This window comes from Bos indicus, chromosome 21 (assembly GCF_029378745.1).
Source record: "Bos indicus isolate NIAB-ARS_2022 breed Sahiwal x Tharparkar chromosome 21, NIAB-ARS_B.indTharparkar_mat_pri_1.0, whole genome shotgun sequence".
In the NCBI taxonomy this organism is placed as follows: Eukaryota; Metazoa; Chordata; class Mammalia; order Artiodactyla; family Bovidae; genus Bos; species Bos indicus.
In genome coordinates this window covers 20,418,127-20,488,557 of record NC_091780.1, presented here as the reverse complement: position 1 = coordinate 20,488,557, position 70,431 = coordinate 20,418,127, and the positions used below count along the sequence as shown (strand labels likewise).

The 70,431-nt window shown below is 47.9% G+C and overlaps 4 protein-coding genes across 4 annotated transcripts; 3 read left to right on the top strand and 1 right to left on the bottom strand.

Annotated features, from left to right (window-relative positions):
• The first annotated feature begins 10,134 nt into the window (after window positions 1–10,134).
• On the top strand, window positions 10,135–11,946 carry LOC109575300 (myeloid-associated differentiation marker-like). The gene is made up of 2 exons (XM_070775922.1): window positions 10,135–10,146; window positions 10,942–11,946. The coding sequence occupies exons 1-2, from the start codon at window positions 10,135–10,137 to the stop codon at window positions 11,944–11,946; spliced, it is 1,017 nt and encodes a 338-aa protein (XP_070632023.1).
• Window positions 11,947–29,055: 17,109 nt separating this feature from the next.
• On the top strand, window positions 29,056–29,885 carry LOC139178314 (myeloid-associated differentiation marker-like). The gene is made up of 2 exons (XM_070775921.1): window positions 29,056–29,442; window positions 29,535–29,885. The coding sequence occupies exons 1-2, from the start codon at window positions 29,056–29,058 to the stop codon at window positions 29,883–29,885; spliced, it is 738 nt and encodes a 245-aa protein (XP_070632022.1).
• Window positions 29,886–43,913: 14,028 nt separating this feature from the next.
• On the bottom strand, window positions 43,914–64,025 carry LOC139178313 (myeloid-associated differentiation marker-like). Its single transcript, XM_070775920.1, has 3 exons — window positions 63,916–64,025; window positions 46,958–47,022; window positions 43,914–44,794 (listed from the first exon to the last, which is right to left on the bottom strand). The coding sequence occupies exons 1-3, from the start codon at window positions 64,023–64,025 to the stop codon at window positions 43,914–43,916; spliced, it is 1,056 nt and encodes a 351-aa protein (XP_070632021.1).
• Window position 64,026: 1 nt separating this feature from the next.
• LOC139178312 (myeloid-associated differentiation marker-like) lies at window positions 64,027–64,857 on the top strand. Its single transcript, XM_070775919.1, has one exon. The coding sequence runs from the start codon at window positions 64,027–64,029 to the stop codon at window positions 64,855–64,857; it is 831 nt and encodes a 276-aa protein (XP_070632020.1).
• Window positions 64,858–70,431: the final 5,574 nt, after the last annotated feature.

Here is a 70,431-nt window from a genome sequence, read left to right as displayed (position 1 = left end):
AAACTCCCACTCAAGATCTCATTTGAAAATAAGATTGGAAAGATTGAAAGTGATTCATATGCTCATCTTTAGGATGGTAGTTAATAAACTATTGTGTAGACAGAAGAAGGAATACTAAACAGTATGAAAAAATGAGGATGCTCTCAAATAATGATAAGGAAATATCTCCAGTATATACAGAGTAAAAACAGTAAGATGTATAGTATGCTATTTTAAAATGTATAATAGGGAGAGAAATACAAATAAAAACAAAGACATCTATATAATTGGTTTGCTTCAAGAAACACAGAAAGGACCCCCATGAGTTCAGTGGAGCAGATGCCTGCTCTTAATCAGGAAGAGGAATGGAAGAGAGAGTAGATGGAGCCACAGGTAGAAGTGAGGTTTCTCAATATATGGCTTTTAAAAGAATATTTTTATTTTGAACCATGTAAATGTATTACCTTTTCAAGAAAATAAAATTTAAGTTTGAAAACTATACCAACTGGAGAAGGGTCAGGGGAGGGATAGTTGGCAGATGGTTTCCATGTTCCCTGCAATTCTGATGGACAGTCTGGGGGAGGAGCTGAGAGATGCCCACACAAGCCTGTCTCCAAAGGCAGAGGGAAGGGAGGTGCCTTGGGTCCAGGGGCTGGAGAGGGGGAGCTGTGGCCCCCAAGCCTACCTGCTATGACCAGGACTCCCCCAGCCCTTTAGCACACACAGTTGATGGAGAAGCCCCACGGTGCCCAAGCCTCAGGCCCTACCTTTGCTCCCTGCCTGGCCTGGGCTCTCTGTCTCCCGAGGCAGTGGCCAGAGGCTCCCTCCTCAGCTGGCCAGCCAGAGCCTCCTCCAGGCAGCGTGACTCCAGCTGACGCCCCCACTCCCCAAGATTGTGGCTTGAGCCGCATCCAGATCAGAGCCCAGGGCACAGATGTTCCCATTCTCTGGCTCTGGAGCAGCTTCTTGGAATAATCACGGTGATAGCCTTCCCTAATTTACCTTTGAGTGGACAGAAGAGGATTTCTTCTCTCCTGGGGCATCAGGCACCTGGTTATCTGCCCTGGGAACCAGTCCAGGATGCCAATCCTGGCCCTTGTCTGTGCGTTTGTCTCCTGTCTCAAGGTGGGTGTAGGGAGGCAGATGAGCTGAGGAGAAGGCAGGGTCTAAGGTCTCCACGCTCTCTCTGGCATTTTCTGGCTGGCTGGTCAACAGGAAGTGGTCTGGCTGAGATGAGGGCACTGCTGCAGGACCTCTGCTTGGGGCACTGCAGTTAGACCAGGACACACAGGAGCCCGGAGATTATTCCTGGACCCAAGAGAAGAGGGAAGGGGCTCAGCCGTTCCTGAGGTTCTAGTACCTGCTGAGTTTTGCAGGAAGCCAGACTTGAACTCCAGGCTCTGACGAGGAGCAACTGTGTAACCTTGAGCAAAAGATATAATGTAGTTTCGGGGCCTCAGTTCAACATCTATAAAATGGGGATGACAATAAATATATCTCTGAAGATGAAATAGAAATAAGTCACCTAGTCAGAGTGCTGTTGCTGCAGAAATGGCTACTCCATTCCTCTTGGGTCTAAGGTACAATGCCAAATCCAGGGAGAGTTTAAGATCTTGAACCAAGTACCTAGGCTCAAATCCCAGCTCTGCCACTTCCTATCTGTGTGATCTTGGCCAGTTGACCTTTCTGTGGCTGTGAAAATGGGGACACAGAGTGCATAGTTCAGGGGCTGCTGGGAGGAACAAATGAATCCACAGCAGAGCTCGACCTGCAGTGAGCACAACACGTGTGACCTCTTGTAACTGTTGTGTCCACCGCAGCCCCGCTGCCGCCCAAGTCCTCAGGGCCCCTTTCTCAGCTGACGGAACCTGTGAGCTGTAACCTAAAGTCTGTTCTGGAGCCAAGCTGGGCTGGTGAGGGTTTGCCCTGTTGCTCTTTTCTGAATCTGCTTCTGACCAGGGGTTGGGAGGTGATGACAGGAGCTCCGTTCAAGCCCATCTCCTCACCTCCACTCCAACCAGCATCTGTTTCCATAAATCCCTCCAGTGCTTTGTCTGGAAGAAGAGTGAGCTTCCTCAGGCAACAAAGTTCTCAGAAACCATCCATCTGGGCAGCTCACAGAGTGGTGCTCCCTCTGGGCATCCTCCCCTCCCTACATTGACCCTGACAAACCTTAGGACAAATGACACCCTCTCAGCACTACAGCCAAGGGAAGGCACTCCCCTGGTCCCAGCTGCAGCCCGCCTGCCCCTCGGGCTCCCAGCTGCCACTGCTGCCCGCAGCACGTCATCCCTCAGGTCACCAGGTGACGGCAGTGGTCCATGTCCCTGCTGAGCCAGGGCCAGCTGCCCATCAGCCCAGACCACTGCCCCCAGTAACACTCTCGCTGCTAGTCTGGGATCACTCCTTATGCTAATCCCTAAGAAGAAAGAGTTTGTGTTTCTTCCTGGTGCTTCAGGCGGAAGGAGGGATTCCAGAATATTCTGTTCCTGGACCCTGCAGAGGCTGGCAGAGACCCAGATCCCTCCATCATCTCAATCTCTTCCCCCGACCACAGGACCCTGGCACTGCTGCTTTCTCCTCTTCCCGCTCCACAAGCTTGTTTTAAGCTTTGTTCTTGGTGTCAAGAAGTTGCTCCTTATAGGCATGTAAGGAAACAGGGTTCTGCGTCATCAAGCAAATAGGGGGACAGAGTCCCCAGTCCGTTTGTAGGAAGCTGTTATTTTTTTGTTGAAACAGGCCTGATATGTTATGTGTATAATATTATGCCCTATTGTAAAATAGAATGCAAAACTCTACATTCAGCTTCAAGTAAACTATGAGGCTTCAAACATAAACGCTACAATATAGATGCACCAGGTAGAGCATTTGCCTCTTTCACTCATGACTATATTCCCAGCACTGAACTGGGCTGACACAAGCAGTATTTGTTGAATGAATATGACTTTATAATATGGGCTTATGAATATTACTTCACAGCCTCATGATCCAGGCCTGCAATAGCGTCCAGTGTGAGCTTCCAATGGCCATGGTACCTGGACCAGCTCCCTTGGCTGTGCCCTGGCTGCCTAGCTCCTGCCTTCCTCGTCTGATCCTATTTCTAAGCCTGGTCCCACCCTAATAATTCTCTAAGCTACCCAGCAGCTCTCTAGTACAGTTGTTCTCTGCTGAAGTTGCCAGAGATGTTCTCTGCAGGTCTAATCAAGAGCCCATCATGTCTAAAAGCAGGTGCTAATTATCTCTATTTTCTGGATGATGAAACTGAGGCTTAGAGTATCATTGACTGAGCACAGGACTGCCATGTTCCAGGCTGAGCTCTGGTCTCAGTTCAGGGTTGGGGGACATGTGGACATGTCAGTGGAAAGGCCCTGAGATGACCAAGAGGAATTGGGAGAAGTTCTCAGTGGCTGGAGGGAGAGAGGCAAAGAGGCAAGAGAAGTAGAAAGAGGTATCAGTTTGTAGGGCTTTCAAGGTGATATTTTGGAATGTGTGTTTCACCTGAGGGAGCAAAGAGAAGCCTGAAAACTTTTCTTAGTTAAGTTCACTCCAAAGCAGACATTGAGGTAAAGAATGGAAACAGTCATTAGCAGGAAGCTTATGGCAGGAGAGCAAGTGAGGGGATGGATGGATCTGGACCAGGTGGTGACTCAAGATGAAAGAGAGGATGGATTCACACATATTTTGTAAAGAGCATCTGTGAAGGTGCTGCCATTGACTGAATGAGAAAGATGAGAAAGGATCAGTGTGTTTTGGGGGTGGGAGTTTCAAGAGGTGGGATTGGACATGTTGAGTGTGAGGTGCCATGCATGATTCAGAGGGAGAACTCAGGAGGTAGCTGAGCATTCAGGAGGTAACTATACTCTAGTACTCAGTAGAGATTAGCTCTGGAGGCAGGAATTGCGTAGTTGTCATCACTCAGCCTATTTACTTCATTCAGCATCTTCTTAAATGTTACATCCATGGAGCAGTCTTATCTACTCCCCACATTCCAATAACTGCCTCTTCACCTGTTTTCCCCTTGTCATTATATTTATTACCAGATAACATGCTATTATATATTGGTTTGCATATTATCCATCTAGATAAGTAGGATTCGTGAGGGAAGAAACTATTGGTTCCATTCTCTGCTCTCTGTCCAGTGCCTAGAACACATCCAGTCAGATGGCTGGATAAGGACTAGAAGGTGCACAGAGAAGAGGTGGTCGAGGCTGGAGTCCTGAGGACCTGAGACCTTCAGACAATGGGAGAGGAGGAGGAGGAGGGAGAAAAGGAAGGATGGGAGGCTGAGGAGCAGGGGGATCATCACTCCAGAGAATCGTTCCTGGTGCATTGAGGGCAGAGAGCCATTTCTTAATAAACTTTCTCCCTCTAGAAGCACACGAGCCGGGCCTCAGGTGCAGGTGGAGGAATAGCATGTGTATCTGGAGGGGCCTCAAGGAAACAAGGAGGCAGGAGCCCAGGCTGCTTCCCTGATGCTCTGGCTGGTTCCCCCTTTCTTAGCCTCCCTTCCCAGAGCACACTCAGTGGGTGGTGTCCAGAGGGAGGGGAGGGGCGCTGGGAGCACCTGGGATGGAGCCTGAGATGTTAAGAGAGCAGAAGGGAGAGGTGAGGTTACAGCTGTCCCTGGGGCATCAAGTGTCAGTAATCCTGGCCCCTCCCCTCATCAAGACCAGTTGAATGTTTGCTCTCAAATATTTCATAAATCTGCCCCTGCCTTCCACCCCTGAAATGTCTTTGCTCAAGGCCCATCATCCCATATGTGGACTCTACAATCAGCCCCCAAACTTGCCACCCAACTTCTTGGCCAGCCTCCATCCCATTTTCCTCCTACACCCAGAGTGTCAGTTCCAGAGTGGGCCTCTGATGGATCAGCCCCTCCTTAGAGAATGTCAGCAAGGCCTCATCACTAAGATCCTACTTGTGTCTCTGGTGTCCAGGTCCATCTACACTGAGCCCTGTCTGCTGCTCCTGCAACACCTCCTTTCCTCCCACCTCACCTGTTGTACTCACGTGAGACCCAGGAGCTGCCCACATCAGATTACTTCACAGAAGTGTCACTCTGGAAGCAATCAGAGATGGAGTTGTTGGAATCAAGGAAGACCTCCTGGAGGAGGTGATTAAAAGTCAAGTCTTAAAGGACATATAAAAAGGTTAACAAAGCAAAGAAGTGAGGAAGAGTTTTCAGTTATATGATTTGCTTGAGGATCTCATGAAGTTTCAGTGGCAGAGTGGATGTGACTGCTGCTTGTGTGTGGGAGGAGGGAGAAGAGAGAATTGACCCTGGCCAACTGGAGGCTGGTCTATATGCCCACTTGGGTCAGGAATGAGGTTTGGGGTGGCAGAAAGTAATGAGTTGGAGCTGAGACACTTCCCTAAAGCTAGGACCACATTGTTCACAACCTCAGAGGTAGAGTAGGCAAGGAAAACCATGCCCTTCAGCAAGAGGAAAGGTCAAGGCTAATACCCACCTTGACAGGAGTGTTGGATTTTTTTTTAAGTCTTCACAAGAGAAGCAAAATCTAAGTCTTCATTTCCGGTGAAACGGGCCCAAATATACATGACCTCTGAGGTCAAACAATGCCAACCTGGAAATTAACACAATTGGCACCCAGCAGGTGTTTGGCCTGGAGGGTCCTGAGCAGAAGCAAATGCAGTTATTCTGGGTGAAGCTTCCAACAAAGGTGTCGGGACCCTCCCAGAAAAGCAAGTCCTGTAAAAGGGGGCTCACAGTTTAATGACAAAATTTGTGAGGGATCAACCTGCTGTGAGTCCCAGGAACTCCAGTGAATACAAACCAATATGAAATACTCAGCAAACCAATACACTTTGATAAACAAATACACTAATGATAAACACATTAGAAAAAGACACCGTGAAAAAAAAGACAGGAAGATAGGAGAGAGAACTGTAATGGGTTGAAGAGGGTCCTCCTGAAACTCATGTCTACTCAGAACCTCAGATCGTGGCCTTATATAGAAGCATGGTGATGCAAACATACTTAACTAAAGATTTGGGGATGGAAATCATCCTGGATGGAGGGTGGGACCACAGTCCAGTGACTGGTGTCTTTACGAGAGAAAGGATGCAGAGATTTACCCACACAGAGTTGAGAGAAGATGAGCATATGAAGACAGAGATGGAGTTAAGGGTGGGGGGCTACAAGATAAGGGGTCTCCAGAAGCTAAAAGAGGCAAGGACGGACCCTCTCGGAGCATCACAGGCAGCACAGCCCTGCTGACACCTTGATTTCAGACTTCTGACCTCCAGAACTGTGAGAGAATAAATCTCTCTTGTATTAAACCACCAAGCTCATGGTAACCTTATGCAACAACTCTAAGAAATAAAAATAAATAAAAAATTGGAAAATATAGTCTCTCATATTTTTATAAATTACCAGAAAATCTAGCTGACCTACTCTAGAGCATGGTAGTCACTTGGATCCCAGGTCCCCTTGTTATTTCCTGTGTCCCCCAGTGTCTGAGACTCACAGGGGAGGGTCCACTGATCTAGAGAAGGAGAGTCAGTCCAAATGCCCACAGGAGCCAGGAGGGAAGGAAGGAAGTAAAGGGGATGGAGAGGACTAGGGCCCCTGGAGAGGACTAGGGCCCTTGGAGAGGACCAGCTGCACCTGCCAGGGTAGAAAAGAAGGAGGCCCTGTGCATGACACACTCTCATGTGTATAAAATGGAAAAAAAATACAGATATGCCCTACAAACATGTGCATTTATGTACACACATGTCTACATATTTCAGAACATATGAAATGTATTGAAGATTGTACATGAGGTTGAGGACACAGATGCTCCCTGGATGGAGGGGTGAACGTTCCTGTGAGCAGGCAGGAAGTCTGGTCATGCCCAAGAGAAGAAATCAGGACATGCGAGATGATCATAGACTTGCTTTATGTCAATTATACAGGAGAATAAGAGAAATATAGAAAACTGCATGAAGATATGAATGGAAAACAATATAGAGAGCATAGCCACATCAGCTCCAGTGCCCCCAGCCCCTCAAGGACACACAGCCCGGTGACACTAGACCTCCTGAGGCTTCCAAAGGAGCTGGGAGTCTGAATTTTCATGAGAAATTAAAACGCTGCCGCTTCCAAGCCCTTAGGGAAAGAAATAGTAATACTAGTGATTCTACATCATTTCTTCATGAAAACACTGTGATGGAAACTGAACACATCAAGAGTCCACCTGCAGTGCAAGCTGGTTTGCAGCCCCTGATCTGCAGCAAATCAAGCTTCATGTGCTGATGTCTAAGTAGGGCAGGGCCTTCCAGGTCCTCTGTGAAGGGGGCGGGGAGGGGAACAGGTAGGGGACATGGATTGAGAGTGCCCTGTCAGAGACCCTCTGAGGAGTCCTTCATGTGCTTCTATTCATTTAATTGACACATAGTAGGTTATAAGCCCAGTGCACAGATGGGGAACCTGAGGCTCTGATGAGTAAATGGACAGGATCATCCAGTTATGAGATGTCTTATCCTTGTCGCTCTGGTGTCCATCTTCCCTCTTCCTTCTCTGTCCTTCCAGCACCTCCTCCTTCCTTCCTTTGTCCCGGCCATGACCTTCCCGGCTCCTTGTCTTCCAGTCCACACGCCTGGCTGCTGGGCAGGCAGGGCTCAGCCACATCCAGGCTGTGATGTCTCTGGGGCACCATGTTCAGGCTCACAGATTAGAGTGGAGGAGGGGCTGCTGGGGAGACTCAGGCAAACCTCTTGCTTTCCAGGTGGGGGAACTGAGGCCCAGAGAGGGCACAGGCCTGACCCAGGGTCACACAGAAGGAACCACCATGCCTCTCCTGCCCAAGTCCTCCCTCTGTGCTATTAAGTGGATCTAAAGAGATGAGAATACCAGACCACTTGACCTGCCTCTTGAGAAACCTATATGCAGGTCAGGAAGCAACAGCTAGAACTGGACATGGAACAACAGACTGGTTCCAAATAGGAAAAGGAGTACGTCAAGGCTGTATATCGTCACTCTGCTTATTTAACTTATATGCAAAGTACATCATGAGAAACGCTGGGCTGGAGGAAGCACAAGCTGTAATCAAGATTGCTGGGAGAAATATCAATAACCTCAGATATGCAGATGACACCATCCTTATGGCAGAAAGTGAAGAGGAACTAAAAAGCCTCTTGATGCAAGTGAAAGAGGAGAGTGAAAAAGTTGGCTTAAAGCTCAACATTCAGAAAATGAAGATCATGGCATCTGGTCCCATCACTTCATGGGAAATAGATGGGGAAACAGTGTCAGACTTTATTTTTTGGGGCTCCAAAATCACTGCAGATGGTGATTGCAGCCATGAAATTAAAAGATGCTTACTCCTTGGAAGGAAAGTTATGATCAACCTAGATAGCATATTAAAAAGCAGAGACATTACTTTGCCAACAAAGGTCTGTCTAGTCAAGGCTATGGTTTTTCCAGTGGTCACGTATGGATGTGAGAGTTGGACTGTGAAGAAAGCTGAGCCCTGAAGAATTGATGCTTTTGAACTGTGGTGTTGGAGAAGACTCTTGAGAGTCCCTTGGACTGCAAGTAGATCCAATCAGTCCATCCTAAAGGAGATCAGTCCTGGGTGTTCTTTGGAAGGACTGATGCTAAAGCTGAAACTTCAGTACTTTGGCCACCTCATGCAAAGTGTTGACTCATTGGAAAAGACTCTGATGCTGGAAGGGATTGGGGTCAGGAGGAGAAGGGGACGACAGAGGATGAGATGGCTGGATGGCATCACCGACTCGATGGACATGAGTCTGAGTGAACTCTGGGAGTTGGTGATGGACAGGGAGGCCTGGCGGGCTACGAATCATGGGGTCACAAAGAGTCGGACATGACTGAGCGACTGAACTTACCTTAAATTTCAGGGTCATTTTGTTGAGGTAAGTTGTGAACAGCTTTGGGGACAGATACCCCCATCAACCCTCATGCCAGTGCCCATCCTCCACCCCGGCAGTGCCCCTGGGAGGCCAGCAGGCTCCAGGGCTCCCCTGCAATGGGGCTCAAGGAGCTTTGGGGGTCCAGGGAGGTTCTCAGGTTTGCTCTGTTTCTCTTTCCAGCCTCAGCTTGTCCCAGGGTTTATTATCAGCAAAGGTGACAAGGCCCCTGATGGCAGGAAGCTGGCAGGGGCTCACGGTGCTGGCCCTTCAGCCCTCGGCACCTCTCAGCAAATAGTCCTTTGGAAACAGGGCAGGTGTCCCTGAGGAGGGGGCGGGCTGGGAGGGGCCTCACTCCCCCACACACTGGACCCTGGAGGAGCCCCTGTGTGAGCAGGACTGCAGCCCTGGCTGGCGGGACTGTCTTGGGCAGGTGACCTGGGCAATTCCGTGGTCTCCAGGGTCCCTGCCACTCTGGCCATGTGTCCCTGTCACAGCCCTGAAACCCCTTCAAGCCCCTGTTCTCCTGTCTCAGTTCCAGTCCAGGCCCCTCCTCCATGGGGAAGGTTGGCTCCATGCCTGCATCCCTTCTAGGTCAGAAAACCCCTACTGGGCTGCCTCAGGGCCACTGGGACCCTGGGATCCCCCCAGTCATCTCCATTCTGCCCGCACCCCTCCCCCGCCCCCACCCCAGTCCCGGGAGCATCCTCAGGGCTGTCACCTCCCAGGGGTCCTGCAGGGGCCTCCTCTTTCAGCTCCTGCCCTTAAAAGGGGGCCAAACATCCGTCCATCCCCACTGCCTTCCTGGGATGCCCTAAAAGACTCCACGTCAGCCTCAGACACAGCCTCCTTGTTCATTTCCAATCCCTTCTTCCCAGCTTGGCAGCTGCTAACCAGTCTCCCAGGCCAGGAGAATCCTCACTCAGGTAGGACTACTTCTAAATATTTCCAGACTCACATCTGGATGACAATTTTGGAATTCTGTGGTTCCTCCAGGACACTCCACCTTGGAATGCTGGGTTGGAGTCTCCCTGCCCCAGTGAGGAAGAGTCACATGGGAAGGCAAAATGCAGGGGAGGGGATTCAGAACAGTTCCTATTTTCCATGTCATCTTGTCCCCATGGCCTTGCTCTCACCCCATGGCTCCTCCCTGTTAATCTCTGAAGCTGCCCTCCTCCGGGTGGAGCCACATGTGTCCTCTCAGATGGCAGCTCCTTCCAGTGATGGCTCCTGGGAGGACAGGCCAGGACACGTGTCTCCAGGTTGCTGTGGAAGGAGGCCATGGCCCTGAAGGTATGTCCTGGGTCTCAGAGCCCTGAGCTTTGGTCCTGGCCTCCCACTCTGGCTGACCTGCTGAACTGTAGAGCAAAGTGCTCAAACCTACAGCTTTGGCATTTTCATCTGGGTTTCCCACTCCTATCTACGGGGCAACCTCAGGGAAATACTTAACCACCCAGCTTCAGTTTTCTCATCTGTAAAATGTGGTTAGCAGTACAATCCAATATCCCATTTCTGAAACCTTTGGGTTTGCTCCAGAATTCCGAATTTTTCAGCTCCAGGTAGGTGACATGGTGCATCTACTCTGAGATATCACCCTCACTGGGGTCTGAAAGCACCTTGTAATCAGATACAGGAGTGTTTCTGCAACTGAACTTTTGAACATAAATTGTCTCATGTTTGTTCAGGTCAAAACTTGTTACCAAATGAGTTTTTTCAAAATTCTTTTTTTCAATTTTCATAGCCTTGAAGGGTTGGGATTGCAGATAAGGACCAGTGTAACTTCTGTCTCCATAGATAAAAGTACACAGCTCAGAGAGATAAAATATTCATGGTTTGAGGCCAGACCAAACATGGCTATAAGGTTTGGGATAAGACAAGTCTCCTGACTAGGCCAAGGCTGATGGGTGGGGAGAAACATTCTGGAGCGGCTGTGCTGTCACCCGAGTGTCTGAGCCATTGGTTCCAACTCCGCAGATCCTGAGCCTCAGCCCTCACAGGGCCCTGAGCCTTTTCCAGGCGTCTTGACTCCAGAGCTGGATCTTTTTCTGGTGGGTGTCAGCATAGACCACTGCCGTATCGATGACCTAGGCCTGCACAACCATCAGGACCTCCACAGGATCGTCCTCAGGCCTGGGCTCTCTGACCATCATCATGGGCTACTTTCTCCGCCTGCTGCAGCTGCTCTCCACCTGTGTGGCCTTCTCCCTGGTGGCTGGTGTGAGCACTTTGCAGGTGGCTGCAGGTAACTGGTCCATGTTTGTCTGGTGCTTCTGCTTCATCGTGACCCTCATCATCCTCATAGTCGAGTTGTGTGGGCTTCAGCCTCGCCTCCACCTCTCCTGGGATGGCTTTCTCATCACCAGCGCCTCCTGTGCCACCTTCTTATGTCTCTCAGGCTCCATCGTCTTTGCCACTGCCTGTATCCAGTTGCTGCCTCACAGCCCCTTCGGTGACCACGCCATTGCGGTCACTGCCTTTTCCAGCCTTGCATCTGTGGCTTATGCCACTGAAGTGGTCTGGACCTGCGCCCGGTCTGGAGAGTTCTCCTGCTCTGTGCTCACCTTGCCAGGCCTGCTTCACAGGCTGGAGATTTTCGTGGCCTGCATCATCTTCGCCTTCATCAGCAGCCCCCATCTATATGTGCACCAGCCGGCCCTGGAGTGGTGCGTGGCCGTGTATTCCCTCTGCTTCCTCCTGTCAGCCGTGACCCTCCTGCTGAACTGGTACAACTGGGACAACAGGCTGCCCGTCCCCGTCCCCCTCGTGCATTTGGGGCTGACCCTGCTCTCCACCCTCCTCTATGCCTCCGCTGTGGTCCTCTGGCCGCTCTACCAGTTCAACAGGGAGTTCGGCGGGCAGCCCCAGAGGTCCAGCGACGTGAGCTGCCGTGATAAGCTCAGCTCCTACGTGTGCACCTGGGACCAGCGACTGGCTGTGGCCGTCCTGACTGCCGTCAATCTGCTGGTTTACGTGGTGGACCTGGTGGACTTGGCCCGCCGCTGTTTTTATCAGCTTCTGAGGCTCTGCACCAGGCCCCCCGGTTCCCTCTTATTGTCAGTGGAGGCATCTTCACCAAGCTCAGTCGTCCTCTGATGTCCTCTTCCTGGCTCCCTCTCTCCCTTCGCACATCCTTTCCCATTCATCTTGCTCTTTCCTGTTCCCTTCCCTCCTTCTTCTCTGTCTCCCTTCTGTCTCGTGTCCTTGCTCATAATTCTGTTTTGCCTCTTTCTTGTGTTGTTCCATCTTTTCTACATTTTCTGCTTTTTGTCCCTTTTCTGTTCTTCCTTGGTTTTCTCATCTCCTGTGTCCTGACCACCTCTCTCCATCTTCCTTCTTCTGATCCATCAGGACCTGAGACTCCTTCCTCCTCTGCCCTCCCACCTCCTAAGGTGCTGACTCCACAGCACACAGCCCTCTGTGCAGCTGTTCACACCCTGGGCCTCTGGAGGCTCTGGTTGTCTGTCACCCTGGCTGTGTCTTAGTTGGTACAGATATGTGGAGTCGGGTGAGTGTGGGTAGCTAGGAATTGGACCCCGTTTTTCCCAGTGGAGGTGGTTGTAGAGTATTATTGTTGTTCAGTCTCTCAATTGTGTCCGACTCTTTGCGACCCCATGGACTGCAGCACACCATGCTTCCCTGTCCTTCACCATCTCCCGGAGCTTGCTCAAATGCATGTCCTAATGGACATGTCAGTGATGCCATCTAACCATCTCATCCCCTGTCACCCTCTTCTCCTCCTGCCTTCAATCTTCCCCATCATCAGGGTCTTTTCTAATGAGTCGGCTTGTTTTTAAGTTAAAAGAGGTCAATAATTCCCAGTGGGTGGGAGTCTTGAAGCAGCGACTTTGGGTCCCTGGGCCCCATCCGGTGCTCAGCCCCACCTGAGACTGACTCCAGAATTTTTGCAGGTTCACTAAACACCCACTGCCTAGAGGGCTTCTTAGAGGAAGTTGTGATGACTTCCATCCCAATTACTTTCTGGACATCGAAGTAGGAGCTGGCAGAGAACCCCAGGGTCTTGAAGTCACCTGTCTGCAGTGTTGGTGAGGGGCAGTGATGTGGCCCTCCTGCCCCAGTGATCAAAACTGCAGGTCCTGCCTCTGCAGGGAGAAGAGTGTGGCCCCTGCAGCCTTAAAGGTGATGTTAGCCTGGGTTTTTTTTCCCTGATCAGGAAGGCAAAAATTAGTGAATATCCTTATTCACTAAAGGGGAAGTTTCTTTTCATTCTTTTTCCCAGCGGGGTTACTTCAAAGGGTGGAAATTCCTTCTGCCAGAGTGAAAAGAATTGCATCCCTGACTGCTGCACACAGAAGTATGATTCTATGGCTTAGTATGATTCTATCAGTGGCTTTCTCTGCTGTTTCCTGCTTCTCTGAGACTCATGAATAAGATGGTCTATATGAATGTATAAGTATGTATATCTTATTCCCAGGTGCTTCTGGTTCCCATCAGCCCCCTGCTGTCAATCATAGAGAAAATCTCGTCCCTTCTCCACAATCACAATGTACTTTTTTAACCTCAATATTAAGATAAAGGAAAACAAAACAAAACAAAACAATACATTCTCCCCTCCTCACTAATCAAGAGATCCTAATTAACCTAAATTTATCTAGAGCTCAGAAGAGGCCTACCAGATTTCCCTTCTCACCCATCCGACCCTGGGTGGGGTCCCTGGTGGGGTCCCTCCCACTGTCTTCCCGCCCTCACCTGAGCTAGACCTTAGGGAGTGGACCATCCCTGGAAAACTAGAGTTTGGGCCCCACCCCAGTGCCAAATATCCCATCAGATAAGTCTTAAAAGGCTCTTGCCAGCTCCCCGATGTCTTTCTTTAATAGTTTGTGCCAGGGACTCCCCTGGTAGTCCACTGGTTGAGACTCCTGGCTTCCACTGCAGGGGGAGTGGGTTCTATACTTGGTCTGGGAACTAAGGTTCCACCTGCCATTCAGCGCAGGCAAAAACATTTTTTTTTTAAAAGTTGTGTGCCTGTGTGCATGCACAGAATGTTGCCTGGGTATGAGCATGCGTGTCCATGTGCACGCTGGCATTGGCACCAGCAGCCGTTTGTATAACTGTGGTGAGGAAGTCACCCCAAACCTTCTTCCTCTCCTGTTCTCAGCCACAAAGCCTCAAAGCCCAGCATAGTAGCTTCACTAGGGCCAGAGGGGCCAGGCAAGAGGAGCTGTGGGGGAGGGGAGGGGAGGACGCCCACTGCTGCCCCTCACTCCTGTACTGGGATGAAGTCATGTGATCTTCATCCAGTGGCTGGTGGGATGAATGGGGCAGGCTCCCAGGAGGTGGTCCCTATCGTGGGGAAATCTTAAGAAGGACTAAAAAAAATTCATATTTAAGGCAAGATGAAAAATTTCAGGATAAAATTGTTCTCTGTCCATTTGAATCTCCTCCCTCCCCTCTAGAGTGCACTGTGAATCTGCAGTATGTGTTAACCAACCTCTCTGCTCAGCCTTACAGGTGAATTTTCCTTCTTTTGGCCCCAGTCATATAACTCATTAGAAGATTAACACAACTTATGACCTTATTAATGTCACAGCTGTATTATTTGTATTCTGCCTATTTTACAAGATTATTGTTTCTTGCATTGCCAAATGTGTGACTGAGCCTCTGGTAAAAAATTAATGTTGACTTGAAATGATTGACCTGATGTATAGTCTATAAGATCCTTGATTGTAATAGTGTGATTCTAGATATGGGAAGAAGCGATAGGAAGGAACCATTTCCTGGAGTTGACACTCTTGTAAGACAGATGGTCCAGAGGATTAAGGCTACTGTTACCAGGACTGGGTGAGTGATAGCACTTGAACGACCAGGAATAGACATTCCTAGTGACCTGTGACAAAATGGCCATAAAATGCTTCCTAAATCCTGGTCAAAATTAAGATAAAAAGGGAGAGGACTGTGAAATAAAAAATGTCACCCACTGTTCAGTTCTACAAGAATCAAGTAGTTAGCCACCATAGTCACTGTCCTACAATCCACCCTGGAAGGAATTTAGGTCGAACATCAGGATGAGACACTGTGATCTACAAAGCTGGACCTCAGATAGCAAGAGTTTCTCAAGAGAAATTTTTATGATCCCAGTTTCTTGCATCTTCTCATACCTAGAAAAGCACTCAAACCGTTAACTAAGGGATCTATTCCTCATGAAGAGCAGTAACATTCCACCAAAACTATGTGTTTGGTTGCGTGTACCCCTGAACTCACATACATACTGGCCTCCTCCCTTACCTCTTCAGAACAGTTTCATAGCTTCCGGAAAGATTGTCGCTCGGGTCATATTCCTCCTTGTTGCTGTTTACTCGCTCAGTCGTATCCAACTTTTTCGACCCCATGAACTGTGGCCTGCCAAGTTCCTCTGTACATGGGATTTTCCAGGCAAGAATACTAGAGTGGGTTGCCATTTCCTTCTCTAGGGGATCTTCCTGACTCCGGGATCGAACCTGCACCTCCTGCATTGGCAGGTGGATTCTTTACCGCTGAGCTCAAATAAAAAACTCCATTGCTTTCTTAGATTGACTAATGATTCACTTTTCATCAAGAAAAGCAAGCATGCGTAGTCCTCCCCAGGCTTCCCTGATGGCTTAGTGGAATCCCAGAGTAAGAGAGAGGGGCAGATCTGGGGTCCACATCTGGGTTCACAGTCACATGTCATCCTGCCTCCAGTCCAGTGGCCCCACCATTGTGGTCTGTCCCCTTAGGGATGAACCATGAGGAATATGGAAAGCAGAACCCAAGAAATCTGGTTTCTAGTTCTAGTTCTGCCACCATATGACAGATGAGTCTTGTCCCTGATTTGAGTTTCTGGTGAGCTGATGGGGGTTGAAAATAGGGTGTTTTCCTCACTCACCACTTTCTCTAACCAGAGCAGCCTGGTGGAAATCAAGGTCCGACTCAAGATCTCACTTGAAAATAAGATTGGAAAGATTGGAAACAACTCACATGGTCATGTTGAAGATGCTGGTTAATGAACCAAGGTGTAGACAGAAGAGGGAATACTATACAGCTGGGAAAAATGAGGATGCTCTCAAAATAATGATAAAGAAAAATGTCCAATATACCCTAAGTAAAAATAGTAAGATACAGAACAACATATTATATCCTTCTTTAATGTAAAGAGAGTGGGAGAAATAGAAAATAAATCTGCATGTACTTGCTCTGTATCATGGAGCACGGGAAGGGCTCCCATGAGCACAATGGAGCAGCCACTACCTGGCACTGATGAGAGAGGGCAGCTGAGGGGAGAGGGCACGGAGCCACATGTGGACGGGAGGTTTCTCAATATGTGGCTTTTTAGAGCATTTTGATTTTGAAACATGTAAGTAAATTATCTTTAAGAAAAGAAAATTTCAGTTTGAAAAATAGACCAAGTGGAGAAGGAAGGTCAGAAGAGGGATGGTTGGCAAACGGTCTGCATGTTCCCTGCAGCCTGATGGACAGGCTGGGGGAGGAGCTGAGAGATGCCTGCATGGGCCTGTCTCCAAAGGCAGAGCAGAGGGAGGTGCCTTGGGTCCAGAGGTCTGGGGAGGGGGAGCTGTGGCCCTGAAGCCCACCTGTTGGATTCCCAGGGCTTCCCCCAGCCCTTTAGCAGAAACAGTTGATGAAGAAGCCCTCTGGTGCCCTAGCCTCAGGCCCTTCTCTTGCTCCTTGCCTGGCCTGGGCTCCCTGTTTCCCGGGACAGCTGCCCTACCCTTGCTCCTCTGGCCTCCTCCACGCAGGGTTTTCCAGCTGACACTCCCTCAGACTGTGGTCTGAGCCACATCCAGAACAGAGCCTGTGGCACAGATGTTCCCATTCTCTGGCTCTGACCAGCTTCTTGGAAAAATCACAGAGTCAGCGTTTCTCAATTCTCCTGTGAGTGGAGAGAAGAAGGACCCCTCTCTCCTGCAGTCTCAGGCATTGGCTGTCCACCCTGGTTGGGGGTGGCAGTACTGGCTGCCAATGCATGTGGCCCTTGTCTGTGTGGCTGTCTCCTCTCAAAGGAGGAGAAACACCTCCCCATAGAGAGGTTGGTGGGTGGAAAGAGGATAGTTATGTTCCATTAGCCCGTGCCTAGAGTCTCCACACTTTCTCTGACATTTTCTGGCTGGCTTTCCAACAGAAAGTGGTCTGGTTGTTGCAGAACCTCTGGTGGGTCCAGCCAGAGCAGGACACACAAGAGCCAGGAGATGATTCCTGGACCTGAGAAAAGTGGGAAGGGGCTCCACATTTCCTGAGGTTCTACTACCTGCTGAGCTTTGCAGGGAGACAGACCTATATTCAAATCCAGGGTCTGTCAGGGAGTAACTGTGACTTTGTTTAAATTACATAATGTACTCTCTGAGCCTTAGTTTCATCATCTATAAAATGGGGATGACAATAATAATCTGCCTGAAAAAGAGGAGAGTGAAAAAGTTGGCTTAAAGCTCAACATTCAGAAAACGAAGATCATGGCATCTGGTCCCATCACTTCATGGGAAATAGATGGGGAAACAGTGGAAACAGTGTCAGACTATTTTTGGGGGCTCCAAAATCACTGCAGGTGGTGATTGCAGCTGTGAAATTAAAAGACGCTTACTCCTTGGAAGGAAAGTTATGACCAACCTAGACAGCATATTGAAAAGCAGAGACATTACTTTGCCAACAAAGGTCCGTTTAGTCAAGGCTATGGTTTTTCCAGTAGTCATGTATGGATGTGAGAGTTGGACTGTGAAGAAGGCTGAGCACCGAAGAATTGATGCTTTTGAACTGTGGTGTTGGAGAAGACTCTTGTGAGTCCTTTGGACTGCAAGGAGATCCAACCAGTCCATTCTAAAGGAGATCGGTCCTGGGTGTTCTTTGGAAAGAATGATGCTAAAGCTGAAACTCCAGTACTTTGGCCAACTCATGCGAAGAGTTGACTCATTGGAAAAGACTCTGATCCTGGGAGGTATTGGGGGCAGGAGGAGAAGGGGACGACGGAGGATGAGATGGCTGGATGGCATCACTGACTCGATGGACGTGAGTTTGAGTGAACTCTGGGAGTTGGTGTTGGACAGGGAGGCCTGGCGTGCTGCAATTCATGGGGTCACAAAGAGTCAGACATGACTGAGCGACTGAACTGAACTGAACTGAAGATAAAATGAATAAATATAACAAGTCACCAAATCAGATGGTTAATATGAAAAAAATATTGGTTACTCTTTTCCTCTGGGTATAAATTGCAAGGTGAATGAATGCCAAGCAGAATTTACGATCCTAAACCCCCATGACTGGGTTCAAATCCCAGCTCTGCCGCTTAAACCTGTGTGATCTTGGCCAGTTGACCTTTCTGTGCCTGTGAAAATGGGGACAGTGAGGATATAGTTCAGGGGCTGCTGGGAGGAACAAATGAATCAGAGCAGAGCTTGATATGCAGTGAGCATGACATGTGTGACCTCTTGTAACTGTTGTGTCCACAGCAGCCCCGCTGCAGCACAAGTCCTCAGGGCCCCTTTCTCAGCCGACAGAACCTATGAGCTGTAATCTGAGGTCTTTTCTGGAGCCAGGCTCAGAGGGTGAGGATTCATCACAGTTGATCTTTTCAGGGTCTGCATCTAACCAAGGGTGGGGAGGTGGGGTGGGGAGGTCAGTTCAAGCCCATGCTCTCACTTCCATTCCAACCAGCGTATTTCCGTAAATCCCCCCAGTGTTTTGTCTGCAGAGAGAGTAAGCTTCCTCAGGTCACAAAGCTCTCCAAAGCAATTCATCTGGACAACCAGGCTGCTCATGGGGTGGGGTCCCTCAGGGCTCCTCCCCTCCTTACATTGACCCTAACAAGTCTTAAGGCCAATGACACGCTGTTAGCACGGCTGCCAAGGGAAATCACTCCCCTGGTCCCAGCGGCAGCCTGTCTGCCCCTCAGGCTCCTGGCTGCCCACTGCTGCCCGCAGCATGCCATCCCTCAGGCCGCCAGGTGACCTCAACAGTCCATGTCCATGCTGAGCTGGGGCCAGCTCCCACCAGCCCAGACCCCTGCCCCCAGTTACACTCTGTTACTAGTCTAGGACCACTCTTTAAACAAATCCCTTACAACAAAAAGAGCTTGTTCTTTCTGTTGCTTTGGGCAGAAGGAAGCACTACTGGAATACTCTATTCCTTGAACCTGTCAGAGGCCAACACAGTCCAAGATCCTTCCATCATCTTTTATTCTCTGCCCCCCTCCCATAGAACCGTGATACCCCAGCTTTCTCCTCCACCCACCCCAAACTCAGTTTAAGCTTTGTTCTAATGTAAACCAGACTTGATCAAATACAGGCACACAAACACACCATTTTCTGTATCTTAAAGCAAATAGGGCAGCACAAGTACCCGCCCATTCGTAGGAAGTCATAACTTTGTATTGAAACATGACTGACATGTCATGGGTAGATTATTGTGGCCCTATTTGGATGGATGGATCACAGGTGAGTCTTTCTTCAAGGCCACCTTTCACCAGGCACCCCTCTGTGCCCAGCCCCTCACATCATTGTCTTTGACCCTCACACTAGCCTGGAAGGGTTATTATTATCCCTTGTCTACACATCAGGAATCAGAATGTCAGCGGGGCTAGAGCCTAGGACCTCCCAGCCCGGGAACCACTGAGCAGGCCTGGCCTCCAGCCTCTGCCAGCCAGGTCCTGCCCTTCCTGTGGCTGCACCTCAGGCCAGGCTCCTGTGGCTTCCAAACAGCAGGAGAGCCTCAGCCTGGTTGCTGTCTTCCAGCCTTTCCTTCCCTTAGAGGACAGATGCGAACTCACATAGAGAGGATTCTTATTGCAAATCCACCCCTCGTTCCATAGACTCCAGTGAGTCCCGGTGCAGTTAGACCGAACCACTAGGCCCTACCAGCTCCCCTGCGGCCTGAGCTCTTCCTCCAGATGGTGGGTCCTGGGTGGGGGTCCGTCAGGCAGAATAATTCCAGCCTCTGCTGAGGACCCCATGGCGGGTAGAGCTGAGACTGACTGGCAGGGCAGAGTCTGCACCCTTCTCCCTCAGTCCCAGCCCCAAATCTCAGGGGATGGGAATCCTGGCTTCTCTCCTTTCAAGGACGCCTGATCCTTTGGAAGAAACTTGGGCTGGGAGTCAGAGAGCCCGGGGTCACCTTCCAGGCCAGGCTTCACCACTGCTCTGGCTGCCCTGAGCTTCAGCTCACGGGTGAGTGAGGGCATCTAGAGGGTCCTGGAGCTTCCCCCTATTCATATGAAAGACCCAGTCCCTCACATCTCCTGCCAGAATGACTCTCAGGCTGATCCCACATGCAAGTCAGTCTTAGAGAGCGATGGTCCAAGGGCTCTACCTGGTGGCCACTCACAGCCAGACAGGCAGCCCCACCCAGCAGTTTCCAAGGTTCATAAAAATCATAACTGAGGAGGTCAGGACCCTGACCCTGGGAGACAGGGCAGGAGAGAACCCTGAGAATTCAATCTGCCCGCCCTCTCACACCTGGCTCCTGGGTGTCAGTGGTGGGAATGGGAACCACCATCAGTGTAAAACTGTCTGAGAAGCGCTGGCATTGCTGTCAGATGGGACTAGATTTCAATCCCTTGAGTTCTTAACTTCAGCCCTGTAGTGGGCTGTTTAGGACTCGTCCTGCAGGGCTGTGTCCTCTCTCTGCTTGAATAGGCAGCCAAGGTAGATGGCGGGGTGAGGCTGGACCAGTGAGAAGAGCCCCCTGGTGGTGTTCAGCCCTTAAGCCAATGGCTCATCCGTGGCTGCACATTTCAATGGCCTGATGTGGGCAGTGCTTCTCAAAGTGTGGTCCCTGGACCAGCAGCAAGGCATCAACAGGAAATGTTGGGGAATGCAGATTCCTAGGTTCTCCCACCAAGACCTGCTGAATCAGAAACTCTGGACAGGGCCCAGCAGCCCCCAGGTGATGCCAATCTGGTGCAGTGAGAGAACGCTGTGCTCACGTACCAGGGGATGCTGAGAAGACACCTTATGGGATTTGAATGTCTTATGCGTCGGAATCACCTCTGGAGGTCAAAATACTAACCAGGGCCTGCCACACCCCTACTCTTCCACCTCAGTGATTCTTGACCTTGTAGCAGAGAGCAGTGGCTCTCCTAGACTGGCCTGTGGTCTACAGAATAGTCATGGGTTATTGTCACTTGGTGGCTGCTCGAGCTATGACAGGCATGGTGCTGTGGGCTCTGTATGGATCATCATCTCACAAGAACCCTATGAGTTGTTAGATTCTCTTGCTTCACAAATGGAGAAATTGAGACACAGAGAGGTTGAGTAACTCAGCCTAGGTTACACAGCTACTAAATGGCAGGATTCCAAACTGGTTATCTCAGACTCCAGAGTCCACCACCTTTTTTCCCCATTTTACAAACGAGAGGAATGAGGTGCTGAAGGTCACCTGGGGACACCCATCACTCCTTCTGCACCTTTGCCTGAAAGTACCTGAGAGCTCCCCAATATCAAGATGGGCCGAATCAACCTCTGAGCTGGGTGTCGCCCCCAGGAAATAATGCCTCCCTCCTGGGCATAGACACAGCTGGAAAAGGGAGGGGGAGCCAGGGGTATTAATTAAGTCACCAGGACTACTCCTGGACCCACAGGATTCAAGATGTTAAGGAAATTGACACTCATCCCCATCCAGCTCAATTGTTCATTGCTCTCTCAGTGCTGGGCAGTGTCCACTGACACCCAGCTCAGAGAGAAGAAATAAAAAGACAAGAGGAGGATCTGGAGGAGTAGAGAGCATATGTGGTGGTGGTTTAGTTGCTAAGTCGTGTTCTACTCTTGCAACCCCATGGCCTGGGGCCTGCCAGGCTCCTCTGTCCATGGGATTCTCCGGGCAAGAATACTGGAGTGGGTTGCCATTTCCTTCTCCAGAGGGTCTTCCTGACCCAGGAATCAAACCCAGGTCTCCTGCATTGCAGGCAAATTCTTTACCAACTGAGCTACAAGGGAAGTTGAGAGCATATGGAGCCATTTTAATGCTAAAAATGCACTTTTCAAAAGCAAGAGAGTTGCTGTCCTGAAAAGACAAAGGCTTCAAGTCCTTGGGGAGGTACTGCACTCCACCAGGCAGGCAGCCCTCGCTGCTATCGAATTCTCCTGGAGATGCGGTAGAGCTCCATGGCTGCTCTGGCATCTTCCACCGAGTTGTCCTGTAGACACGGACTGAGAGGGGACAGGGGGCTGAATCCAGGCACCATGTGACCCGGGCCTTCCCTGCTCACTTCCTGAGTCCAGGGCTGAAGTGGGTCAGGGGTGAGTCTCCCAGGCCCCTGAGACTTTGGACTCGGCAGGTGTCTGGAGCAGGCCAGGCTTCACCCATGAGCCTGGGGCCCAGGCAGGCCCAGGCAAGGAATCCAGGTCCTAAGGCCAGGTGTGTCCTCCAGGGGCTCCAGTCTGCTGGGTGGGGGCGGGGCACTGCAGACTTGGCTCAGACCCAGAGGGGCTGGAGCAGTTCTTACAGGAGCCCAGGGCCCGGGGAACCTGGACACAGATGTTTCTAGAGTGCTCCTTGCTCAGCATGTTGAGAACAGGGCTCTTGAGTGAATCCAGGAGCTGATACTTTGTCCTGGGTCCCTGGTGCCACAAGCCCTGCATAGGGACCTCTGGTATTTGGGAGATACACAAACTCAGGTCCATCCCCTGCCTCCTGCACATTCTGGCTTCCAAGACAAGCTCCCCAACTCCTCAGACTGGGGCTTGGACTCTCGTCTCCCCAGGCCCCCCTCTCCTGCCTTCTTCACTAAGACACACCCGCATCCTCCACTCAGATCTGGTGTCCTGTCTGGCCCCGCCCTCCATCCCTGCTCAGGACGCCTGGCCTCCCCTCTGTGGACACTCCCGACAGATGTGCTAATGGTCAGGTCATGGGCCTCCTCCATTTCAACCAAGAGTTTCTCAAGGATGAATCAGACCTTGTTTACCTGGATCCTCAGCCTCTGATCCAGAGCAGATGATTCATAAACATCCACTGAACTGGAAGGGCCTACATGTGGCTATAACTCCCTGGGCCCTTCCATCCAAATGAGCTCCCAGCCACCAGCACACACTTGCCCCCGCCTGGGGCTCTGAGGGGCCTACTCATCCAATGACTTTGAGCTCAAGATCCCTCCCTCTCTTCTTGGAATGCCCCTCGTTGCATACTGCATCTTTCCTATCTGGGGGGCAATCCCAGAGGCTTCTCTGTGAGTAAATGTTAGTCCCCTGGTTACATCTCATCAATACTTTCCCATTGAGTCCGAAATACTCAATGTGGTGCCCAAGGCTGTGAATGCCTGTCCCTGCCAGATTCTGCACCGCATCCCCCTCCCCACCACGTCTCTCTATCTTTCTCTCCCATAAACATTGCTCAGACCCCCTGCATCTGACAGGATCCAGACTGTGTGCTCTTTATGAGAATCTAATGCCTGATTATCTGAAGTGGAGCTGAGGTAGTGATGCTAACACTGGAGAGTGGCTGTCATTGTCTTCCGTCACTCCCAGTGGCACTGTCTATTTGTAAGAAAACAAGCTCAGGGCTCCCACTGCTTCTGCATTATAGTGAGTTGTATAATTATTTCATTATGTATCACAGTGCAATAATTATAGAAATAAAGTGCACAATAAATGCAATGTGCTTCAATCATCCCAAAACCACCGCCTTCTCTCCTGTATGTGGAAAAATCGTCTTCCACATAACAGGTCACTGGTGCCAAAAAGTTTAGGGACCGATGCTCCAGAGGACTCTCTTGTTTATCTGGGGACCACTGGCATTTGGGAGATCCACAAGGGGAGCCCTGCATATGAGGCTGGGACTCTGCTCACCCACACGTGAGGGAAAGGTGGTGTAGGAATCACCTGACTTACTCCTCCAAGGCCACTTTCTGCCCTGAGCTTTGTGGATCCACTGATGTCCTGGGATAGGTTAGGAGGTCTATAGAGCCCTGATAGTGAGTGCAACATTTCCAGGGTATGTGCATGCATATTTCTGGGATAGTCATATTCTCAAAGAGACTTTTGTGTCAGAAAGGTTAAGAGTTTCCAAGGGGCTCTCTCATACCTTCTGAAGAAGTAGAGTCTCCTAATATTGCCGAACCAAACCAAGTAAGTGAGGGAGTGTGAATCTGAGAATCTCTCTGTGTTTTCCATCTGGAATAGTGACTTCCCTTGGCATCAGGAGAAGCTCATTCAGAAAAACCTTGTAGCCTCTCTCAGCATTTAATTTCCCCAGATTGTCTCCTTCTCAAACCATAGCATCAGAGCATCAGAGTGGAGAGACCACTTTAGGATTTCAGTTCAGCTCTCTACCTTATAACCCAGCCTGATCTCGTCACTAACTTTGTTCATAGTAATGCTTCTTAAGGCCCACTTGACTTCATGATCCAGCATGTCCAGCTCTAGGTGAGTGACCGCACCATCGTGTCTATCTGTGTCATTAAGACCTTTCTTCGTATAGTTCTTCTGTGTATTCTTGCCACCTCTTCTTAATCTCTTTGGCTTATGTTAGGTCTTACCATTTATGTCCTTTATTGTGCCCATCCTTGCATGAAATGCTCCCTTGATCTCTCCAATTTTCTTAAAAGAAATCTCTAGCCTTTGCATTCCGTTGTTTTCCTCTGTTTCTTCGCATTGTGCTTTAAGAAGACCTTTTTATTTCTCCTTGTTATTCCCTGGAACTCTGCATTCAGTTTGGTGTATCTTTTCCTTTCTCCTTTGCCCTTTGCTTCTCTTCTTTCCTCAGCTATTTGTAAAGTTTCCTCAGACAACCACTTTGCCTTCTTGCATTTCTTTTCCTTTGGGATGATTTTGGTCACTGCCTCCTGTACAGTGTTACGAACTTCCATCCATAGTTCTTCAGGCACTCTCTCTATCAGGTCTAATCCTTTGAATCCATTCATCACCTCCACTGTATAATCATAAGGGATTTTATTTAGTTCATACCTGAATGGCCTCATGGTTTTCCCTACTTTTCTTCAATCTAAGCCTGAATTTTCCAATAAGGAGCTGATGATTTGAGCCCCAGTCAGCTCCAGGTCTTATTTGCATAGAGCTTCTCTGTCTTTAGCTGCAAAGAACATAATCGATCTGATTTCAGTATTGACCATTTGGTGATGTCCATATGTAGAGTCATCTCTTGTGTTGTTGGAAAATGGTGTTTGCTATGACCAGTGTGTTTTCTTGACAAAACTGTTAGCCTTTGCCCTGCTTCATTTTGTACTCCAGGGCCAAAATGCCTTGGCCTCTTGTCCTGGGTGTCTCTTGACTTCCTAGTTTTACATTCCAATCCCCTATGATGAAAAGAGCATCTTCTTTTGGTGTTAGTTCTAGAAGGTGTTGTATGTCTTCACGGAACTGGTCAACTTCAATTTCTTCAGTATCAAGCCCTGGGACATAGTCTTGGATTACTGTGATGTTGAATGGCTTGCCTCAGAAATAAACCAAGATCATTCTGTTGTTTTTGAGATTGCGCCCAAGTACTGCATTTTGGACTCTTCTGTAAATTAGTAAGACAAAGTAAAACATCTTAAGAAGTTTGTTCGATTTTAAATTGTGTTGTCTATTATTAAGTTGTAGAATTTCTGTCTATTTTCTAGATACTAGAGATGAATAACACAATTTTTGTCATATTTTTTAAAAAATTTCCAGAAATTCTTGCCTACCTCCTACTCTAGAGCAGGATGATCACATCGAACCCAGGACCCCTTGCCATGTCCTGTGTCCCCCAGTGTCTGAGACTCACAGGGGAGGATCCACTGATCTAGAGAAGGGGGGTCAGTCCAAATATGCACAGGAGCCAGGAGGGAAAGAAATAAGTAAAGGGGATGGAGAGGACTAAGGCCCCTGGACAGGACCAGCTGCACCTTTTGGGGTTGGTAGAAAAGCAAGATGCTGTGTGCATGACATGGTCTCATGTTTAAAAAACAGGGAAGAAAAAAGATACAGATATGCTCTACAAATATGTGTGCATGTCTGTACACACATGTCTACATATGACGTCAGAGCATGTGAAAGGTGTTGAAGGCTCTAATGACGTTGAGGACATGGATGCTCCCTGGATGGAGACATGGACGCTCCTGTGAGCAGGCAGGCAGCCTGGCCATGTCCAAGAGGGAAAACTGGGACATGTGAGGTCATCATTTGTTGTTGTTCCATCGCTCAGTCGTGTCCAACTCTTTGTGACCCCATGGACTGCAGCATGCCAGGCTTCCCTGTCCTTCACTATCTCCTGGAGCTTTCTCAAACTCCTATCCATTGAGTTGGTGAGTCTTCCCCTTCTCCTCCTGCCTTCCATCTTTCCCAGCATCAGGGTCTTTTCTAATGAGACAACTCTTTGCATCAGGTGGCCAAAGTATTGGAGCTTCAGCTTCAGCATCAGTCCTTCCAATGAATATTCAGAATTGATTTCCTTTAGGATTGACTGGTTTAATCTCCTTGCAGTCCAAGGAACTCTCAAGAGTCTTCTCCAACACCACAGTTCAAAAGCATCAATTCTTCAGCATTCAGCCTGCATTACGGTCCAACTTTCACATCCCTACCTGACTACGGGAAAAACCATCAGTTCAGTCGCTCAGTCGTGTCCGACTCTTTGCGACCCCATGGACTGCAGCACGCCAGGCTTCCCTGCCCATCACCAACTCCCAGAGCTTGCTCAAATCATGTCCATCGAGTCAGTGATGCCATCCAACCATCTCATCATCTGTCATCCCCTTCTCCTCCTGCCTTCAATCTTTCCCATCATCAGGGTCTTTTCCGATGAATCAGTTCTTCACATCAGGTGGCCAAAGTACTGGAGTTTCAGTACTTCAGCATCAGTCCTTCCATGGAAAAGCCACAGCTCTGACTATATGGACCTTTGTTGGCAAAATAATGTCTCTGCTTTTTAATACACTGTCTAGATTTGTCATAGCTTTTCTTCCAAGGAGCAAACGTCTTTTAATTTCATGGCTGCAGTCACCATCAGCAGTGATTTTGGAGCCCAAGAAAATAAAACATCTTTTAATTTAGTTCTTTTAAAGTAGTTCTGCTTTGTGTCAATTATACATGAGAAGAAGAAAATATAGAAAATACTAAGCAAAGATGAGAGTGAAAGTCAGTATAAAGGGCATAGCAGCTAATTTTATGAGACTTGTAAAGGATCTGGAAAACTGGATTTTCATATGCAATGAAAAAACCGTGCATCTACCAAACATTTCAGGAAGAAATAAAACTGCTTCTACACTATCTTTTCCTGAAAACACTGTGAAGGAAAACCAAACGATCCCTGGACCACTTCCAGGACACATAGGTTTGCAAGCCATGATCTGGAACAAATCAAGCTTGCATGTGCTTATGCCCAGAGTGGGGCTGGGGCCATATGGGTTCCCTTTGGTGGGTAGGGGAAGGGGAACAGGTAGCTGGCATGCCAGCTATGGTTCCAGTGTGTTCAGGTGCCAGGTCCTCTATAAGCCATTCATACAGCTTCATTCATTAAATTGACATATAGTAGGTATTAAGCCCATTGCACACATGAGAAAACTGAGACTCTGTAAGGTAACTTACCAGTTTCCTTCACACCCCACAGCCTCCCTGTAACTCTGAGTTTCCATCTCACCTCCTCCTTCCTTCTTTTGTCCTGACCTTGACCTTCCTGGCTCACCGTCTTCCAGTCCACACACCTGGCTGCTGGGCAGGCAGGGCTCAGCCACATCCAGGCTGTGCTCTGATGGAGGCACCATGTCCAGGCTCACAGACTAGAGTGGAGGAGGGTCTGCTGGGGAGGCTCAGACAAACCTCCTGCTTTCCAGGTGGGGGAACTGAGGCCCAGAGAGGGCACAGGCCTTATCCAGGGTCACACAGCTAGAAACCCCATGCCTCTCCTTCTCCAGTGCCTCCCTCTGTGCCATTAAATGGATCCAAAGCCTCCCCATCAGCATCAGACACAGCATCTTTTTTCATTTCCAATCTCTTCTTCTCAGCTTGGAAGCTGCTCACCCGTCTCCCAGCCAGGAAAATCCCTGCTCAGGTAAGAGTACTTCTAGATCTTTCCGGACTCACACCTGGCTGGCAGCTTTGGAACTTAAGAGCGCAACATTATGTTAATTTATTCTGTGGTTCCTCCATGAGGCTCCACCTTGAATCATGCTGGGTTGGGGTTTCCCTGCCCCAGTGGGGAAAAGTCACATGTGAAGGCAAAACTGAGAGCAGGGATTCAAATAGTTCCTACTTTCTGTGTCATCTTGTCCCCACGGCCTTGCTATCACCCCGTGGCTCCTCCCTGTTCACCCCTGGAGTTGCCCTCCTCTGGGTGGGGCTGTGTCCCCTCAGATGGCAGCTCCTTCTAGTGATGCTGCTGGGAGGAGGGGCCGGGACGTGTGTCTTTAGGTTGCTGTGGAAGAAGGCCGTGATCCTGAAGGTGTGTCCTGGGTCCCAGAGCGCCACGATTTGGTCCTGGGCTCCCACCTGCCGGCCTGCTGACATGCTGGGCTGTAGAGCAAAGTGCTCACACCCACAGCTTTGGGATTTTTATCTGGGGTTCTCTCTTCTTAGGGTTTCGACCTTAGGGAAGACATTTAAGTCCCCAAGTCTTAGTTTTCTCATCAATAAATGGGGTTAGCAGTGCAAATGCAGTCCATTTTTTTTTTTTTTTTAAATCCTTGGGATTAGATAAGCTCCAGAATTCAAGATTTTTCAGCTCCAAATGACATGGTGTATCTACTCTACATGACATCACACCCCACTGGGGTCTGAGAACACCTTGTAATCATACACATGAGTGTTTCTGAAACTGAAGCATTTGCACATTCACACTAGGGGAAATAAATACAGATGATAAATTCTCTAATATCTGTTCAGGTATAATTTTACTACCAAATAATTTTTTAAAAATTTGTTTTCAATGTTGAGAGACTTCAAGGGATGGCTTTGTAGATAAGGACCATCCTACCCTGTGTTTCTGTAGATAATGCCACACAGTTCACAGAGGTCCAAAATGTTGATGGATTGTGCCCAGACCCGACCCAGCTGTGAGGTTTGGGATAAGACAAGTCTCCTGACAAGGCCAAGGCTGATGGATGGGGAGAACCATTCTGGAGTGGCTGTGCTGTTACCCACGTGTCTGAGCCATTGGTTCCAACTCCACAGATCCTGAACCTCAGCCATCACAGGCCCTGCGCCTTCTCTAGGCGTCTGACTTAATCCTCCTCCAGAGTTGGATCTTTCAATGATGGGTCATCAGTGAAGACAACTGCCACACTGGTGACTGTGACCTGCCAGATTTCACAACACCATGCCCACCAGGGCGACATCCCCAGAAAAGGATGAATCGGGCAAGGTGTACTGCCTCCTCCATCTGCCGCAGCTCTGCTCCACCTGCATGGCCTTCTCCCTGCTGGCCGACATGGGCATTTGGAGAGGAGTCATAGGTGACTGGTCCATGTCCATCTGGTGCATCTATTTCGCTGTGACCCTCATCTTCTCCACTGTTGAGTTCTGTGATCTCCCGTCCTGGTTTCCTTTCTACCGGTACAACTTCCCCGTTAGCCATGCCTGCTACGCTACCCTCGTCTGCCTCTTGGCCTCCATCATCTACTCCGTTGCATATGTCCAGTTCCTGCCTTATGGTCCTTACCGGGACCAGGCCATCACCACCACTGCCTTCTCCCGAGTCGCATCTGTATTTATGCCTTGGGTGTGGCCTTCACGTGGAACTGGTATGACCTCGATGGTATCATCTGCTACGTGCACACTGTGCCAGGCCTGCTGAAGGTGCTGGAGACCTTTGTGGCTGGTGTCATCTTTGCCTTCATCAGTAGCCCCTCCCTGGACCTGCACCCTATTGTGCAACACATGGCCCTGGTGTGGTGTGTGGCCGTGTACTCCATGTGCTTCATCCTGGGAGCTGTGGTCCTCCTGTTGAAAGTGAGTGAACGGGAATATAGACTGCACATCCCATACCCCATTTTCCAGCTTGTGCTCACCTTGTTCTCCATCCTCCTCTGCATCAGCACTGTGATCCTCTGGCCTCTCCACCAGTTCAATGAGGAGTTTGGGGGGCAGTCCCAGCGGTCCAGTGTTGTGAGCTGCAGTGATGAGCTCGCCTACGACATGTGCCTGTAGGATCGCCTACTGGCTGTGGCCATCCTGACAGCCATCAACCTGCTGATGTACACGGTTGACCTGGGGTACTGGGCCCACCAGGTTTCCATAGGGACTGAGGATGTCTCCAGTGCTCCCGATTCTGTCCAGTCCTATCCCGTATCTTCACTCTGCCTGGCTCCCTCTCTCCCTCCTCACATCCTTCCCCATTCATCTCACTCTCTTTATGCTTCCTTCCCTCCTTCTGCTCTGTCTCCTTGTTTTGTTGCCCACATCCTGTTTTGCCTCTTTCCCTTGTTTCTTTCATGTTTTCTACATTTTCTGTTTTTTTTTTTTTTTTTTTGCCCCTCTTGCATTCATCCTTGGCTTTCTCATCTCCTTTGTCCTGACCACCTCTCCCCATTTTCCTTCTTCTGATCCATCAGGACCTGAGACTCCTTCCTTCTCTGCCCACTTCCCCTTCCCACTTCCTAAGGTGCTGACTCCACAGCACACAGCCTTCTGTGCAGCTGTTCACACCCTGAGCCTCTGGAGGGGCCTCATTGCAAAAGCGTGTCTATACATGCTGGTGGTGTCTTAGTTGGTGGTATTGGGGGGTGGGGGTTGGAAGTGTGGGGGTAGGTAGCTAGGGAATGGACCCCTCTTTATCCTTTCCTCCACTGATGAACATTTAGGCTGCTTCCATGTCTTGGCTATTGCAAACAGCGCTGCAATGAACATTGGGGTGCATGTATTTTTCCAGATAATGTTTTTCTCCAGATATATGCCCATGAGTGTGATTGGAGGGTCATATGGTAGTTCTATTTTTAGTTTTTTAAGGACCCTCCATACTGTTCTCTGGGTTTCCCTGATGGTTCAAACAGTAAAGAATCCACCTGAAATGCAGGAGACCTGGGTTCGATCCCTGGGTTGAGAAGATCCTCTGGAAAAGGGAATGGTTACCCACTCCAGAATTCTTGCCTAGAGAATCTCATGGAGGATCCTGCTGTGATGTATGTCAGAGAGTGTTTTGCCTATGTTCTCCTCTAGGAGTTTTATAGTTTCTGGTCTTACGTTGAGATCTTTAATCCACTTTGAGTTTATTTTTGTGTATGGTGTTAGAAAGTGTTCTAGTTTCATTCTTTTACAAGTGCTTGACCAGATTTCCCAGCACCACTTGTTAAAGAGATTGTCTTTAATCCATTGTATATTCTTGCCTCCTTTGTCAAAGATAAGGTGTCCATATGTGCATGGATTTATCTCTGGGCTTTCTATCTTGTTCCATTGATCTATATTTCTGTCTTTGTGCCAGTACCATACTGTCTTGATAACTGTGGCTTTGTAGTAGAGCCTGAAGTCAGGTAGGTTGATTCCTCCAGTTCCATTCTTCTTTCTCAAGATCGCTTTGGCTATTCGAGGTTTTTTGTATTTCCATACAAATTGTGAAATTATTTGTTCTAGCTCTGTGAAGAATACTGTTGGTAGCTTGATAGGGATTGCATTGAATCTATAAATTGCTTTGGGTAGTATACTCATTTTCACTATATTGATTCTTCCAATCCATGAACATGGTATATTTCTCCATCTATTAGTGTCCTCTTTGATTGCTTCTGCACATCAAAGGAAACTATTAGCAAGGTGAAAAGACAGCCTTCAGAATGGGAGAAAATAATAGCAAATGAAGCAACTGACAAACAACTAATCTCAAAAATATACAAGCAACTCCTACAGCTCAACTCCAGAAAAATAAATGACCCAATCAAAAAATGGGCCAAAGAACTAAATAGACATTTCTCCAAAGAAGACATACAGATGGCTAACAAACACATGAAAAGATGCTCAACATCACTCATTATCAAAGAAATGCAAATCAAAACCACTATGAGGTACCATTTCACACCAGTCAGAATGGCTGCGATCCAAAAGTCTACAAATAATAAATGCTGGAGAGGGTGTGGAGAAAAGGGAACCCTCTTACACTGTTGGTGGGAATGCAAACTAGTACAGCCACTATGGAGAACAGTGTGGAGATTCCTTAAAAAACTGGAAATAGAACTGTCTTATGATCCAGCAATCCCACTGCTGGGCATACACACTGAGGAAACCAGAAGGGAAAGAGACACGTGTACCCCAATGTTCATCGCAGCACTGTTTATAATAGCCAGGACATGGAAGCAACCTAGATGTCCATCAGCAGATGAATGGATAAGAAAGCGGTGGTACATATACACAATGGAGTATTACTCAGCCATTAAAAAGAATACATTTGAATCAGTTCTAATGAGGTGGATGAAACTGGAGCCTATTATACAGAGTGAAGTAAGCCAGAAAGAAAAACACCAATACAGTATACTAACACATATATATGGAATTTAGAAAGATGGTAACAATAACCCTGTGTACGAGACAGCAAAAGAGACACTGATGTGTAGATCAGTCTTATGGACTCTGTGGGAGAGGGAGAGGGTGGGAAGATTTGGGAGAATGGCATTGAAACATGTAAAATATCATGTATGAAACGAGATGCCAGTCCAGGTTCGATGCACGATACTGGATGCTTGGGGCTAGAGCACTGGGACGACCCAGAGGGATGGTATGGGGAGGGAGGAGGGAGGAGGGTTCAGGATGGGGAACACATGAATACCTGTGGCAGATTCATTTTGATATTTGGCAAAACTAATACAATTATGTAAAGTTTAAAAATAAAATAAAATTAAAAATAAAATAGAGAAGAGAATCTCATGGACAGAGGCGCCTGGCAGGCTACAGTCCTTGGGGATGCAAAGAGTCAGACATGGCTGAGCAACTTTCATATACTATTCTCCATAGTGGATGTATCAATTTACATTCCCACCAACTGTGTAGGAGGGCTCCCTTCTCTCCACACCCTCTCCAGCCTCTATTGTTTGTGTGGATTTTTTGATGGTAGTCATTCTGGCTGGTGAGAGGTGATATCAGATTGTTTTGATTTGCATTTCCCTAATAAATAACAATGTTGAACATCTTTTCATGTAGCTATTGTTATCTGTATGTCTTGGAGAAATGTCTTATGTTTCCTGCCCACTTTTTGAGTGGATTGTTTGTTTTGATGCTACTAAATGTCACAAGCTTTTTGTAAATTTTGGAGACTAATCCCTTATTGGTCATGTCCTTTGCAAATATTTTCTCCCATTCTGTGGGTTGTCTTTTCATTTTGTTTATTGTTTCCTTTGCCTGAAAAAGCTTTAGAGTTTAAGTAGGTCCCATTTATTTATTTTTGTTTTTATTTCCATTATTCATAGAGACAGATCAAAAAAAGATATTGCTGTGATTTATGTCAGGCAAGGCAACCTATAGATTCAATGCAATGCCTATCAAATTACCAATGGAATTTTTACAGAACTGGAACAAAAAAATCTCAAAATCTGTATGGAGACACAAAAGACCCTGGATAGCCAAAGCAATCTTGAGAAAGAAAATTGGAGCTGGGAGAATCAGGCTCCTTGACTTCAGAGTATACTATAAAACTACAGTCATCAAAACAGTATGATACCCACACAAAAATAGAAATTATAGATCAATAGAACAGAACAAAAACAGATATAAACCCATGAAACTATAGACCCAATGAGTGAACTGGGTCTCTTATATCTCCTGCATTGGCAGGCAGGTTCTTTACCACTAGCACCATCTGGGAAACCCTATGGACAATTAATCTATGACAAAGGAGGCAAGACTGCCCATTGTTGGAAAGACAGTCTCTTCAACAAATGCTGCTGGAAAAACTGGACAGCTAATGTAAAAAATGAAATTAGATCATATTTAAACTGCATACACAAAATTAAGCTCAAAATGGATCAAGGACTTAAATGTGAGACTGGACACTATAAAACTCATAGAGGAAAACATAGGCAGAACACTTTCCAACTAGCTGAGCACTGAAGAATTGATGCTTTTGAACTGTGGTGTTGGAGAAGACTCTTGAGAGTCCCTTGGACTGCAAGGAGATCCAGCCAGTCCATTCTGAAGGAGATCAGCCCTGGGATTTCTTTGGAAGGAATGATGCTAAAGCTGAAACTCCAGTACTTTGGCCACCTCATGTGAAGAGTTGACTCATTGGAAAGGACTCTGATGCTGGGAGGGATTGGGGGAAAGAGGAGAAGGGGACGACAGAGGATGAGATGGCTGGATGGCATCACTGACTCAATGGATGTGAGTCTCAGTGAACTCCGGGAGTTGGTGATGGACAGGGAGGCCTGGTGTGCTGTGATTCATGGCGTCGCAAAGAGTCGGACACGACTGAGTGACTGATCTGATCTGATGTTTTCTGTACTTTGCTTTTTTTTTTTTTTTTACAAAATTATTGTTTCCTGCATTAACAAATGTGTGACTGAACCTCCAATAAAAATAATAATGACCAGGTGACTTGAAATGATTGACTTGATGTATAGCTTGTAAGATCCATGATTGTAATAGTGTGACTCTAGATATGGGAAGAAGGAATAGGATGGAATCACTACCTGGAGCTGACAGACTAGTAAGACAGGTGGCCTAGAGGCTTTTGGCTACTGGTAACAGAAATTGAGTATTAGCACACCGAGTGGCCTGTATAAAAAATCCTCTCCCCTCCTGGGAATGAGCATTCCTATGACCCAGGGACAAATTGGTCAAAAGTGTCTCCCAAGCCTTGCTTGAAATTTAGAGGGGAATAGCCATAGGATTGTGTAATATCACAATCAAATAGAACAAACCACCCAGTTCTACAAAAATCAAGTCATTAGCATACTGCCATCACTGATCTAGAATCCACCCTGGAAGGAATTCACGGCAAAGACCATGATAAGGCAAGTTGTACTCTGGGAAAACTGGCAGAACCAGCCCTCAGATACTTAGACATTTCCAGTAGAAATATTTACAAACCCAATTTCTTACATCTTGCCATACTATAAAAGCACTAAAACCATTAACTATGGCTTCTGGCCTTTTTGAAGATCAATAACTTTGTCAAGAAGTGTGCTTGGTTGCATGTACCCCTTCCCTGAATCACATACATAGTGGCCCCCATTTACCTCTTTGGAACAGTTCTCACAGCTTCCTGAAAGAATGTCTTGCTGGTTATAATTCTTACATTGGCTTGAATAAAATTTTTCATTTCTTTCTTAATTGATTTTCACTCACTTTTTCATAGATATGAGCAAGTGTGCATTTATAAATATTTGCATAAGTGAAAGAAATTCATATTCTCTATTTTCATGAATTAAATTGAACATAACTCTGTGACCTCACTTCCCAGGAGGATGGAGATGCCTCTGTGCTTTAGTGAAAGATCTGTTGTCCAGGTGGGCTCACCTGAGGGACTCACTGTCCAAGTCTTGTGGTTCAGGAGGGTGGCTGCTCCATCTCTTCTGTTGGGGAGTTGAGGATCATTTGTCACAATTCCAAGGCAGGTCAAGTCCCTTCACTGTGGAGCTCAAAAGAGAGTAGAAAGGTCCTCTGCTTAGTCGAAACTTCTCGTCATAGAAGTGGTGCAGCTGGACCCCAGGGAGTGGCAGGACGTGTCCAGAGTCACCCTGTGGGTGGCAGAGTCAGAGACAGGACCCAGGTGTCCTCCTTCCCAGGCCGGCTGTCTGTCCACAGCCCCATGCTGCTTATTATAAGTGTAGCAGCAGCACCCTCCAGGCTGGGATTCTGCCCCATCCACCCTCGTTTTGTACAAACCTGCCCCATCCCCCTGAAGAGGACACTCACTGCTGCTGAGTCAGTTTCCTCATCTGCTAGATGGGGGAGGGGTGCCAGAGACCCCTGGTCCCTCCCACGCCCCCTCTTCCCGGGGCCCCTGGACTTGCCAGTCCTGGAGACTCAGATGTGGAGATGGAAGCCAGCTCCCTCCCCTCTGTCCACCCTCTCTGCTTGCTTCCTCTTGGCTGCTGGGTCCTGTTTATTGGTCACATCCTTCCTGATTACACAGACCTTCCTTCCCCATGACCTCTGCTTGGTGGGGAACGTTTCTCTTTCATAACAAGAGTTTCCTCAGTCACTTCCCAGGGGTCTGACTCTCCAGTGTTTCTTGTCAAAAACACAAACTGTTTCCAGGTGCCCCCACAGTCTGAGGTGTCCCAGATTCCCTTGTTCTTGCACATGCTTGACTTTCCACTTCTTCAGAGTCCATCTCAGCAGCCATTTGTAGGAAAACATTGCTTTTGTGGGATTTCTAGGTGGTTCAATAGTAAAGAATCTACTTGCCAATACAGGAGACGTAGGAGACACTGGCTTGATCCCTGGGTCAGGAAGATCCCCTAGAGAAGGAAATGGCAACCCACTCCAGTATTCTTTTCTGGGAAATCCCATGGACAGAGGAGTCTGGCAGGCTACAGTCCATGGGGTCACAAAAAGTCAGACATGACTGAGTGACTGAGCATGCATGCATGCATTACTGTTGTATTGAAATAAGGCCTGATACATTATTGTTATGTTATTATGGCACTATTATAAAGAAGAATGCAAAACTCTGCATTCAGTTTCAAATAAAACATGAGAAAGATAAACACTAAAATCTAGAACCAATATGTATGTGTATTCCCAGTGCTAAGAAGAGGGTTTGACACATGACAGATGTTTTCCAGTCCCAAGTCCTGAGGACCTGAGACCCTCAGATGATGGAGAGGAGGAAGAGGAGAAGGAGGAAGGAGAGTCTGAGCAGCAGGAGGACCATCACTCCAGAGAAGGTTTCCTGAAGCAGGTGAATTGTGTTGAGAGACCTGGTGATGAGAGGGTAAATATATCTTGAGTTGCCCACATGCTGCTCAGTGGTGAACTGGTGAGAACATTTTCCATGGAGAGGTGGGAACAGAAGGCAGAGAGGGGGTTAGAGTAGATGAGAGAAGGAAGATGCAGAGGGGGGTTAGATCATGTTCAGGATACTTGTGGAGAAAGAGTGCAAAGGACAATAGCTGGGCAGGTGTAGGACCAAGGGTTTGCTTCTGCTTTGTTTTAAACTGCAAGATGCTACAACGTGGTTTGCACGTGACATGTGCCATATACATGGATTGAATTCCATTTACTCATGCCAGAACGCAAACCCTTTTTATTGGCAGAATCTGACCAGTAACTGAATATTTTTGGTTCATGGCCTTGCCCCTGGACCTGAGTGTAAAAGAAAGGGGAAACTAGAGTTCAAATGATTTCCCACCAGACTTTCAAACTCATTGGTAACTTTTTTTCCTAATGCCAAATTCTGTAGACTCAGTGTTTGTTTCCCTCAAAAATTCATATGTTGAAGCCTAAATCACCAATATGTTGGATTTGGAGGTGGGGCTTCTAGGAGGTAATTAGGTCATGAGGCTGGGGCCTGTGTGAATGGGATTAGTGCCTTTATGAGAAGAAATAGGACAGATGATCTTTCTCTTCATCATGTGAGGTCATAGCCTCATACAGTGGGAAGACTGCAAACCAGGAAGAGAGCCCTTACCAGAGTTCAGCTCTCCAGGAACTTTGATCTTGAACTTCCTAGTCTCTAGAACTCTGAGAAGTAAATGTCTGTTGTTTAAGCTGCCCAGTCTATGGAGTTCTGTTACAGCAGCTCAACTGGAAAACACTGGGTCCTGGCAATATATCAGGAAGTCCAGTTTGTTGAGTTGGAGTGTTTCTTCCAATCAAAGCCTATGTGGCAGACATAATAGATCTGGGAAGAAAATTGTCATCTTCCTGAAGGACCCAGAAATATCTGGTCCTCAAGTATTTCCAGGCCTAGTGCCCTCCCCAGCCCTCACAGCTGTTATTCCCCTCCTCCTCCACCAAAGCCATGGTGCATCTTTGCTCAAGGCTGCATTTCACTGGCCCCCCTCTCTGCCTGGCCCTTCATACCATTGTCTCTGACTCTTAAACTGACCCTGGGAAAGTTATTACTATCCCAGTCTACACATCAGGAACCAGAACCTCAGCAAGGCGAGAGCTCAGGACCTCCCAGTCCGGGAACCACTGAGCAGGTCCTGGCCTTCAGCCTCTGCCAGCCAGGTCCTGCCCTTCCTTCAGCTGCACCTCGGGTCAGGCTCCTTGGGCTTCCAAACAGCAGGGGAGCCTCAGCCATGATCACTGTTTTCCAGACTTTTCCTTCCTTTAGAGGACAGGTGCTAATTCACAAAAAGATAATTTTTATTAGAATCCACCCCTCCTTCTGTAGACTCCAGTGAGTCCTGGGTGCAGTTAGGCTGAACCACCAGCCTTGCCAGCTACCCCTTGGCCTGAGCTCTTCCTCCAGATGGAGGGTGCTGGATGGGGGTCCATCAGGCAGAATGCTTCCAGCCTCCACTGAGGGCCCTCGGGGGCAGAGCTAGGATTGGCTGGCAGGATGGAGTCGGCAGCCCTCTCTCTCTGTCCTAGCCCTAAACTCTGAGAGATGGGAGGACAATAAAGAGGTGAGGATGCCCTTGAGCAAGGGTCAAGTTCAGGACCCTAAACAAGTCCCCACCAGTGTCCCCAGGGCTCCACCACCTGGTAACAGAAACCAGCGATTCTACCAGGTGACACAGCACACCCCCTGAACTCAGGATGCTGGGCCAGGCCAGCATTTGCCCTTTTCTCCCATTTCTCAGCAAACCCACTCAAACTCTCTCATCCCCCAGCAGGAAAAGCATTTGTTCTTTCCATATAGAGGAGAAACTGTGCTCCAAGTGAGTAAGTTTCTTGGCTGCGGAGCCTGGCCCAGACAGCAGCACACTGGGCAGGAAGTGGGCGGCGTTCGTATCACTCCTGGGACCAAACTGTCTGGATCTTCACCTTCGGAGGCAGTGATGCTGTCCTGATGGGGCTGGGCGCTGGGGAGCAAGGTGGTGGGATGTGTGCCTGGAGACAGCAGATGAGGGTGGAGAATCCTGTCCCTGAATAGGTCTTTCTCCATTGGGTGGGGCTGGGGGCAGAGGAAGAAGGGGAGGAGGGGTGGCTACAGAGTGTTAGAGGGGCGGGCACCCTTCCCAATCCCTGTACTCCTCCAGCTAACAGGTCTGAGTCACAGGTGCCCCAAGGGAGCTCAGCAAGGCATGGCCACTGTAAACAGCCTTTTTAGACCACCCCCCAGATTTCGCTTGGTTCCTCCAGGGTTAGGTAGCACTAAGGGCTCACGTCCCTGTCTTCTAGTTCATTTTGCCAGAGCCTCAGGAACATACTGGAGAAGGCAATGGCACCCCACTCCAGTACTCTTGCCTGGAAAATCCCATGGATGGAAGAACCTGGTAGGCTGCAGTCCATGGGGTCACTGGGAGTCGGACACGACTGAGCGACTTCACTTTCATTTTTCACTTTCATGCATTGGAAAAGGAAATGGCAACCCACTCCAGTGTTCTTGCCTGGAGAATCCCAGGGACGGGGGAGCCTGGTGGGCTGCCGTCTCTGGGGTCACACAGAGTTGGACATGACTGAAGTGACTTAGCAGCAGCAGGAATGTACAGGTCTTTCCAAAACCAGCTCTGGGCTGGAGGACACGCTGGATGCCCCTGGCTCAGCTGAGTTCTGGTTTTCTTCCCACCTTTTCCTCATTTGTTAGGAATCCACTGTGAATGGGTTTGGGGGACATGGGCAGAGAAGGGACAAGGAGGCCAGGGAGTTGGGGTGGCTGGTGGGGCACAGGTGAAATGCAATCCAGATAAAGGCAAACCATTGAATAAATTGGGGACATTTAACTGGAAAGTCAAAGATCCAGGGTTGAGACAGAGACATGAGAATGAGCTAAAGATGGGTGACAGGTCGCCATGTGGAAGTGACACTGGATTTGTACTAGGTGGAAGCTTCAGTGGGGAAAGTCCTGTGTGTATAAACCAGGGACCCAACCCTCCGAGCAGTGCTTTCCAGACAATGACTCCCCTGTCCTTGGGCACATCCAGGCCGGAGTCCAGGGCCCAGATGAAAGGAGTCAGGTGGCAAGTGGGAGGTGGGCTAGGGCTCAGGGCTCAACCTGATGACCTGAGTCCAGACACAGCCCTGAACATGGTTCCACGGGCCAGCATTTCTTCACAGACACCATCAGCTGGGCTGAGAGACACCTGCCCAGTGCAGCCTGCATTCTCAGTCCTGACAAGCATCAGACCAGGGTCACTGGCCTGTTCCTGGATCAGCTGCTTAGGCATTTAGAGTTGTGAGCCTTGGAGCAGAGGCCCTGACCACACTCATCACCCTTCCCTTCTCTAGGTTCATCAGCAGGCCCACCTGGTCATCATTATTTTTATTGGAGCCTCAATCTCACAAATTACATTTGTTAATATAAGAAACAACAGTATTGTCAAATAGGCAGAGTACAAGTGAAATAGCTTGTGAAATTAATAAGCTCATAAGTAAATAGTGTTATCTTCTAAGGAGTCACATGGCTGGGGCCAGAAGAAGAAAAATTCATCTTTATGGTAGAGCAGGTATTTCTCGCCTTGGGGAGGTCAGGTTAACACATATTGCAGATGCTCACTGCACTCTAGAGGGGAGGGAGGAGGCCCAAAAGGGCAGAGAAAAAAAACTATGTTGAAATGTTTCCTGTCTTGCCTTGAAATACAATTTTTATTTCATTCCTTCTTAAAATTTGCCTGCCATGTGCACCACCTCCTGGAAGCCCTCCCCACCCACCGCACCTTCCTCTGTGTGAAGATCACATGGTTCATCCCAGTACAGCAGTGAGGGGCAGCAGGGCAGGGGGGTCCTTCCCTGCCCGTCCCCCACAGCTCTGCTAGCCTGGCCCCTCTGGCCCTGGTGACACCAGAATGCTGGGCTCTTAGGCTTTGTGGCTGAGAGGAGGAGAGGAAGAAGGCTTGTGGGGGCTTCCCGGCCTCCAGTTACTGTAAAGGGCTGCTGGTCTGAATTCATCCATGAAGAGGGTCGGGGAGGCACATGCATACGCACGCACTGAGCCTACATCCAGGCACCTTTAAAGGAAGCATCCTGGTGCTGGCAGAGGGTTTTAATAGCTAAGGATTTGGGGCTTTGGAGTGGGGCCAAACTGCTAGTTTGCTCTAATGGGCTGAAGCCCTAGACTCAGCCTGAGGGGGTGTGGGGAGTCGCTGGGTGCGGTTCACAGAGGGGGTCTTTTGGGTGAGCATGGAAGTCCAAGTTGGCTAGGGTACTTCTGAACTCTAGACACATTGAGGGCAGTCAGGACCTTTTGATTTTGTTTTCCTTTGTCTTTGTCCTTTATATTAGGTTGGGGAAAAAAAGAACATTATGATGTAGAACAAGAGACAAGGCTTCTCTCTATGATTGCCAGCAAAGGCTGATAGGAACCAGAAGCTCCAGGGAATTTAAAACACACACAGACACACATATATTTTATATATGTACACACACACACACACACATTATAAAATACATTATGTAGATCACATTATGCCTGGGGCCCAGAGCACAAGGAAGCAAGAGTAGAAAGCAACTGACTCACAGAAACACATGTGTGCACCACACACTCAAGCACTTCGGTTTCTTTAACTACAAAAGCAGCAATTCTCCACCACCTCAACACATCTGCCCAAGATTTTTTAAAAGAAATGTCCCTTTAAGAACAAGGCCACCCAGTAAATTCTGAACCCCTGATTAGAAAAGTAAAAAAAAAAAAAAATCAAGGGAACAACAGCATTGAGGCTGCAGTGTCCATGGTCTTCTCCCTGCAGAGGCAGGGCCTGCTGCTTTGATCACTGGGGCAGGAGAGCCACATCACTGCCCCTCACCAAGACTGCAGACAGGTGTCTGCAAGTCCCTGGGGTTCTTCACCAGCTCCTTTCTTTCTTTTTTTTTTTAATAGAAATTTATTTAATTAGTATACCTGTGTTCCCCATCCTGAACCCTCCTCCCTCCTCCCTCTCCACACCATCCCTCTGGGTCGTCCCAGTGCACCAGCCCCAAGCATCCAGCATCGTGCATTGAACCTGGACTGGCATCTCGTTTCATACATGACGTTTCACATGTTTCAATGCCATTCTCCCAAATCTTCCCACCCTCTCCCTCTCCCACAGAGTCCATAAGACTGTTCTATACATCAGTGTCTCTTTTGCTGTCTTGTATACAGGGTTATCGTTACCATCTTTCTAAATTCCATATATATGCATTAGCATACTGTATTGGTGTTTTTCCTTCTGGCTTACTTCACTCTGTATAATAGGCTCCAGTTTCATCCACCTCATTAGAACTGATTCAAATGTATTCTTTTTAATGGCTGAGTAATACTCCATTGTGTATATGTACCACAGCTTTCTTATCCATTCATCTGCTGATGGACATCTAGGTTGCTTCCATGTCCTGGCTATTATAAACAGTGCTGCGATGAACATTGGGGTACACGTGTCTCTTTCCCTTCTGGTTTCCTCAGTGTGTATGCCCAGCAGTGGGATTGCTGGATCATAAGGCAGTTCTATTTCCAGTTTTTTAAGGAATCTCCACACTGTTCTCCATAGTGGCTGTACTAGTTTGCATTCCCACCAACAGTGTAAGAGGGTTCCCTTTTCTCCACACCCTCTCCAGCATTTATTATTTGTAGACTTTTGGATCGCAGCCATTCTGACTGGTGTGAAATGGTACCTCATAGTGGTTTTGATTTGCATTTCTCTGATAGTGAGTGATGTTGAGCATCTTTTCATGTGTTTGTTAGCCATCTGTACGTCTTCTTTGGAGAAATGTCTATTTAGATCTTTGGCCCATTTTTTGATTGGGTCATTTATTTTTCTGGAGTTGAGCTGTAGGAGTTGCTTGTATATTTTTGAGATTAGTTGTTTGTCAGTTGCTTCATTTGCTATTATTTTCTCCCATTCTGAAGGCTGTCTTTTCACCTTGCTAATAGTTTCCTTTGATGTGCAGAAGCTTTTAAGTTTAATTAGGTCCCATTTGTTTATTTTTACTTTTATTTCCAATATTCTGGGAGGTGGATCATAGAGGATCCTGCTGTGATGTATGTCAGAGAGTGTTTTGCCTATGTTCTCCTCTAGGAGTTTTATAGTTTCTGGTCTTACGTTGAGATCTTTAATCCATTTTGAGTTTATTTTTGTATATGGTGTTAGAAAGTGTTCTAGTTTCATTCTTTTACAAGTGGTTGACCAGATTTCCCAGCACCACTTGTTAAAGAGATTGTCTTTAATCCATTGTATATTCTTGCCTCCTTTGTCAAAGATAAGGTGTCCATATGTGCGTGGATTTATCTCTGGGCTTTCTATTTTGTTCCATTGATCTATATTTCTGTCTTTGTGCCAGTACCATACTGTCTTGATAATTGTGGCTTTGTAGTAGAGCCTGAAGTCAGGTAGGTTGATTCCTCCAGTTCCATTTTTCTTTCTCAAGATCGCTTTGGCTATTCGAGGTTTTTTGTATTTCCATACAAATTGTGAAATTATTTGTTCTCAGCTTCTTTTTTTGATTCCTCAGAGAGGGCATTCATCCCTTGCTTTCTCTAAGAGTCCCTCTGGGTGATGGGTGTTTAGTGACCCTGAAAAAATTCAACCAATCTCTTGCAAGGATGAGAATCAGATGGGACGTAAGGATCCAGGGTCTCTACGATTTCTGCCACTGGAAATTGTTGACCTCCAGAGATTTTTTTCTTTTAAGTAAAAGGGAGATGCACCATTCATCCACTGTGAGAATAGGGGTCTAATACCTAACTAACTACCTCAATCACAAATCCACACACACCAACTAAGGCACCCCCAGGGGGACAGACACACTTTGGCAATGAGGCCCCTTCAGAGGCCCAGGGTGTAAACAGCTGCACAGAGGGCTGTGTGCTGTGGAGTCAGCACCTCAGGAGGTGGGAGGGGGCAGTGGGCAGAGAAGGAAGGAGTCTCAGGTCCTGATGGATCAGAAGAAGGAAGATGGGGAGAGGTGGTCAGGACACAGGAGATGAGAAAACCAAGGATGACCAGAAAAGGGCCAAAAAGTAAGAAATGAAGGGAAGATGAGAGCAGCAAGAGAAAAAGTCAAAACAATGTGTGGGCAACCAAAGAAAGCAGGAAGAAGACGGAGAAGGGGAGAAGGAAACAGAAAAGAGAGTGAGATGAAGGGGGAAGGATGTGAGGAGGGAGAGAGGGAGCCAAGAAAAGGACATCAGAACTCTGTAAAGATACTTCCTATGAGCAGAGGGGATCAGGAGACCCTGGGCAGAGCCTTAGTCTCCACAGAAAACTGGCGGGCCCAGTACCCCAGTTCGGTCACATAAACCAGCAGGTTGGCAGCTGTCAGGATGGCCACAGCCAGGCGCTGGTCCCAGGCGCACATGTCGTAGGCGAGCTTGTCCTTGCAGTCTTCATCACTAGACCGCTGAGGATGCCCGCCGAACTCCTCGTTGAACTGGTAGAGCAGCCAGAGGACCAGAGCACTGATATAGAGGAGGACGGAGAGCAGGCTGAGCACAAGCTGGAAGAGGGGGAAGGGCCCAGGCAGCCTGTATTCCCATTGTTCCAGGTTCAGCAGGATGGCCAGGGCTGCTGGGATGAAGCAGATGGAGTACACGGCCACACACCACTCCAGGGCCGGCTGGTGCAGGTACAGGGAGGTGTTGCTGATGAAGGCGAAGATGATGCCGGCCATGAAGGTCTCCAGCACCTTCAGCAGGCCTGGCATGGTGAGCACATAGCAGGAGGTCTTGTAGATCTTGCAGCGCTCCCACATTTTGACTACTTCCATGGCATAAAACACAGACGCAATGCAGGAGAACGCAGTAACAGCGATGGCCTGGTCCCGGTGAGGACCATAAGGCAGGAACTGGACATAGGTGAGGGAGTAGATGATGGAGGCTGAGAGACAGAGGAGGGCAGCATAGCAGGCGTAGGTGTTAGATAAGTACCAGAAGAAAGGAAACTCGGATGGGAACCTACGTAACTCAACTGTGAGGACAATGAGGGTCACCGCACAACAGAAGCACCAGATGGACATAAACCAGTTACCTACGTACCCCCTGTGAATGCCCATGTCGGCCACCAGAGAGAAGGACATGCAGGTGGAAAAAAGCTGTGGCAGGCGGAGGAACCGGCACGTGGTGTCCAAGTCGGCCAGGTATAGAGCTGCTCCTGAGTTGGACATGGTGCCGTGACGGTCAGGCAGGTCACAGTCACTGGGGTGGCAGGATCTTCTGAGTAACCACTGTAAAAAGATCCAGTTCTGGAAGTTGATTAAGAGAGATTCAGCTAGAAAGGCTCAGAGACCTATGACAGCAGAGGCTCGGGGTCTGGGGAGTTAGAACAAATGGCCCGGTTGCTTGGGGAACAGCACAGCTTCTCCTGAATGGTTCTCCCCACTCATCACTGTTGGCCTTGTCAGGATACTTGTCTTATCCCAAACCTCAGAGCTGGGTTGAGTCTGGCCTCAAACCATGAACATTGTGGATCTCTGACTGTGTGCCATTATCTATGGAGACACAGAGAAGGATGGTCCTTATCTGCAATCCAAACCCTTCGAGTCTCTCAAAATTGAAAACAAATTTTTGAAAAATTGTTCGATAACAAAATTTGACCTGAACAGACACGAGACAATTCATGATATCTATTTAATTCACTTAGTGTGAAATTTCAAATGTTCAGTTGCAGAAACACTAATGTCTGAATATAGGGTGTGTTCACACCCCAGTGGGGTGTGATGTCATGTAGAGTAGATGTACTATTTAACCTGTCTGGAGCAGATCTGACTCCAAGGGTTTCAGAAAAGGAACTGTGGATTCTACTGCTAACCCCATTTTACAGATGAGAAAACTAAGGCTGTGGAATCAAGTTCCTTCCTTGGGTGGCATGACTAGGAAGTGGGAACCCAGATAAAAATACCAAAACTGTGGATGTGAACACTTTGCTCTAAAGCCCTGCATGTGAGCAGGGCCTGTGGGTGGGAGCCCAGGACCAAAGCCTGAGGCTCCGGGACCCAGGACACACCTTCAGGGCCACAGCCTCCTTCCACAGCATCTGAAGACACACCTGGGACAATCTGAAGTATCCTGGCCTCTCCTCCCTGCAGCATCACTAGAAGGAGTTGCCATCTGAGGGGACACAGCCCCACCCAGAGGACGGCAGCTTCAGAGGTGAGCAGGGAGGAGCCATGGGTGAGAGCAAGGCCGTGGGGACAAGATGACGTGGGAGAAGGGACTGTTCTGAATCTGCTCCCCCCATTTTGCCTTCACATGTGACTCTTCCCCCCTGGGGAGGAGAGACTCCCCACCCAGTGTGACTCCAAAGTAGAACATCATTAAGGAACTGCAGAATAAATTAACATAATTTGGGGCCCTGAAGCTCCAAAGCTGCTATCTAGGTAGGAGTCTGGAAAGATCTAGGAGTAGTCCTACCTATGAGGAGTTTCCCGGCCTGGCAGACTGGTTAGCAGCTGCCAAGCTGGGAAGAAGGGATTGGAAATGAACAAGGATGCTGTGTCTGAGGCTGATGTGGAGTCTTTTAGGGCATCCCAGGAAGGCAGTGGGGATGGATAGATGTTTGGCCCCCTTTTAAGGGCAAGAGCTGAAAGAGGAGGCCCCTGCAGGACCCCTGGGAGGTGACAGCCCTGAGGATGCTCCCGGGACTGGGGTGGGGGTGGGGGTGGGGGAGGCAGAGTGGAGATGACTGGGGGGATACCAGGGTCCCAGTGGCCCTGAGGCAGCCCAGTAGGGGTTTTCTGACCCAGAAGGGATGCAGGCATGGAGCCAACCTTCCCCATGGAGGAGGGGCCTGGACTGGAACTGAGACAGAACAGGGGCCTGAAGGGGTTTCAGGGCTGTGACAGGGACACGTGGCCAGAGTGGCAGGGACCCTGGAGACCACGGAATTGCCCAGGTCACCTGCCCAAGACAGTCCCGCCAGCCAGGGCTGCAGTCCTGCTCACACAGGGGCTCCCCCAGTGTCCAGTGTGTTGGGGGAGTGAGGCCCCTCCCAGCCCGCCCCCTCCGCAGGGACCGTTGCCCTGTTTCCAAGGGACTATTTGCTGAGAGGCCCCCAGGGCGGAAGGGTCAGCACCCTGAGCCCCAGGCAGCTTCCTGCCATCAGGGGCCTTGTTACTTTTGCTGATAATAAACCCTGGGACAGGCTGAGGCTGGAAAGAGAAACACAGAGCAAACCTGAGAACCTCCCTGGACTCCCAAAGCTCCTTGAGCCCCAATTGCCAGTGGAGCCCTGGAGCCTGCTGGCCTCTCAGTGGGCACTGCCAGGGGTGGGGGTGGGACACTGGCTGAGAGACAGGCTGGGGTGTCACTATGACTGTTCCTGAATTTGTTCCCAATTTACTGGTAAAATGACCCTGCGATTTACACCTAAGGCTAAATAATAACTTTGGGTCCATTTAACACCACAGAAGCAGACCTTGGGGAAAGAGAGGCATGGGGGTTCCTTCTGTGTGACCCTGGGTAAGGCCTGTGCCCTCTCAGGGCCTCAGTTCCTCTAGTCTATCTGTGAGCACTGACATGGTACCACTCTCCATAGCACGTGCTACATCAGAGCACAGTCTAGATGAGGCTGAGCCCTGTCTTCCCAGCAGCCAGGCATGTGGACTGGAAGACAGTGAGCCAGGAAGGTCATGGCTGAGACAGAGGAAGGAGGAGGATGTGCCAGAAGGGCAGAGAAGGAGGAGGGGAGATGGAGACTCAGAATGACAAGGAGGCTGTGGGGCCTGGAGGAGACACTTTCGAGCTGGATGATCCTGGGCAAGTTATTCATCAGAGCTTCAGTTTCCTTGTCTGTGCAATGGGCTTAATACCTGATTTGTGTCAATTAAATGAATAAAAGCATGTGAAAGGCTCCTCAGAGGGTCTGAAACAAAACACAGTCATGCCAACTACCTGTGCCACCCCACCCCCACCCCCCACAGAGGACCCAGAAGGCCCTGGCTCCACTCTGGACACAAGTGCATGCAAGCTTGATTTGCTCCAGATCAGGGGCTACAAACCTATGTGTCTTGAAGGTGGCCCAGAGATGTGTTTGGTTTCTCTTAAGGGAGTTTTCATGAAAAGAATGTATAAAATGTGTACTATTTCTTCCCTAAGTGTTTGGTAGCTGCAGTGTTTTTATTTCACATGAAAACTCAATTTCCAGCTCCTTTTGAAGCCTCAAGTTTCTGTTTGTGCCCTACAAGAGTCTGTTTACCCAGTCCTGTAGAAGTTCTGTAATCAAATCCCACTGGCCTCCAAAGTCAGATTTGCTGGGGGTTCTCAGTCCCTCTGCCAGATCCCCAGGTTGGGAAGTCTGTTGTGGGTCCTAGAACTTTCTTAACAGTTTGAGAATTTCTTTGGTATAATTTTTCTGCAGTTTGTGGGTCATCTGCTTGGCAGCTCTATGGTGGGATTAATGGCAACCTCCTCCAAAGAGGGCTTATGCCACATGTTACATGACCCAGGTCTGCTGCAGCCAGAGCCCCTATCCCCACAGCAGGGCACTGCTGACCCATGCCTCCATAGGAGATACTCAAACACTCAAAGGCAGGTCTGGTTCAGTCTCTGTGGGGCCTCTGGGTCCTGGTGCACACAAGGTTTTGTTTGAGCCCTCTGAGCATCTCTGGTGGGTATGGGGTTTGGTTCTAAGTGTTATTTTGCTCTTCCTACTGTCTTGTTGGGGTTTCTCCCTTGCCCTTAGGTATGGGGTATCTTTTTTTGGTGGGATCCAACATTCTCCTGTTGATGGTTGTTTAGCAGCGAGTTGCAATATTGGAGTTCTTGATGGAGAAGATGAGCACAAGTTCTTCAACTCTACCATCTTGTATTAATCTAAAAAATAGCAAGGAGAGATAAGAAAGCCTTCCTCAGTGATCATTGCAAAGAAATGCAGGAAAATAATAGAATGGGAATGACTAGAGATCTCTTCAAGAAAATTAGAGATACCAAGGGAATATTTCATGCAAAGATGGGCACAATAAAGGACAGAAATGTTATGAACCTAACAGAAGCAGAAGATATTAAGAAATGGTGGAAAGAATACACAGAAAAACTATACAAAAAAAATCTTCATGACCCAGATAACCATTATGGTGTGATCACCCACATAGAGCCAGACATCCTGGAATGTGAAGTCAAGTGGGCCTTAGAAAGCATCACTACAAATAAAGCTAGTGGGGGTGATGGAATTCCAGATGAGCTATTTCAAGTCCTAAAAGATAATTCTGTTAAAGTGCTGCACTCAATATGCCAGCAAATTTGGAAAACTCAGTAGTGGCCAAAAGGACTGAAAAAGGTCAGTTTTCATTCCAATCCCAAAGAAAGGCAATGCCAAAGAATGTTCAAACTACTGCACAATTGCAGTCATCTCACACGCTATCAAAGTAATGCTCAAAATTGTCCAAGCCCGGTTTCAACAATATGTGAACCGAGAACTTCCAGATGTTCAGGCTGGATTTTAAAAAGGCAGAGGAACCAGAGATCAAATTGCCAACATCTGTTGGATCATTGAAAAAGCAAGAGAGTTCCAGAAAAACATCTACTTCTGCTTCATTGACTACGCCAAAACCTTTGACTGTGGATCACAACAAACTGGAAAATCCTGAAAGAGATGGGAATATCAGACCACCTTACCTGCCTCTTGAGAAATCTGTATGCAGGTCAAGAAGCAACAGTTAGAACTTGTCATTGAACAATGAACTGGTTCCAAATTGGGAAAAGACTACATCAAGGCTGTATATTGTCACCCTGCTTATTTAACTTATATGCAGAATATATCATGCGAAATGCTGGGCTGGATGAAGCTGGAATCAAGATTGCCAGGAGAAATATCAATAACCTCAGATATGCAGGTGCTACCACCCTTATGTGGTGGTGTGAAAGTGAAGAAAACCAACAGAAAGTGAAGAGGAACTAAAGAGCCTCTTGATGAAAGTGTAAGAAGACGGTGAAAAGGCTGGCTTAAAACTCAACATTCAAAAAACAAAGATCATGGCATCTGGTCCCATCACTTCATGGCAAATAGACTGGGAAAATATAGAAACAGGGACAGATTTTATTTTCTTGGGCTCCAAAATCACTGCAGATGGTGACTGCAGCCATGAAATTAAAAGACACTTGCTCCTTGGAAGAAAAGCTATGACCAACCTAGACAGCATATTAAAAAAGCAGAGACATTACTTTGTCAACAAAGGTCCATCTAGTCAAATCTATGGTTTTTCCAGTAGGCATGTATGGACGTGAGAGTTGGACCATAAAGAAAGCTGACTGCCAAAGAATGAATGCTTTTGAAGTGTGGTGTTGGAGAAGACTCTTGAGAGTCCCTTGGACTGCAAGGAGATCCAACCAGTCCATCCTAAAGGAAATCAGTCCTGAATATTCATTGGAAGGACTGATACTGAAGCTGAAACTCCAATACTTTGGCCACCTGATGAGAAGGGTTGACTAATTTGAAAAGACCCTGATGCTGGGAAAGATTGAAGGCAAGAAGAGAAGGGGATGACAGAGGATGAGATCATTGGATGGCATCACCGCCTCGACGGACATGAGTTTGAGCAAACTCCGGGAGTTGGTGATGAACAGGGAAGCCTGGTGTGCTGCAGTCCATGGAGTCACAAAGAGTCAGACATGACTGAGCGACTGAATTGAACTGAACTTGAAGCCTCAGGAGATCTGCTGTCAATGGGCTGTTTTGCCTTGCGGGGGAGGGGTGGAGCTGAGCAGATGCTCCTTTACTTTATATTGTTTTTCATTCTTATATTTGTTTAGTTTTTTATATTTTCTTCTTCTCATATATAACTGACATAAAGCAAGACTATAATCATCTCCCTTGTCCCGGTTTCCCCTCTTGGGCGTGGCCAGACTTCCTGACTGCTCAGAGGAGCATCACCCCTCCATCCAGGAAGCATCTATGTTCTCCACCTCTTGTACAGCCTTCAGCACATTTCACATGCCCTGAAATCATATTTAGACATGTGTGTACACATGCAGCTTCCCAAGTGGCTCTAGTGGTAAAGAATCCGCCTGCAATGCAAGAGATATGGGTTCCATCCCTGAGTTGTGAATATCCCCTGGAGAAGGCAACCTATTCCAAAATTCTTGCCTGGTAAAATTTCATGGATAGAGGAGCCTGGTGAGTTACAGTCCATGTGGTTGCAAAGAGTCCAAGAAGACTCAATGACTGAGTATACATATGCATACGTATATGCACATGTTTTGTGATACATAGCTGTAGATTTTTTGTTATTGTTGTTGCAATTTTATAAACATGAGATCATGTCATGAACAGGGCATCTTGCTTTTTCACCAGCCCTGACAAGTGCAAGTGGTCCTCCCCAGGGGCCTTAATCCTCTTACTTTCCTTCGCTCCTGGCTCCTGTGGGCATTTGGACTGACCACCCTTCTCTAGACTGGTGGATCCTCCCCTGTGAGTCTCAGACACTGGGGGACACAAGATATGACAAGGGGTCCTGGGATCTATGTGACCACCGGTTGGCAATCCTCTCTGTGAACTTTTTAAAAATATGAGAAAGACTCTTTTCTTCCTTTCTGGAAACTTTTTGGTTTCCTAGGGCTACTGCAACAAGTTAGCACAAGTTGCTGCTCAGTTGCTTCAGTCGTGTCCGACTCTGTGCGACCCCAGAGACGGCAGCCCCCCAGGCTCCCACATACCCGGGATTCTCCAGGCAAGAACGCTGGAGTGGGTTGCCATTTCCTTCTCCAATACATGAAAGTGAAAAGTGAAAGTGAAGTCACTCAGTCGTGTCAGACTCTAGCGACCCCGTGGACTGCAGCCTACCAGGCTCCTCCGTCCATGGGATTTTCTAGGCAAAAGTACTGGAGTGGGGTGCCATTGCCTTCTCCACAAGTTAGGTGGCTTAAAATAACAGAGGTTTATTCTTCTCACAATCCTGGAGGCCCAAAGTGTGGAATTAAGGTGTCAGCAAGGCTGTGATGTCTGTGATGCTCCAATAGGGTCCATCCTTGCCTCCTTCAGCTTCTGGAGGCCCCTTAGCTTGTGGCCACTTAATTCTATCTCTGGCTCCACCTTCATGTGCTCATCTTCGCTCAGTTCTGTGTGTGCAACCCTCTCTGTCCTTTCTCTTACAAAGACACCTGTCACTGGACCGTGGGCCAACACTCCATCCAGGATGATTTCATCCCTAAACCCTTAACTAAATATGTCTGCAAAGACCATACTTCTAAATAGCATCACATTCTGAGGTAGACATGAATTGGGGATATTCTGCAGCCATTAAGGTTCTCTCTCATATCTTCCTGTCCTTATTTCATGGTGTCTTTTTCTAACGTGTTTATCGCATTAAGTGTATTTATTTGCTTTATCTTTTAGATTGGTGTTTGTTCACTGAACTTCTTGTGACTCACAGTGGGTCGATCCCTCATGTACCTTGTCATTAATCTGTGAGCCCCGTTTTACAGGACCCCCTTTTCCTGGGAGGATCCTGCTGCCTGGGTTGGGAGCTTCACCCAGAATAACTGCATTTGTTGCTGCTCAGGACCCTCCAGGCCAATCTCCTTTTGGGCACCAACTGTGTTAATTTCCAGGTTGGAGTTTTTGGACCTCAGAAATCATGCATATATGGGCTCAACACACAAGAAGTAAAGACGACATTTTTATTTCTCCCGTGGAGGTAGATATCAGCCTTGACTTTCCTCTTGCTGAAGGGTGGGTTTTCCTTGTCTACCCTTTGCTCCTAGGCTGCAGGCCACGTGGTCCTGGCTTTAGGGAAGTGTCTCAGCTCCAGCTCCTTACCTTGCACCACTCCAAAGTCTCATTCCTGGCCCAAGTGGGCATATAGACCAGCCTCCAGTTGGCCAGGTTCAATTCTCCATTTCTCTTTCTCTCAAACATCCAATCAATAGTCACATCAGCTCTGCCACTGAAGATTCAGAGACCCTTGAGTAAAGCATCTAATCATACAAATCCTTCCTCTCATCTGTCTTGCTAATTCTAACTTGTCCTTGATCCCAAATCACCTCCTCTAGGAAGACTTCCTGGATCCCACCAGCTCCATCTCTCATTGCTCCCAGACTGATACTTCTCAACCTTGGTCCTCTAGGAAGTAGAGATTGTGGACAGGTCATTACATTGTCCTGCATCTTATCTGATTACATCACAAGTGAGGTGGGGAGTAACAGAGGTGTTGGATGGGCCTGAACGCTGTAGAAATAAGTTGAATTTTAGCTGTAAGTGAAGATGCCTCACTGGTATTTTCTGCGGTTGGGCCACTCAGTCAGATGCCCACACTGAAAGTGTGCCTCTAGTTGTTAGGGGGAAAATGAAATGGAGGTCAGTGAAGAAGCAACACAGTATAGTGGTCGTGTGAAGCAACTGGAACATGCGTGAGTAACTGTGGGCGTGTAAAAGCTACACTCAAGGGTCTGACAGTTTCTTATACAACTAAACATAAACTACCCCATGATCCGGCAATTTCACACATAAGTATTTTCTCAACAGAAATGAAAGTTGACTCTATAAGACTTGTATGAGAATGTTGACCACAGCTTTCCCATAATAATCCCACACTGGAAGCAAACAATACGTCAATTAACTGGGGGATGAACAAACAGTAATCTGTTCAAGGGAGGTTTGCCTGGTGGCTCATCAGGAAAGAATTCACCTGCAATGCAGAAGATGCTTGCAGAAGGTACGGGTTTGATTCCTGGTCTGGGAAGATCCTTTGGACAGGGGAATGGCAATTCACTCCAGTATTCTTGCCTGGGAAACCCCATGGACAGAGGAACTCGGTGGGCCAGAGTTCATGGGGGTTGCCAAAGAGTCGGACACAACTAAACAACAAAGACATTCAAAATTAGATATCACCCACAATACAAACGAATGAACCATGTATCTACATAAACATGGATGCATCTCAAACACTGGATGCCGAGTGAAAGAAGCCAGGCACAAAAGAGTATCCACTGCAGATGCTGAAATAGGTTCAAGTAATCTATGAGGGCGTGCTGCATGGTGTGCTTCGGGCCATGGGGTCGCAAAGAGCTGGACGCGACTGAACTGAACCGAACTGAACCTATGAGGGGAAAAAGTCAGAAGCAGTTCCCTCTTGGGTGGGGGACATGGATATACTTAGAAGGGTATGAGGAAACCCTCTGAGGTGTATTTATTGCTTTTATTTTAACTGTTTGCAACACATAGCTGTTTGCATTTGCCAAAACTCATCGAACGACGCCCTTAAGATTTGTGCCTGTCGTTGTATATAAAATTTACCCAAAGGAATAAAAAAGAACCATAAACAAATGCTGAACCCCAGTTAATGCTAGCAATGCTGAAGTACTCAGGGCTGGTGAAGCACATTTGAAGCTTACTTTAGTACATTCTTAAAAAGATATATTAGTGGATGGAAAGAGAAATGGGTAAGTAGAGAGATATGTGATGGAGTAAGTACATATATTTATTGAAGAACTAGATAATGAATGTATGGGTATTCACTGTTCTTTCAAATTTGAAATTTTTCATTCCCCATATTAATCCCCAAAACACACATTTTGAACAAAAATCTAATATATTTGTTTTGGATTGATGACAATGTTAGTCACAGGAGACAAATGTGAGTAAATGGCTTCTGTGTTTTGCTTCACCAATATCCATTGTACGGAAAGCAGTCTCATAGGACTATAATAGGGTAAGATAAAGAGATTTTATAGTAACTTCATCAAGCTCAGGGTTTATTTTTTAGCTACTTCCCAAAGCAAGGTAAATGCTGACCTGTTTTAAAAACTATCTTCAGTGTTTTTTTAGTAGACAGTATCAATAATTACTCTGTAACACTATAATTTCTTATTACTGTTTATTATAATTAAACTTTAATTGAAAGAAATAGATTCTGAACCCATGAATTTTTTGTGCATGGATTTTCTTTTGAGTGAAAATGAAAATTAAGGTGTCCTCTCATTCTGTAAAGTGTTTGATAACATTTTACAAATATGCAGTATCAAGACATGCATATGCCACATTTTGATAATGTTTTAAGTAATGGAACATTTTATAACAATCTGTAAACATTCTGTTTTTACAAATGTCCAATTTCAGTTTTTGCCCTTTCATATTACCTGATATTAAAGAGCATGGTAATATGAAAACATCCTGAGTGTACATCAGTGGGTGAATAGAATAAGAAACATATGCAGAATACTATTCAGCCCTAAAGAAGGAAAGAGATTCTGACATTAGCAGCAGCAGAGATAAACCTGGAGGACGTTACACTAAGTGGAAAGAGAGATACAGAAAAGCTAGCGAAATCTCACTTATGTGTGGAATCTAAAAAAGTCAGATTAACAGAGGCAGAATGTAGAACAATGGTTACCAGGGACAAGGTGGTGGGGAAATGGGGAGATGTTGTCAAAGGATATGACGTTTCAATTCAATCCAGGGATACTCTGATGCTGTGGTTTGGGAAGGAAACAAGCTAGGGAAATTAAATGCTCAGAAAGGCTACCAAATATTTCTGAACATGCTTCTACTGATGACAACAGAGGTCACTGTTCCAGACAGACAGCCCAGAGAGAACCTCAGCTCCATGCTTCCTCACTTACTCTGTTTGGTACACAATATTAGGAAACTCTACTTCTTTGGAAGATACAAGAAAGCCCCTTGGAAACTTTTCAGCTTTTCCAGCACACAACTCCCTTTGAGAATATGACTATCGCAGAAATATGCATGCACATACCCTGGAAATACTATATTCACTTACAGGGCTATATAGACCTCCTAAAATCCATCTCAGGACATCAGTGGACTCATGGCTTCAGGGTAAGAAGTGGCCTTGCAGCAGTAAGTCAGGTGATTCCTGCACTATGGGTTCCTGGTTCATACTCAGGGCTCCCCCATTGGTGCCCCCCTCAAATGCCGGAGGTCCCCAGATAGACGAGAGAGTCCTCTGGAGGCAGACCAAGGAGTCTGAGTCCTGACAATGATGCCCACACTCATCTTCGTGGTCCCCTTTTCTTTCTATGACTCAGGAGTTCTGGGACCCCCATTGCAGGATCCTCAGAAGGTGACTATTGAAGCCTTTGAGGAAGGTGAAGTGCTGCTATATTCTCTGCTATTTGGATCGAACTCTTTTCAGAGAGTTGATTTTGGTCTAGGGTTTGCACCCTGAGGGGCTTCTGAACTAGGGCTCTGACAGGGGAGGGGTACTTCTCACAGGAGAAGCCAGGGGCAGAGAGGACTGAGCAGTTTATGGGAGAGAGAGAGTAGAGTCTGGCAGGGACAGGCATTCACAGTCTTGGGCACCACAAGACTCTCACTTTTTGAAACCCTCTCATTGTATATTTGTCTCTTTCTTATCTGGGAAGAATTCCCAGAGGCTTCTCTGTAAGTGAATGTTAGTCCCCTGTTTACCTCTCAACAATGGCTTTCTACTGAGTCCCAAATGCTTAATGTGGTGAAGATAAGGAGCAGTGGCTGCGCTTTGCTGGAGCAGCCACGAAGAGATACCCCACGTCCAAGGTAAGAGAAACCCAAGTAAAATGGTAGGTGTTGCAAGAGGGCATCAGAGGGAAGACACGCTGGAACCATACTCACAGAAAACTAGTCAATCTAATCACACTAGGACCACAGCCTTGTCTAACTCAATGAAACTAAGCCATGCTGGTGGCTGGTGGGGCCACCAAAGACAGATGGGTCATGGTGGAGAGTTCTGACAGAATGTGGTCCACTGGAGAAGGGAATGGCAAACCACTTCAGTATTCTTGCCTTGAGAACCCCATGAACAGTATGAAAAGGCAAAATAATAGGATATTGAAAGAGGAACTCCCCAGGTCAGTAGGTGCCCAATATGCTACTGGAGATCAGTGGAGAAATAACTCCAGAAAGAAAGAAGGGATGGAGCCAAAGCAAAAACAATACCCAGTTGTGGATGTGACTGGTGATAGAAGCAAGGTCCAATGCTGTAAAGAGCAATATTGCATAGGAACCTGGAATGTCAGGTCCATGAATCAAGGCAAATTGGAAGTGGTCAAACAGGAGATGGCACGAGTGCACGTCGACATTCTAGGAATCAGCGAACTAAAATGGACTGGAATGGGTGAATTTAACTCAGATGACCATTATATCTACTACTGTGGGCAGGAATCCCTCAGAAGAAATGGAGTAGACATCATGGCAACAAAAGAGTTCAAAATGCAGTACTTGGATGCAATCTCAAAAACGACAGAATGATCTCTGTTTGTTTCCAAGGCAAACCATTCAATATCACAGTAATCCAAGTCTATGCCCCAGCCAGTAACGCTGAAGAAGCTGAAGTTGACGGTTCTATGAAGACCTACAAGACCTTTTAGAACTAACACCCAAAAAAGATGTCCTTTTCATTATAGGGGACTGGAATGCAAAAGTAGGAAGTCAAGAAACACGTGGAGTAATAGGCAAATTTGGCCTTGGAATATGGAATGAAGCAGGGCAAAGACTAATAGAGTTTTGCCAAGAAAATGCACTGGTCATAGCAAACACCCTCTTCCAACAACACAAGAGAAGACTCTACACATGGACATCACCAGGTGGTCAACATTGAAATCAGATTGATTATATTCTTTGCAGCCAAAGATGGAGAAGCTCTATACAGTCAACAAAAATAAGACCAGGAGCTGACTGTGGCTCAGATCATGAACTCCTTATTGCCAAATTCAGACTTAAATTGAAGAAAGTAGGGAAAACCACTAGACCATTTAGGAATGACCTAAATCAAATCCCTTATGATTATACAGTGGATGTGAGAAATAGATTTAAGGGACTAGATCTGATAGAGTGCCTGATGAACTATGGAATGAGGTTCATGACACTGTACAGAAGACAGGGATCAAGACCATTCCCATAGAAAAGAAATGCAAAAAAGCAAAATGGCTATCTGGGGAGGCCTTACAAATAGCTGTGAAAAGAAGAGAAGCAAAAAACAAAGGAGAAAAGGAACGATATAAACATCTGAATGCAGAGTTCCAAAGAATAGCAAGAAGAGATCAGAAAGCCTTCCTCAGCGATCAATGCAAAGAAATACAGGAAAATAATAGAATGGGAAAGACTAGGGATCTCTTCAAGAAAATTAGAGATACCCAGGGAACATTTCATGCAAAGATGGGCTCCATAAAGTACAGAAATGGTATGGACCTAACAGAAGCAGAAGATATTAAGAAGAGGTGGCAAGAATACACAGAAGAACTGTACAAAAAAGATCTTCATGAACCAGATAATCAAGATGGTGTGATCACTAACCTAGAGCCAGATATCCTGGAATGTGAAGTCAAGTGGGCTTTAGAAAGCATCACTACGAACACAGCTAGTGGAGGTGATGGAATTCCAGTTGAGCTATTTCAAATCCTGAAAGATAATGCTGTGAAAGTGCTGCACTCAATATACCAGCAAATTTGGAAAACTCAGCAGTGGCCACAGGACTGGAAAAGGTCAGTTTTCATTCCAATCCCAAAGAAAGGCAATGCCAAAGAATGGTCAAACTATCGCACAATTGCACTCATCTCACACGCTAGTAAGGTAATGCTCAAAATTCTCCTAGCCAGGCTTCAGCAATACATGAACCGTAAACTTCCAGATGTTCAAGCTGGTTTTAGAAAACGCAGAGGAACCAGAGACCAATTTGCCAACATTTGCTGGATCATCAAAAAAGCAAGAGAGTTCCAGAAAAACATCTATTTCTGCTTTATTGACTATGCCAAAGCTTTTGACTGTGTGGATCACAATAAACTGTGGAAAATTCTTCAAGAGATGGGAATACCAGACCACCTGACCTGCCTCTTGAGAAATCTGTATGCAGGTCAGGAAGCAACAGTTAGAACTGGACATGGAACAACAGACTGGTTCCAAATAGGAAAAGGAGTATGTCAAGGCTGTATATTGTCACCCTGCTTATTTAACTTATATGCAGAGTACATCATGAGAAACGCTGGGCTGGAAGAAGCACAAGCTGGAATCAAGATTGCCAGGAGAAATATCAATAACCTCAGATATGCAGCTGACACCACCCCTATGGCAGAAAGTAAAGAGGAACTAAAAAGCCTCTTGATGAAAGTGAAAGAGGAGAGTGAAAGAGTTGGCTTAAAGCTCAACATTCAGAAAACAAAGATCATGGCATCTGGTCCCATCACTTCATGGGAAATAGATGGGGAAACAGTGGAAACAGTGTCAGACTTTATTTTTTGGGGCTCCAAACTCACTGCAGATGGTGACTGCAGCCATGAAATTAAAAGATGCTTACTCCTTGTAAGAAAAGTTATGACCAACCTAGATAGCATATTGGAAAGCAGAGATATTACTTTGCCAACAAAGGTCTGTCTAGTCAAGGCTATGGTTTTTCCAGTGGTCATGTATGGATGTGAGAGTTGGACTGTGAAGAAGGCTGAGCGCTGAAGAATTGATGCTTTTGAACTGTGGTGTTGGAGAAGACTCTTGAGAGTCCCTTGGACTGCAAGGAGATCCAACCAGTCCATTCTGAAGGAGATCAGCCCTGGGATTTCTTTGGAAGGAATGATGCTGAAGCTGAAACTCCAGTACTTTGGCCACCTCATGTGAAGAGTTGACCCATTGGAAAAGACTGTGGTGCTGGGAGGGATTTGGGGGCAGGAGGAGAAGGGGACGACAGAAGATGAGATGGCTGAATGGCATCATTGACTCGATGGACATGAGTTTGAGTGAACTCCAGACGTTGGTAATGGACAGGGAGGCCTGGAATGCTGTGATTCATGGTGTCGAAAAGAGTCGGACATGACTGAGCGACTGAACTGAACTGAAGGCTGTGAATGCCTGTCCCTGCCAGAGTCTTCTCTCTTGTGTGTGTCTGTCTCTGTCTCTCTCCATCATAAACATTGCTCAGAACACCCACCCTGGCTTCTCCTGCTTACTGTGAGAAGTGCCTCTCCCCCAGCACAGCCCTGGTTCAGGAGCCCCTCATTTCCTCAGGATGGTCACTCCAGATCATGGTCCACTCTCTGAAAAGGGTTTAATCCAAATATTGGAAAATACAACAGCAAGGCACCCTTGCAGAGCTTAAATTGTCGCCTTTGAGAGGGTCATACAGTGAGGTTCCCAGAACTCCCTTGTCATATCCTGTGTCCCTGTTGCAGGAAGGGGGACCCCTTCCAGGGCCCGAAACTGGGCTCTTGTCTAACACTTGGAAATGAATTGTCCGAGGAGATACATGTGCTGACAAAGCAAGGGATTTTATTGGGAAAGGGCACCAGGTGGAGAGGAGTAGGGTAAGGGAAACCAGGAGAACAGCTCTGCCGCGTGGCTCGAAGTCTCGGGTTTTATTGTGATGGGATTAGTTTCCGGATGGTCTTTGGCCAATCATTCTAATTCAGAGTCTTTCCTGGTGGCGCACACATTGCTCAGCCAAGATGGATGCTAGCGAGAGGGATTCTGGGAAGTGGACGGACACGCGGTGTCTCCTTTTGACCTTTCCTGAACTCTTCTGGTTGGCGGTGGCTTATTAGTTCCCTATTCCTTATCAGGATCTCCTGTCATAAAACAACTCATGCAAATGGTTACTATGGTGCCTGGCCAAGGTGGGCGGTTTCAATCAGTGTGCTTCCCCTAACATCCGCAGTGTCTGAGACTTGCAGGGGAGGGTCCACTGATCTAGAGAAAGGAGATCAGTGCAAACGCCCACAGGAGCCAAGAGGGAAGGAAATAAGTAAAGAAGATGGAGAGGACTAGGGCCCACGGAGAGGACCAGCTGCATGTGTCAGCGGTGGTGGAAAAGCAAGATGCTGTGTGCATGACACAGTCTCATGCTTATAAAACAGAAAAAAGATACAGATACACCCTACAAACACATGTGCATGTATGTACACACAGGTCTACATATGATATCAGAGCATGTGAAATGTGCTGAAGGCTTCACATGAGGTTGAGAACATGGATGTTTCCTGGATGGAGGGGTGGACGCTCCTGTGAGCAGGCAGGAAGCCTGGCCACGCTGAAGAGGGGAAACTCAGCACATGTTGAGATAATTTATAGTCCTGCTTTATGTCAACTATACATAAGAAGAAGAAAATATAGGAAACTACACAAAGATATTGGAGAAGACAATAGCAGCCCACTCTAGTACTCTTGCCTGGAAAATCCATGGACAGAGGAACCTGGTAGGCTGCAGTCCATGGGGTCACTAAGAGTCGGACACGACTTCACTTTCACTTTTCACTTTCATGCATTGGAGAAGGAAATGGCAACCCACTCCAGTGTTCTTGCCTGGAGAATCCCAGGGGCGGGGAAGTCTGGTGGGCTGCCGTCTATGGGGCCGCACAGAGTCAGACACGACTGAAGCGACTTAGCAGCAGCAGCAGCAACACAAAGATATAAATGGAAAACAATATAGAGGGCATAGCCGCTGCTCATCTCCAGTCAGTCCCCCACCAAGGGAACATAGCCCAGTGATACCAGATCTCCTGAGGTTTCTAAAGGAGCAGGAAATCTGGAGTTTCGTGTGAAATTAAAACACTGCAGCTTCCAAACCCTTAGCGAAGAAACAATACTTATTCCACACCATTTCTTCCAGAAAACACTGTGAGGGAAAACTAAACACATCAGGGGACCACCTTCAGTACAAACCAATTTGTAACCCCCGATCTAGAGCAAATCAAGCTTGCGTGTACTCATGTCCAGAGTGAGGCCAGGGCCTTCTGGGTCCTCTGTGAGGGGGGCGGAGACAGGTAGCTGGCATGACTGTGTTTTGTTTCAGACCCTCTGAGGAGCCTTTCACATGCTTTTATTCATTTAACTGACACAAATCAGGTATTAAGCCCATTGCACAGATGAAGAAACTGAAGCTCTGATGAATAACTTGCCCAGGATCATGCAGCTCTAAAGTGTCTCCTCCAGGCCCCACAGCCTCCTTGTAACTCTGATGTCCATCTCCCCTCCTCCTTCTTTGCCCTTCCGGCACCTCCTCCTCCTTCCTCTGTCCCGGCCATGACTTTCTCGGCTCACTGTCTTCCAGTCCACATGCCTGGCTGCCGGGCAGGCAGAGCTCAGCCACATCCAGGCTGTGCTCTGATGGGGGCACCATGTCCAGGCTCACAGACTAGAGTGGAGGAGGGGCTTCTGGGAGACTCAGGTAAAGCTGCTGCTTTCTAAGTGGGGGAACTGAGGCCCAGAGAGGGCACAGGCTTTACCCAGGATCACACAGCAGGAACCTCATCCTGTCCTTCTCCAAGCTCTGCTTCTGTAGTGTTAAGTGGATCCAAAGTTATTATTTAGACTTAGGTGTAAATCGCAGAGTCATTTTAACAGTAAATTGGGAACAAATTCAGGAACAGTCAGAGTGACATCCCAGCCTCTCTCATGGCCCACTGGGAGGCCAGCAGGTTCCAGGGTTCCACTGACAATTGGGGCTCAAGGATCTTTGTGAGTCCAGGAAGGTTCTTGGGCTTAGCTTTGTGTTTCTCTTTCCAGCCTCAGCCTGTCCCGGGGTTTATTATCAGCAAAGGTGACAGGGCCCTGATGGCAGGAAGCTGGCTGGGGCTCAGACTGCTGGCCCTTCAGCTCTGGGGGCCTCTCAGCAAATAGGCCCTTGGAAACAGGGCAGCTGTCCCTGAGGGGGACAGCTGGGAGGGGCCTCACTCCCCCGACACACTGGATCCTGGAGGAGCCCCTATGTGAGCAGGACTGCAGCCCTGGCTGGAGGGACTGTCTTGGGCAGGTGGCCTGGGCAATTCCATGGTTTCCAGGGTCCCTGCCACTCTGGCCATGTGTCCCTGTCACAGCTCTGAAACCTCTTCAGGTCCCTGTTCTCCTCTCTCTGTTCCAGTCCAGGCCCCTCCTCCATGGGAAGGTTGGCTCCATGCCTGCATCCCTTCTGGGTCAGAAGACCCCTACTGGGCTGCCTCAGGGCCCCTGGGACCCTGGGATACCCCCAGTCATCCCCACTCTGACCCTCACCCCCACCCCAGTCCCAGCATCCTCAGGGCTGCCCCCTCCCAGGGGTCCTGTAGGTGCCTCCTATTTCAGCTCCTTCCCTTAAAAGGGGGCTGATCATCCGTCCATCCCCACCCCCTCCCTGGGATGCCCTGAAAGGCTCCACATCAGCATCAGTCACAGCATCCTTGTTCATTTCCAATCCCTTATTCCCAGCTTGGAAGCTGCTAACTAGTCTCACAGGCCAGGAGAATCCTCACAGGTAGGACTACTCCTAGATCTTTCCAGACTCCCAGCTGGATGGCAGATTTGGAGCTTAAGAGCCAAACATTATGTCAATTTACTCTGTGATTCCTCCAACACACTTCACCTTGGAGTCATGCTGGCGGAGAGGATTCACAACAGTCCCTGCTTCCCATGTCATCTTGTCCCCACGGCCTTGCTCTCATCCCATGGCTCCTCCCAGTTCACCCCTGAAGCTTCTGGGTGGGTCTGTTTCCCCTCAGATGGCAGCTCCTTCTAGTGATGCTGCAGGCAGGAGGGGCCGGGACACATATGTCTTCAGGTTGCTGTGGAAGGAGGCTGTGGCCCTAAAGGGGTGTTCTGAGTCCCAGAGTCCCGAGCTTTGGTCCTGGGCTCCCACCCACAGGCCCTGCTGACATGTGGGCTGTACAGCCAAATGCTCAAAGCCACAGCTTTGGCATTGTTACCTGAGTTCCCACTCCTATCCATGGAACCTCGTGGTAGACATTTGGTTCCCTGAGCCTTATTTTCTCTTTTGTCAAATGGTAAGCAGTACAATGTACAATTGCTATTCTGAAAACTTGGGGGTCAGATCTTCTCCAGAATTCAGAATTTTTCTGCTTCAGACAGGTGACATGGTGCATCTGCTGTATATGACATCACACCACTCTGGGGTCTGAAAGCACCTTGTGATCAAGCATAGTAACATTTCTGCAACTGACTTTTTGAAGTTTAACAGTAAGTGAAATAAATAAAGATCATAACTTGTCTCATGTTCATTCAGGTCAAATGTTATTACCAAACAAATTTTTAAAACTCTTTTGCATATTTCACAGCTTTGAAGGTTAGGATTATAGATAAGGACCATCCTACCCCGTGTCTCTGACAGTAATGGCAAAAAGTTCAAAGAGATAAGTAATGTCCATGGTTTGATGCCAGACCCAAGCTAGCTGTGAGCTTTGGGATAAGACAAGTCTTGTGGCAAAGTCAAGGGTGATGGGTGGGGAGAACCATTCTGGAGCAGCTGTGCTGTTACCCAAGTGTCTGGGCCGTTGGTTTCAACTCTGCAGATCCTGAGCCTCAGCTGACACTGAACCCTGAACTTTTTCTACTTGTCTGACTCAATCCACCTCCTGAGCTCCTTCAAGAAGACCACAGCCATCCTGATGTCAGTGATCCACATGACCGCGTGATCGTCCTCAGGCCTGGGCTCTGTGACCATCATGGGCTACTTCTTCCGCCTGCTGCAGCTGCTCTCCACTTGTGTGGCCTTATCCCTGGTGGCCAGTGAGAAAGCCTGGAGAGCAGACGTAAGCAACTGGTCCATGTTCATCTGGTGCTTCTGCTTCGTCGTGAATCACTTTATTGTCCTAGTTGAGGTATGTGAACTCCAGGAGCAATTTTCTTTGTCCTGGGACAACTTTCTCATCACCTATACCTGCTTCTCTGCCCTCGCCTGCCTCTCAGCTTCCATCATGTACCCCATCATCCATCTTCAGCTGTTGAGTTATGGCACCCAGCAGAACCATGCTATCGCCGCCACTGCGTTCTCCTTTATTGCTTCAGTGGTTTACGCCATGGAAACAATCTGGACCTGTGTCAACACTAGTGAGTCTTGCTCCTTTATCGGCCTGCTCAAAAAGCTAGAGATCATTGTGGCCTGTTGCATCCTTGCCTTCATCAGCAACACCTTCCTGTACATGCACCAGCAGGCCCTGGTGTGGTGTGTGGCCGTGTACTCCATTTGCTTCATCCTGGGGGTCATATCCTTATTGCGGCATCGGTGTGATTGTGATGAGAGTCTACCCTCCTCCCATTTTGTGTTTGGGCAGACTGTGCTCTCCGTCCTCCTCTACACCACTGCTGCTGTCCTCTGGCCTCTCCATCAGTTCAATGAGCAGTTTGGCGGGAATCCCCAGCGGTCCAGAGATGCAAGCTGCAATGCTGGGTATAGCGTGTGCATCTGGGACCAACAACTGGCTGTGGCCACCCTGACAGCCATCAACCTGCTGATTTACATGGTTGACCTGGTGATCTCGGCCTCCCGGATCTGAGGCTCTGCCCAGAGGCTCCTGATTCCCTCTTCTCACTGGAGGTTTCTTTACCGAGCTCTGACATTCTCTGACGTCTCCTTCCTGGCTCCCTCTCTCCTCTCATCCTGCCCCACTCATCTCTCTATCCTTTCTGTTTCCTTCCCTCCTTCTGCTCTGTTTTGTCTCCTTCCTGTTTTGTGTGGTTGCCCACACCCTGTTTTGCCTGTTTCTCATTTTTTCCTCATTTTATACTTTTTGTCCCTTTTGGGGTCATTCTTAGTTTTCTCATCTCCTGTGTCCTGACCACCTCCCCCCATCTTCCTTCTTCTGATCCATCAGGACCTGAGACTCCTTCCTTCTTTGCCCATCGCCCCTCCCCCTTCCTAAGGTGCTGACTCCACAGCACACAGCCCTCTGTGCAACTGTTCACACCCTGGGCCTTTGGAGGGGCCTCGTTGCCAAAGCGTGTCTGTCCCCCTGGGTGCCCTAGTTGGTGTGTGTATGTGTGCTTGGTAGGGAGGAGGAGGGGGGTTGTAGCTAGGGATTGGGCCACCTTTCTCCCTGTGTAAGGTGGTATACAGTGTCCCTCCTCTTTAAGGTAAAAGAAAAACTCAGGAGGTCAATAACTCCAGTGAGTTGCAAGCTTAAAGCAGAGACCTTGGATCCAGAGGCCCTATCTGATGCTCAGTCCTACCTGAGATTGGCTCCAGAATATTGTGGACTCATTAAATACCTGCTGCCTAGAGCTCATTTTAAAGCTAGTGAAGGGTAGATGACTTCCAGTCCAACTGCTCTCTGGGGAATCAAAAACTGAACTGGCAAAGAGCTGCAGTTTCTTGAAGACAATACTCCAGAGTATTTCAGAGGTGCAGAGATGTGACCCACCGTCCTCAGTGCTAAAAACAGCAGGTCCTGCCTCTGCAGGGAGAACATGGACACTGCCAGCCTTGAAGCTGGTGTTAGACTCGGTACAGTTTCTGTTCTTTTTTTATCACAAAGGTAAAAATTACTGTGTGGCCTTATTCTTAAGGGGGAAGTGCCTTTCAACCCTTTTTAGATTAGCAGGTGGGTTGGTTGAGTGGGTATCATTGCTTCAATAGTCAGAGTATTAATGCTTGCTTTCCTTGACTGTGCTTTGCACAGACAAGTTTCTGTGTGCCAGTTGCTTTCTACTGCTGTTTCTGCTTCTCTAGGACTCACATATAATGTGATCTATATGTGTACTCGCTCAGTCACTTCAGTCGTGTCTTACTCTTGGCTACCCCATGGACTGTAGCCTGCCAGGCTCCTCTGTCCATGGGATTCTCCAGGCTAGAATACTGGAGCAGGTTGCCATGACCTCCTCCAGGGGAACTTCCCAACCCAGGGATTAAACCTACATCTGTTATGTCTCCTGCATTGGCAGGTGGGTTCCTTACCACTGCTGCTGCTGCTACTGCTAAGTCGCTTCAGTCGTGTCCGACTCTGTGTGACCCCAGTGACAGCGGCCCACCAGGCTCCTCTGTCCCCGAGATTCTCCAGGCAAGAACACTGGAGTGGGTTGCCATTTCCTTCTCCAATGCATGAAAGTGAAAAGTGAAAGTGAAGTCGTGTCCGACTCTTAGCGACCCCATGGACTGCAGCCCACCAGGCTCCTCCATCCATGGGATTTTCCAGGCAAGAGTACTGGAGTGGGGTGCCATTTCCTTACCACTAGTGCCACCTAAATGTGTAAAAAATTTTAAAATTCCCTGGAGCTTCTGGTTCCCATAAGTCCCTGCTCTGTATCATAGAGAGAAGCCTTCTCCTGCATCTGCAATGTACTTTTTAAAACCTCAGTAGAAAGATAGAAAAACCCCTGCAAAATAACATAATCTAATTGACTCAAATTTGTCTAGAGTTCAGAAGCAACTAAGTAGATTTCCATTCTCACCCAAACAACCCTCTCTGCAAACCTGTCTCACTGTCTCCCAATTTCCACATTGGCCAGAGCCTAGGAGCTTGGCCCAGCCATGGAAAAGTAGCCTACGGGTCCTACCCCATTGCCCAGTACCCTGTCCCCTAGCTTTTAAAGGGCCCCTGTCAGAACCTGGATGCCTTTCCGTAAAGCTGTGCGCCTGTGTGCATGCTCTGTGTGTGTTCCAGGCCACGGGTGCACTGACACCAGCAGCCCTTTACAGTAACTGGTGGCTAAAGTCTTCTGTCTTCAGACACAGAGTCTCAGAGCCCAGCATCCTGGCGTCACCAGGGCCAGAGGAGCCAGGCAAGCAGAGCTGCGGGATAGGGGAGGGGAGGGGAGGAACCCCCATGGCTGCCCCTCAGTCCTGTACTGGGAGGAAGCATGAGCTCTTCATGCAGTGGAAGGTGGGGTGGTGTGGGAGGGCTCCCAGGAGGTGCTTTCCATGATCAGAAAATCATAAAAAGTGATGAAACGAAACTCAAATTTGAAGGCAAGACAAGAAAAATTTCAACATAAAAAATTTTCTCTGCCCTTTGGCCCTCCTCCTCCTCTAGTATCCATTGTACATCTGCATTGTGTTAAACAGCCCTCCTCAAAGGAGGGTTTGGCCAAAAAGATCAATTTTTCTTCTAGTGCCAGCCATGCAACTCCTTAGAAGATAACACTGCTTACCTATTCATGATTTGATTAATGTCACTACTTATTATTAATTTATTCTGCTTATTTTATAAGATTGTTATTTCTTACATTAATGAATGTGTGATTTAGGCTGTGGTTAAAAAAAATAATGATGATGATGACCAAATACTTGAAATGACTGGCCTGATATATAGTCTATAAGATCTATATGATTATAATAGCGTGACTCTGGCTATGGGAAGAAGCAAAGGAGGGAACCATTTCCTGGAGCTGACAGACTAGTAAGACAGGTGGCCCAGAGGATTAAGGCTACTGTTACCAGGACTAGGTGAGTAATTGCACACCGAGTGGTCAGTCAGCAAAATCCTTTCCTGACTTGGGAATGAACATTTCTAGACTTCTGGAACAATTGGTCAAAAATGCTTTCCAAACCTTGCTGGAAATTAAGAGGGAATTGGAAGGCATTGTGTAATAAAGAATGTTGCCCACCACCCAGTTCTACAAGCATTAAGTCATTAGTCACTCCAGTCACTGATCTACAATCCACCCTGAAAGGAATTCAGGGCGAATGTCATGATGCGGCCCTTTGTGCTCTGGGAAAATTGGCAGAACCAGCCCTCAGATACTTATGTATTTTCAGGAGAATTTTTTATAAACATGGTACCTTGCATCTTCCCATACTTAGAAAAGCACTGAAACTATTAACCATGGTATCTGGTCCTTTCGAAAAGCAGTAACTTTGTCAAGATGTGAGCTTGGTTGCGTGTATCCCTTCACCAAAGTCACATACACACTGCCCTCAACGCCTAACCGCTTTGGAACAGTTTTCACAGCTTTCTGAAATTGTCTTCCTGGTTATAATTCTTATGTTGGCTTGAATAAAATTTTCCATTTCTTTCTTGACTACTGATCAATTTTTTCCATCGATATAAGCAAGTATGCATTTATCTCCATAAGTTCGGTGCAGGGAATCTCAGAGTCCTATGTTTTCCTGAATCAAATTGAACACAACCTTGGGACCTCACTTCCCAGGAGGCTGGAGATGCCTCTGTGCTTTAGTGAAAGACCTGTACAGGGTGGGCTCACACAAGGGGCTCACCGTCCAAGCCTGTGGTTCATAGCGGCGGCTGCTGCATCCCTCCTATTGGAGGGTGAAGGGTCATTTGTCACAATTCCAAGGTTGGTCCAGTCCCCTCACTGTGGAGCTCAAAAGAGGGTAGAAAGGTCCTCTGCTTAGTCCCACCCTCTCGCCATACAGGAGGAGCAGCTGGACCCCAGGGAGGGGCAGGACGTGTCCAGAGTCACCCTGCGTGTGGCAGAGTCAGAGTCAGGACCAGGTGCCCTGTCCCCAGGCTGGCTGTCCGTTCACGGCCCCACGCTGCTTGTGACAAGTGTGGTGGCAGCATCCTCCAGGCTGGGATTCTGCCCCGTCCACCCTTGTTCTGCACAAACCTGCCCCGTCCCCCCAAGGAGGGCACTCACTGCTGCTGAGTCTGTTTCCTCATCTGCTAGATGGGGGAGGGATGCCAGAGACCCCTGGTCCCTCCCAGCCCCCCTCTTTCCGGGGCCCCTGGACTTGCCAGTCCTGGAGACTCAGACGTGGAGATGGAAGCCGGCTCCCTCCTCTCTGTCCACCCTCTCTGCTTGCTTCCTCTTGGCTGCTGGGTCCTGTTTATTGGTCACATCCTCCCTGATTACACAGACCTTCCTTCCCATGACCTCTGCTTGGTGGGGAACGTGTTTCTGTCTTGTAACATGAGTTTCCTCAGTCACTTCCCAGGGGTCCAACTCTCCAGTGATTTTTGTCAAAAACCCAAACTGCTTCCAGGTGCCCCTACAGTTTGAGGTGTCCCAGACTTCCTTGTTCCTGCACATTCTTCCTTTCCACTTCTTTGGAGTCCAGTTCAGCAGCCATTTGTAAGAAGCCATTACTTTCCAGGCTTCCCTAATGGTTCAGTGGTAAAGAATCTGCCTGCCAATGCAAAAGACACGGTGGTTCAATCCCTGATCCCGGAAGATCACACATGCCTTGAAGCAACTAAGCCTGTGCACCAGAACTACTGAACCTGTGCTCTAGAGCCCAGGAATCAAAACTACTGAAGTCTGAGTTCCCTACAGCTGGTGCTCTGAAACAGAAGTCATCACAAGGGAGAAGCCCAGGCAAGGCAACTAGAGAAAAGCCTCACAGCAACAAAGACGCTGCACAGCCATAAATAAATAAGTAAATAAAATTATAAAAAAAAAAATCACCTGACTTACTCCTCCAAGGCCAGCTTCCTACTCTAAGCCCCATGAATCCACTGATGTCCTGGAATGGGGTCTAAGAGGTCTACCAAAGCCTTGTAAATGAATGCAAGATTTCCAATGTAGGTACATTTGTCTTTCTAGGATAGTCATGTTTTCAAGGGGATTTATGTGCAGAAAAGGTAAGAGTTCCCAAGGGACTCTCATAACTTCTGAAGAAGTAGGATCTCCTAAAATTGCTGAATCAAACAGTGTAAGTGAGGGAGTATGGATTTGAGAATCTCTCTGGGTTGTCTGTCTGGAGCACTGACCTCCCTTGGCCTCAGGAGAAGCACGTTCAGAAACATTTGGTAGCTTTTCTGAACATTTAATGTCCCCAGATGATCTCCTTCCCAAACTACAACATCAGAGCATCCCTGGGTGGAGGGACCATTTTAGAACTTTAGTTCAGTTCTCTGCCTCGTACCCTAACTCTGGGCTCATCCATCATTTCCCAGAGAGAGCTCTGTACAGTGCTCCTCAGAGTGTGGTTTGTGGATTAGTGCGGATTGCAAATTGTTCCTTGTTCACAATGAGATGAAGTACAGAAAGTGAGAGGGAGTATTTAGAAACTTTTAGAATCCCAGGGAAGGGGGAGCCTGGTGGGCTGCCATCTATGGGGTCGCATAAAGTTGGACATGACTGAAGCGACGCAGCAGCAGCAGCAGCAGGGCAACTTGACATTGTACAAAGATCCAAGAGTATGATGAGAGTCAGCAAATTGGAGGGTAAGT

What these genes read in the sequence shown, in the direction of transcription:
- LOC139178314 (XM_070775921.1), top strand. Translation starts at nt 29,056, where the DNA reads ATGCCCACCAGGGCGACATCCCCAGAAAAGGATGAATCGGGCAAGGTG. An exon ending in CCTTCTCCCGAGTCGCATCT is followed by an intron (nt 29,443 to 29,534) that starts GTATTTATGCCT and finishes GGCCTGCTGAAG; the next exon opens with GTGCTGGAGACCTTTGTGGC.
- LOC139178313 (XM_070775920.1), bottom strand. Translation starts at nt 64,025, where the DNA reads ATGGTCACAGAGCCCAGGCCTGAGGACGATCACGCGGTCATGTGGATC. An exon ending in AGGTGGATTGAGTCAGACAA is followed by an intron (nt 47,023 to 63,915) that starts GTAGAAAAAGTT and finishes TCATTTTACCAG; the next exon opens with TAAATTGGGAACAAATTCAG. An exon ending in TGTCTCTCAGCCAGTGTCCC is followed by an intron (nt 44,795 to 46,957) that starts ACCCCCACCCCT and finishes CCACGTGCCGGT; the next exon opens with TCCTCCGCCTGCCACAGCTT.
- LOC139178312 (XM_070775919.1), top strand. Translation starts at nt 64,027, where the DNA reads ATGGGCTACTTCTTCCGCCTGCTGCAGCTGCTCTCCACTTGTGTGGCC.